This window comes from Carassius gibelio, chromosome A10, assembly GCF_023724105.1.
Source record: "Carassius gibelio isolate Cgi1373 ecotype wild population from Czech Republic chromosome A10, carGib1.2-hapl.c, whole genome shotgun sequence".
Lineage (NCBI taxonomy): Eukaryota > Metazoa > Chordata > Actinopteri > Cypriniformes > Cyprinidae > Carassius > Carassius gibelio.
The window spans coordinates 14101395-14173483 of NC_068380.1; the positions used below are offsets into that span (position 1 = coordinate 14101395).

Below are 72089 nucleotides of genomic sequence, written 5' to 3' on the forward strand. Positions count from 1 at the left end.
AATACATGAACCGGAAACTCAGTATGTCCTGACTGCATATATAGACCTATACACTAATTGCACCTTCGTGAACTGCCACAGGGTGGAGGCACAGTCTTCTGTTAATTACCCCAGATCTCCCTGTCAGCCTGCGGCAGCCAATCACAAGGACAAAGTGTACATTTCCATTTAAGCATCAGATCTCTCTCACACACATACAGACAGTGTGGAGTTGAGGCAGAGTACCACAGACGGAGAATGTCAAGAATGCCACAGGAATGTGGGCACTGCCCTCAACACTCTCTCAGTCTCTCTCTCTCTCTCTCTCTCTCTCTCTCTCTCTCTCTCGTGCGCGCGCACACACATAATCATTCTCCCATATCACACATACACACAGACATAGGCAAGGTTTGTCATTTTAACATGACTAGTAGAGCTGGATATGAACTGCTAGCCACACTGACAAGAACAACAAGCAAAAGACACAGAACGAAGATAGATTGAAAGAGCAGTTGGAAGGACAGGACAGGAAAATGAAGGGAACGAGGGACAGGAGGAGGTATCTATTGAATAACACCTGCTTCTCAACTGTGTCAACTGAAGGTTTCCCACAGAAGACAGACAGATAATTATGGAGTGGCTGAGGAAATCATCCAGAAGTCACACTGCTATTGGCACACGTGATGCTCCGAGACATTCTCACCTATGCTGAACCAACTCAACAGTCGGGGTGAAAACAAAATATATATAAAAAAAAGTCCATTGTGGAGACTTTATATGGGCGTAATGGTTTTTACACGGTACAAATGATATATTCTATCGCCCTACACCTAAATCTACCACTCACAGAAATCTTTCTTATATATATATATATATATATATATATATATATATATATATATATATATATATATATATATATATATATATATATATATATATATATATATATTATGTATGATATATAAGCTTGTTTCCTTAATGGGTCGGTGTGTATTAAAGTTTAAGTCACCACTAGAATAGAAAAACATGTACACACACGCACACACATAAATACATATATATATATAGAGAGAGAGAGAGAGTATACTGTGTGTGTGTGTGTGCTGAAAAAAGATAATAAATTAAATCCATATTAATAAATATTATATCATTATGTATCTATTAATTTATTTATGCTGTATGGGAAACACCAAACCTCTGTAGATCAGAACGTTTAAAACAGATCAGTTTAAAACGCGATCCATTCTAGGAAGAGTGGCTTTTATGTCAGTAATTACAAAACATGGAAACATTTGCACGATATTTTTACAAAGCAGCCCTCTATGTATCCGAAGGGGGGCAGCAGCACTGCTCCTGAGTCAAACTTTCGAAAACAGACGAGGCACGTGGCAAATAGCCCATATTTTGTTCTCAAAAATGTTTTAGGCCTAAATTATTATAATGGAATTGTAGTTTAGCCCAAACCACCAACTCTTATATAAAAATCAGCCTCTTTCCAGTCCTGATTATTTAGATTTAGGAACAAAGTGCACATAGGCTAATGGATAATTGCATATGAGTCAGTTTCATAAAGTAAATACCTAAACTATCCTGTTCTTCTATATTTGATTTATTATATTATGCATTTTATAATGTGATTAATTTATAAAATAAATATTAATAAAAACAAACATTCGATTACATTATATAATTTCAACAAATTACATAATTTATGTAATATATTAAACTTAAAAATATTTTTTTTATTTGTAAATATATATGATTAATTTATTAATAAATAATTATAAGAATATTATTACATTTTAATTAAATGACAAACTGAATTTTTACATAAATGATATTTTAAATAAATGAAGTGTGCTCCTTATGTTATGGAATGCACCTGCTGTTATTTGTATTTATCCATCTCATATTTCATCTCAGCCTTCATTTCTATGCATTCAGGGCAGTTAATCCTTCTGAGTCAATGTTGTTGCTCTAACAGCAGCATACACCGTTGGGTTAAAACAACAGTTCCCCAAAATATACAGACATACTCTGTAGAATAGCATGTTTGCTAAGGCACCTGGCAGCCACACAGCTCTTGCAAAACTTGACGATAATGCAACCTAACATTCCAGCATCATAAAAAAAACAAAAAAACTGCTCCTCACAAGACAATATTTTTTTCTTTCTTGTCAGCGTATGTGTATGCTTATTTGCCAGAAGCCCTAAGGTCAGTGATGTTGTAGCAAATTAGTGGTGAGTGACGGCTGGCTAGCACGGCTGACAGATTTGAGGAATGCAGGCAGTCTGTAAGGACGGCCCTGCCTGAATGTTAAACACTTTTTCCACAAAGCTCAAAGGAACGGTTCTGCCTATTAGCAATTCAAACACACACACATTCTTTTTCCTCTTGATACTTACAGAAATCTGGACACGGTGAGTTGTTTTAGGCACCGCTAATGTCATTTTTTTTTGTCAACATATTGCAGCCAGATTGGATTAATTAGAAGCTGGAAGTACATAGCTCGAACATTTGATTCTCTTTTAACCAAACAAGCATACAAATACATATAAAAAAGTGCATCTACATGAGTATATGTCTGTGTGGTTACAAGAGACCTGTGGTCAGCGCATTAAAACACATTCATTCCCACGATGCAGAAAGGAGGTAGAGAATGTCCATTTACGTACTTGCAGTACAGTGGCTGCGGTCATGAGCTCTCGCCAGCGCACAACGAGAGGAGACCTGTGGTTTTAACCCAGCCAGAAAGGAGGGGTGGGAAGGGGAGCGGAGCGGAGTGATGACAGCTTATGTTATACATTGCAAATGTGAGCTGGGAAGTGACCTAGTGTGGGTTAATAAGCCGTAGAACAAGTCCAGAAATGACAATGTGGTGTATGTAAGGGCATGGGGAAGCTGAAAAAAGGGCTTGTGAAAGCGCTGAAAACACGCGAGGTATTTGGAAGGCATTTTGGGGCACAATCGTCAGTGTGATGACATCCATCACAGCTGAGTTTCAAAAGAAAAACTGGTGCGAGCCAAACAGCGTGTTTCTGTTACCTACAGTGAACGTCTTTCCTTCTCTGTCATTCCAGAATCTTCCTTTCCTCCAGAATTCAGCTCCATGCTTCCTTTTTCCATTCCTCTATCCCTTTCTTTTCACACTTCACTCCCTTTTACACCTTCGTCTCCCTCTGCCGACTTCAGTTTGCCGCCGCTTCCCCTTCCTCCCCGGCCTGTTAATCTATTCCAGAAGAAGGGCTGCCATGGAGAATGCATAACAAGTGCTCATACTTCAGTACAGGCCAAAAGAGAAATAACATGGAGAAGGAAAAATGGGAGTAGGGTACAGACAGGCAGAATGCATTTATTCAAACTCAAAGCTGACTCCTTTGTTGTGGTGGTGACCGGTCTTATATTAGAAGTCTGAACTCTCCCTTTAAAGTCTGGAATGATGGAAGATGAGCCAAAAGGAAGAGAAAGAAAAAGAGAGAGGGAGACAAAGAAGGAGAATCTCATATTTTGTCGGAAACTCATAGAACTGGACCTGAAAAATTAGTGGAGGATAAAAATACAAATAAAAAAGTGAGAGAGCTACTCCACTGAGAGAAAAGATTAAATAGGCTCGGTTCTGGACTGTGAACACATTCAAACCATTCAACCAGAGCTTTGACTGAGCCGACTGAGCCAAGAGACAGTTCACCAAAAATGTAAATTCTGTCATCGTTTACTCACCGTCAAACTGTTCCAAACCAGCATGCATTTCTTCTGTTGAAGATAGAAAAAGATAATATTTTGAAAAGCGTTGGTAGCCAAACAGTTGACAGTAGCCACTGACTGCTGTGGTATTTTCTTCCATACTATGGAAGTCAATGGCTACCTTCAACTGTTTGGATACCAACTAGTTTGTAGCAATTACGTATACATTTGGGAGATGTGATTCATGTGTAAACAAACAATTTTAAGAAAGAGGGGGAAAAAAACTTAAACATCAGTTGGGTATGAGATAGATTTTACAAACTGATAGGAATTAGCCACTAAGTTACAAATTGCTATGAGAGTGTGTTGGCCAATTGGTAAATGTTAAAATAATCACTGTATCAACAGTATAGTCACAATATATGTTAATTCTATTTTTGTGCGGGAAAAAAAAAACCTCCTAAAATGTTCTTTGTAATGTTACATTCAGTTTTACTGCTTTGCCAACATGACAATCCAATGCCATAAACCCTAAACCTTTAAAACAATCAAAAAATGATAAATTTAATAGATTTACAGCTCAAAGAATGCAAAAGTTTTAGAAGTATTGAGTTTTATTTTATAAAATTGTGTCACATTTCTACTTTAAAAATTGGTCCCATTTAATTCCATTATAAATGCCTCAAAATTGAAGTAAATATACTTGATTTTTTAAAACAATTTAAAACACTGTAATCTGATTTTTTTTCACAAGTGAATTGAAATATTTATTTATTTATTTTTGTGGCGATCAACACAAATGTTCCTTCAAGAAAGCTAAAACAGAAATATTGGAATTCAAAGAGTTCTAAAAAGAACGTGCATTTGATATCTTACACATGAAGAACTCTGGACTTCATCTAAAAATTCAATCTGGGTGGAGGGCCTGAAGTCCAGACACTGAAAGACAAAGAGCGGGGAAATGCTGGTACAAAAGGTTATACAATCACAACGGTGAGTGTGATCCAGTCAACCAGCCTTCCTAACTCTTCTACTCTAATACTGCTGTTCATACAACTGGGTGAGTGTATGTTGAATATCAGATCATTATGACCTGCTAATTGCTCAATGCTATCCAGTGGAGGTTAAATATCAAACCTTTACACTAATCAAAAATGTTTGTGGTCTCTGGAAATTACGGGATTTTTAAGGTGAGAGGAAATGAGATATAGTATTTTGGAAATGTGACATGGCTCATTTAGGGTGTTCAAAACCGCCAAGAGGGCCGTGACCTGTCTAGCTACCCGCTATTTTACATCTCTCTCCTTCACTTGCAGACATCTATTGCCATGCAGTAGGCTACTGGCGCTTGTTGGCTGACCCGGGTGTCTGCGGTTCTGTCGTGGTCAGAGGAGGGGGGAAAACGGGCTGTGTTTCTGAAATCCCTGTGAAATGTTCATTTTGGAATGCCTCGTTGCTTACATACCTCTCTCACACCCTCTCTTCTATTTTGATGTGTTTAAATATGGCCTAATATTACTCAGTACCCCTTTTAGGTTTAACAGAGATCAATTTTTTTCAGGGATGCACTAAGGAAGTGTTTGTTTAGGTTTAACCGGTACTTATTTTCCAAGATAGTATCAGTGGTTTTACACTTTATACTGACACCTGTTGGTCTGGATGCATGAATTTTGTTTGCTAACTACTGTTGCTAGTTAGTTTAGGTCTTAGCTGGTTTAGGCTGGAAGATGGTTTTAGCTGGTCTCTCAGTCTAGCTATTCTGAGCTCCCAGACTGACCAGCTAAATAAATAATTTTTTTTTTTTTTTTTTTTTTTTAGCAGAGCAGCTGGTTAGGATGTGCTTTTTTTTTTTTACTGTTTTGTTTAAATTCTTGTTTTTACATGCAAAAAGCCTTAATAAATGCATTAAGTAATGTTATTATTATTAGTAATCCAGCCAGCTGAATGACACGCCATTGTGATGTCATCATGAGGGGACGCCCCGCTCTATGTAGATTAAAACCGTTTTTTTCTCCAAGACTGACAGGACTTGGAACCTTTTTCGCAGGTGGTATTTCTCAAAACACTGTTTAACCCTTTAATTAGCAAACTAACGACCGAATGCACCTTTAAGCAGGACGTCCAGACTTCCCGAAACCCTTCCGTTTAATAAAAGGTCACTCGGTTTATGTAAGCAATTTTAAAGTGCTTAAAGTTCTGAATTCGGTTACTGTTGGACGGCCGAAGCGCTTCTCCTCCATCGCCCCACCTTGGTGATGATAAGTGAGCTAGAAACGTCGTCCCATCACCATCCCTGCCCCTGCGCGCACCCCGCCCATCTCCGTTCCACTTCAGCTGCGCTTCCTTCTCATTCAGCAAACGCACTGTCCTGTGGCGAGAGAGGGTTCTTTCCACCCCACAGCCAAACAAAAGAAGCCTGGAAAAGGAGAAAATCTAGCAATGACTTCTTAAAGGGCAGGAGGAACCCTGAATTCTGCGTTTTTGTGGGAACATGCAGCGTTCTTGAGGATACCGCAGGAAGGAACACTGGGAAGCTTTTTAATATCCATCTTTTGTCAGTGTGTCATGGGGTCACACAGGAGGATGACCTGTTTTTCACCTGTCGTTCTCCAGTACACATCCGAACGGGTTTGCTTGCGAGAAGAACCTCTATGAACAACCCTCCAACACGCGCTCAGATGCTCACCTGGGTCTGTGTCCGGTTTGGGCTCCAGTTTTTAAAAGCATCGCCTCAGAGATCCCACTCTCCGGGGTGATAGAAGCGCTGGAGCGATGCAGTCCATGCTGTCCTCTGCTGTCGTGCTGTAAGTTCCACGTGTAAATGTTCAGTTTGAGTTGAAGGCTGTGTTGTAGCGAGTCTCCATCTACTGATGGGTCCACCGTTTTGTCCAGTCTGAGCATTTGTTGTGTTTCCCATCTCTGGGTCAGACGATAGCCTCAGCAGATGCTGGGTTCTCATAACAACCCACCCAGTGTCTCCTCAAATAACAGCAGGATGCACACTGATGATGAGACCTTCTGGATCCTGCTTAGACTGTAGGGTAGAAGTCCTGTTTTTCGATAAGCATGGCTGAGATTAATAAAAACAGAGTTAATGCTTAAAAATGCTACTCTCTCTCTCTCTCTCTCTCTCTCTCTCTCTCTCTCTCTATATATATATATATATATGAATAGTAACCATAAATGAACATATCTGCAATCAAAAATATTTACATTTGACAAAACTATTAAAAACATAGTTTTAATCATGAATATCGCAAATATTGCTTTAGTCCATTTTACTCGTAAAAATGTGTTATAAAAGTCAATATAATGGTTTTATTTTTTATTTGATTTTTTTATACTCCTAGCACACAGTCATGATGGTCCCCTCTATTTCATGGTTTTCTTGACACATGACAACAAAATGGATTTCCTGCATGTTAGTTTCACCACACTGACTTTAATTATGTGGCCAGATGTGTTTCAGTATTTTAATAACAAAACAATTTAAAATAGAAATCATTCAGAAATCATATATATATATATATATATATATATATATATATATATATATATATATATACACTTTAATGCACTTAATATTTCCGGAGAAAAGTGAGCATCATTTATCCATTTATCAAAGTCAGTATTAATATTTTGTTCAATAAAGAATTTCATAAAATAGAGAAGACCAGAGTGTGTTGAATCAGGGTGGATCATTTTTGAGGGTTTGACTTCCTGATCCATATAAATAGATTACAACCTGTCAAGATGAGGACAACTTTTAATTAACAAATTCATTCATTTAATTTTTTATTTAATGTAAAAAAAAAAAAAAAAACTTAACCCCTCCAGCTAAAAAATGATATAAAATAATTGTGAGGTTAAAGAGAAGGATATGAATATATGAATGTTGTTAATGAAGACGGGAAGTATATTTTGGTAGATTTGGAAGCCTGTGATTCATTATGATGCGTGGCTGACATCATTTAGGAAAGGAGAGTGAATGAGGGTGGTTGGCATATGTATAAAGTATCACTAACAGTTCAGAACAGATCTGAACGTTGATCTTTAAATACATCCATACACTCTCATGTGGTGTTAGTTTGAGTTAAAATAAACATTTGCATCCTTTCTTCTTGTCGCCTCACTCGTATAACTATAGCCAACCAAAACCTAAAATAATTTCATTCACTTGAAAAGGGGAAATATTTTGTAATACCGAGTGCCTTTTTTACTTAAGGACTTATGCTTTCATTTGCACATAATTGTATGATTCAACAAAACATGAAAGGTGTGCCATCCAACCTCTAGAGCAGATGCAAGTCTCACACAATCACATGTGTCTATTTCTGTTTCTCTTTGGCCAGATGTTTCCAGGTCATGTTACTGTTCTACGGCCCATTACAGGTGCTTACAATACACGTGTTACCATTAATAAAACCATATATCTATTGATAGTTCAAAAATCAATAAAAGCGATTTGTGACTGACTTCTGTGTTTGTGCAGGTGTTAGCAGTGGAAAATGTAAACTTTGGAGTACATGTAGAGAATCAGACAGGTGTGCGGGACGGCCTGAGCCGGAAACAACACCGGGTTTACCAGCTGTACAGTCGGACCAGTGGAAAACACGTCCAGGTGCTCGGCAAGAAAATCACCGCCATGGGAGATGATGGGGATAAATATGGTAAGGAATCCTCTGAATGTGTCAGCCTACCCCTACACATTAAATTAAATAACTGACTGTTTAATTCACAAAAATTATTATTAGTGGTTTATCTATCTATCTATCTATCTATCTATCTATCTATCTATCTATCTATCTATCTATCTATGTGTATATATATATATATATATATATATATATATGCATTATTTCTAGACATTATATATATATATATATATATATTAGTACAGACCAAAAGTTTGGACACACCTTCTCATTCTAAGAGTTTTCTTTATTTTCATGACTATGAAAATTGTAGATTCTTTAACACTCTATACTTAATAATAAACTTTAATACTGTATTAAAGTTGCAATATTAGTACCGGTATTTCATATTAACATTTAACAGTTGAATATAATTTTATTTTATAACAATTACAATATTTAAAATATTAAATATTGATTCTTTATATTGGTTATTTTGTCATTCATAAGAAATAAATCTCTTACATAATAAGTAAATAATATTATTTAATCATTATTATTATTACTTATATATATATATATATATATATATATATATATATATATATAATGTCTAGAAATAATGCATTTATAATAAATACAATTAACAATTTATCTATATTAAAAATGTATTTATATTAATCATGTTACAGTCATTTGAAGTCACTTTGGATAAAATTGTCAGCTAAATGAATAAATGTAAATGCATATTAAATTAAACATTCCGCAATGATTAACACACTTCTATACTAAAACCTGAAGTAAAAAAAAAAAATCATCTGCCAACCATATATGTCTTGCTAAACTCTTATATGCTAAAGTGTAATATCTATGACGATACATCAAATGCACTTGAGTGTCAATTATGTTCATTTATATTCCCTTTGTGTTTGTATTTTTGTGTTTCTTCACAAGCTCAGCTCGTGGTGGAGGCCGACACATTTGGGAGTCAAGTGAGAATAAGAGGGAAAGAGACAAACTACTATTTGTGCATGAACCATAAGGGCAAGCTTGTGGGGAAGGTGAGTTACTGAAAAACTGCATCCTTTGAATCATTCGCGCCCCTAAGAGCTGTTCACACAATGATTTGATAGTCACTTTAATCACCTTTCTTCCCCATTCTGATGGTCGCTTTGAACGTCAGCACTCTGTCTTGACCATGTCTACATGCACTGAGTTGCCACCATAATGAGAAGTTAATGAGCAGTTGAACTGGTGTACCTAATGAAGTGACCAATGAGTGTATATTAAACATGCCTCTTTTTAAAGAAAATGCATGCATTCTTCCATTCCAGGAAGACAGCAGTGTAAATGGAGGCTGCATTTTCATCGAGATAATGCTGGAGAATAACTACACCGCTTGGATGTCAGCACGCTACATGGGCTGGTACATTGGCTTTACCAAAAGGGGCCGACCGCGAAGAGGTCCGAACACATTACCCAACCAGCGAGACGTGCATTTCATGAAGCGCTTCCCTCCAGGAGAACAGCCCGACCTGCAGCTCTGCAGCTTTACCACAGTCAGCAAGAGGAGCAAAAGAGTCCAGCAGAACTCCACCTCTCCTCCACCACTCCAATAATACAACAAGCACTGACTGACACGCAAAGATCACTTCTTACAGAGGATCTAGATAGATGCTCTTCCTTAAAACGCAACCAGACCTCTCAGTTGAATTCATAGTGGAAGGACAGAGTTGCTTAAACATTGTGTAATCATGCAAAATATAACCAAAGACTCCTGGGCAATTGTCCAGTCTCTAAACTCTGACAACAAGGGAACCAAGCACATCAGAGGCCAAAGAATTCCCCTCTTATGTCCAGTGCCACTGGCTCTGATTTGTCCCACCATAAAAGAGCAAAGAGCTCTTGAAGTTGCATGGCTGGAAAACTGGGTCAGTGCATGGCATAGTATGTGTTAGCGGAGACTTGGCAACTTGGATGCTTATGACCAAAAGGGCGATTAAAGGCCCTGCTTTGTGAACTTATCAAATATGATATCTTGAGGCATATAAAAGCTGTGAGATTGTAAACAAGAACCAAAGTCTTTTAGAATGTATTTGTCAAGAAAGCCTTATTAGACCTAATGGTGAAGGTTCAGTTTTGGTTTAGCCTCAGATGCTTCACATTTCACCAGGAGCAGAGTCTTTCATATTCATCTCATTAATAAGTGTAATTTAAAGGGAGAGATATACACTACCGTTCATAAGTTTGGGCTTGGGTAGATGTTTTTGAAAGAAATGTATTCCTGTGATGCACAGCTGAATTTTCAGCAGCCATCCCTCCAGTCTTCAGTGTCACAAGATCCTTCAGAAATCATTCTAATATTCTGATTTCCTGTTAAAGAAACATTTCTTATTGGTAGCCATGTTGAAACAGTTGTGCTGGTCCATATTTTTATGGAAACAAAAAGTACAGTATAACAGTCTTCAATATCAGGATTAATTTAATGCATCTTTGCAGAAAAAAAAAGACTCCTTTAAGATTTGAACGGTAGTGTAAATATAATTTAACAGCATAGAATGCCAAATAAAATATTCTGACCACTAATAAAATCCCCCACAATTAACAAAACAAAGTATGGAAAAAAAAAGGCCTATAAAAGACTACGTATGTGAGCAAACACTGACCTGCACTGATGTTCATGGCTGTTTTAACCAATGTATCCATTACTGGTCCCAACATGAGTTGATTTTCACTCTAGAGAGTTAAATGTATCGGAGTAGTTACTTAACCTGACCCTGGAGCTTCCAGCCCTGCAAATGTTGCAGTTACGGTTGCAAATTATTGTCCCAAAACCACTTGGGGCTGGTGAAGTCTTAAGAGATGAAATATTTTGATACAATTCATGCTATTAAAATATTTATTTTGTGGATGCATTGATCAGTGGGTTTTATCTGTTCCCTGACACATTTACCCAGAACCCTGTTTTTGAGTCCAAACTCCGTATTATTGCCACCTGATGGACTCAGAGGGTATAAACTACAGCCCTAAAATACACACTTGCAATACAGCCTAGAACTAGTGTAACTATCATAAGAGTTCCAAACAATAAGAAAAGCAATACGGTTACGTTTTCTCAAAAGTAAACACTTATAAGAGCCGTATTGAGATTTTCTGTACTCTAGTCATCTACTGCATTCCAGATCACCCCATTGGGCAGTATTCAGGTCTCTTTCCCCAGTCTGAAGACCGACTTTGATCCTCACTCTTTATAATGTCTCCATCTCTCTCACATCCACCCTTATGTCTCAGAATCTGACAGCAGCCTGCCAGAATTCATTCTAATACCTTATTTCAATTAACTTCCATTCTGAAGTTCACACAGAACTGAACTCTGTGATTCTTGAGATTTCAGATTAAAAACTTGCACAGCGCTGAAATGATTTACCCAAACTGGGCTCGTATTGTGGCTGTTGCCGTGGTGGAGTTCATAAGGAAAGCTGAAATCAAATAAGACTAAATTGACAGTACTGCCAATTTCCACATATTCAAAGCAGGAGATGAACTTAAATATTTGAGCAGCAGCCCTACGATTTCTGGAGGTCTTGGCAGGCATTGTGGCAGGTTACTGAAATCTGGGCCTCTATCTTGAAAGGGCGAATAATGCGTACAAACACACAAACTAAAAATACAAGGCGATTGTGCAAGCTTCTTAACACTCCTTCACAGTCAAGTACTTTATTCTTATTAATAACGCTTTTTTTTTTTCATTAAAAAAATCTTTGCAATATACAACACCATTTTAGACAAGACAATTCTGTTTACAACTAAATTCAGATCAGTTACGGGTCATTCAGAACCTAGACGAGCAGACAGTGGAAAGGGGAACAAGACGGACAGCGCTAAAAATTAGAAATGGAGGGACATATCAGGAGAGGAGTCAAAAAACTAAAATTATTCATACGATTTCACAAGAAAAGAAAATATGAAGTCAATCTCCCAGCCTAAAAAATAAAAATAAAAAAAGAAGCATTAAAAAAAAAAAAAAAAAAAAAAAAAAAAAAAAAAAACGTAAGACAGAAACCGAGGGGGTTGACCAGCACACATTACACATCCCATCGCTCACTCATTCATGCAGAACAGTCCTGAGGGAAGGAAGGCACTCAAACCTTGCCTTCTCCCTTTAGTTTTTCATATTTCTTTTTGAATCAATAAAAATAAAACAAAAGATTGATACAGAGTTCATGAGCCCAGGGGCGGAGCCGGGGCAGCCGTCACTCTGTATTCGGTGGCAGGGGTGAGGGGGGGCTTCAACACCCACCCTTACGTTTTAGGCTTAATGGCATCGCTCTCTCCATCTTTTCTCCGCCTCCTCCTCCGCAGAGATGGAGAAAGAGAACTGATGCAGTTTGTGTTGTGGGGCGGCCCTCAAAACGACTGAAGAGGGGGAGAAATAAAACGGACAGATGGAGAGAGGAGGGTGAAGTTAAGGGGGGTGGTGGTGGCGTTCCTCGACCTTTGATCCCGGCACACTTCCACAGAGACTGGGTCACCCGAACAGTCCCCACACACACTCGCACACACTCCGCACGCCACCAGGGCTTCCCTGTCAAGAGATCACGTGCATGCAAATTAGAGTTTGCATTTTGATGCGTGTGAACTTTAATCAAATCGAGTCAAAACACATGCTACCTGCTATCTGGATATGTAGGTATACGTGCGGGACGGCGATCGTCCTTCCGTCTGCCCATTGGTCGACACATTGAGGAAGTCCCAGATAAGGATAGTGTCATCGTGAGAACTGCTGATGATCTGGAACTCATCGAATTGGAGCCGGAACACTCGGCCAGAATGTTCCTACACGCAGACAAAAAAAAGAAACTTTTCACGACAACAAAATCATTCCCAGATTGGGAAAGACTATGATGCAATTAATGTTTGACAATGCAGAGGGCTGATGAACTATACACGACTGATATGAGTAACCGAACAGAGACTGTCAGAAGTAAATAACAGAAGTTAACCAATCACACAGCGGTTAATTGGCTGATATTTGGGAATTTGAGATCATTGATAAAAACTTTGCAAATTTTGTTGAATTGTACACATTTAAAGATTTGTCCTTAACAAAAAAAGCTTGAGAGCCTGAAAACAAGTCAGTAGTCTAGCATGTATAAGGGATCTTAATCGTTGTGTGGGAACTCACCACTAGTGTACGTAGACACAGAGTGCTGGCTGGGGCTCGTGGATCAAGAGCAGCTTGTAGGTCCCATACTTTAATTTTACTGCACACACAAACAAACATTAAAAACACATTAGACGATGCACATAAAAATACGACCATCATAAATCCATGGTAAATCGGTTAAAATTCCCTCTCTCATTCTTATGTTGTAAAGCAGTTTTAGAGGCAATTTCACACACAATCTACAGATAATCTGTAATTCAATTGTGGGTTTTGTGGGATTAAAAGTGACTGCTTCCTCAGCAGTGTGGGTATTGTGCACTGCCTGTGTATCAGACTAATGACCAGACAAATGCAACTCCACAATTAAAGATGCGAGAATAAAGAGATCATTCACATCATGGACAGGAATAAACCAGCCATAATATATATAATCCCCCAGAGTACAATACATTTCTACAACAGCACAGCAGTGTGAGGAGATCAAATAAAGGGTTTGCTAATACATTTATTTTAAAATCAGCATCTCTAACTGCAATGTTACAAACTTTTTTTTTTTTTTGACTTTTTACAACAACTTCCCCGCAGCTCCTTATTTGATTAGCAGATCGTGCATGACTCCCGCTTTGCTGCAGATTGCCAATTTATGTAAAACATTTATTTTTCTTTTCAAATAAGAGAGTGTTTTCAGTTTTCAGTTTTTAAGGGTTTCCGCAGGTCATTACAAAGTCTTACATTTATTTGTGTCAAATTTAAGGCCATAAAGAGTATTAAATGATATAAGAAAGTCTTAATTATAATTTCAATATGCCTTAAATTTGGGGATGGAAAGAGCAGAATTGGGATATGGCTTAATGTGATGATTGAACTTCAAAAGGCTCTGATTTCATTAAATAACCATGAGCACTGCACATTTCGGAGTCAGATGCTGCTCTGTCTTGTGTACAGCTGCATTTCTGCCATTCCAAAAGCTCGACCTGTCAAGCGGCATCAACAAGTAAGTCTGCTGTTTTTGTTCAGACCAAAGCAAAATTCAATGTTATTTAATTGATATAATAATTGATACACTGATATATTTTCTGGATGCTATATAAGCTGAAAGTTTATCATCTTATAAAGATTTATTTTTGTGAAACCCATATTTGAACTGTAAATCTCGCTTTTTAGAAATCAGGAGTGGAAGGGGAAATCAAGCAGGATGTTGTGTTGATGTCAATTTGCAATCCCATTTTAATGACAGGCCTTATGCATTTGTCAATCCTCCATGCTTCCTATCGGGGGAGTGAACTCAGCACTCTGTTGGTCGAACACTTCTTTTCCTGTTGCTTGATTTGAGTACTGCGTGTGGACAAGAGGCATCACCAGGTTTTTGCGAAGCAAAATTAGTACAGGTTGGCAGGTCTGAAAAAGTGACAACAAAACTTCCTTCAACTTTGAACTAATCAGACTCAGGCGTACCCATCATATGCTCCACTGACGATCCGCTTGTTGTCAAAGCGAATACAGCGAACAAGTTCCTCGTGCCCTTCCAAAACCCGTAAGCAAGCTCCACACTCAATATCCCACAGCCTGGAGAAACAGATTAACACAAAGTTTGTGAAAAAAATAAACCCTACATGCAAAGAATACGAACTGGCTGAAACCATTATTTTAATTAAAACCAGAGAATTAGTCTAATTGTCATTACTGTTCATTTTTGACATTTCTTAATTCACTCAACTACTATTCCACAAACTTGAATGATTGCTTCTTCACACACACACCTGATGGTGTTGTCTGAGGAGCCGCTGACCACAAGTCTGTCTCTGTACTGCAGGCAGGCAATTCCTCGCTTATGGCCGTTTAGTGTCCGAACAAACTCACAGGTGCTTGTACTCCACACCTGCAGAACACATTAGATCACACAACAGGATTAAACAATAAACACTTTTAATCTGTTCCTAATCACCATCTTTCTCTAGAATAATCCACAGGCATATTTAATAAACAACCAGTACATTTAAACCCATGAAGTCAAGTGTGTGCACATGAGAAAACCCTTCTAGACATGTACACACACAACCAGCCCTTACTGCCTGCCTCATTATTTGGGGAATGTTTTGATATGGCAGGGGATGCAGAATGACTTGGCACCCCTTCTGGAGTGATGAGTGAAAAGGATCAGGGAGAATTAAGAAAATATTACACTGCTGCCCTCTGCTGGGAAATTCTATGCTTTGGACTAAACAAGCAGACACCTGAATACTCAGTAAAAGTCTAGCTGCATGACAATATAGTCTAGTCCACTCATCTTATTGTTGCCAAGAATCCAACACACTTCGACAGGGTCTGAATGATATGAACCGGGGTATAATACATTCAGAGATTGGCGTGCTGACCTTTATGGTCCGATCCCCAGAGGCAGAGACAATGTACTTGTCGTCAAAGTCGACCACGTTGACAGCAGCCCTGTGACCGACGAGGACCCGGCGGAGACTGATGTCTGTAGGAGAGGCCATGTCCCACACGGCGATGGAGCGATCCTTCGAGCAGGTGACCATCAGCCCGTTACAGAATCGCAGGTGGAGCACGGCCTCGTTGTGATGGATCAGAGTGTTCAGAACCTCCCCCGAGGTCACATCCCACACTCTGAGTAAAAAGAGAAGGCAAGCAAAGTCAGCCTTGATTTTATCAGCTCCTTATTCATTCCAGCTGAACAGATATGTGGAGTGATGGGGGGGGTGGGGGGCTACTGGAAAAAATGAACAGAGGACTTCTAGAGAGTGAGAGAAGGATAGAAATCTGACCTGACAGTGGAATCAGAGGAGCCGGTAACAATGACTCTCTCATCGTACTGCAGACACAGCACGGAGCCTGTGTGCCCCGTCAGGATCTTCAAACACTCCAGAGTCTGTTTATCCCATATCTGAATGTTAACACATAAGACATCGTTTTACAACTGCAAACAAGAATTTCACAAAGTCAAATATAAACTTCTGTTAACTAGAATAGACTCATCATTTAAATAGATTTTGGCATGATTATGTCTTTAAGCCAGATCTCTTATAAAACGTGATGTTTGGGGCAGATTTGACATTGGCAGATTTGACATTGCTTGTTTGAGTTTGTGTAAAACAAGCCTGTTCCTGTTGATAAGAGACCTAAATTTTTTTACTTGGGGCAGACTGGACCATGCATTTTTGAGTTCACCTTTATGGCATTAATAGCATGTTTAATCAGTCAGCTAAATATTGCGAGAATGGTTTAACATGTTTCTACCATGTTGCTAGCAGGGCTCAACATTAACACTTGTCCAGGATATGTGGATTTTGTGAAGGGGCAGGTGGAAGATCATTTTACTTGCCTGACCGGACATGTAACATGATTAAAACTCAAATAATAAACAATAACTTGGGCAGCACTGAAACTTTGGCAAGAATGAATCTGATTGAATTACTTTCAGTGTAAACGGTGACTGATAATGTATTGACAGTATCGAGGCTTGCACAGCCTGTCTGACTCATGGAAAAATATGAACTAAAATGGCACACACAAATGAACAAACATTTAAAAAAATAAATATTCTACATAATATATGATACAGGTAAGTAACATCACATTTCCCAACTATCAGCGCAATTGCAAAGTTTACACTGATTTTATACAACAGTAGTAATATTAACTGAATTACATTTTAGACATGCTATTGACCATTTGCTCCATTTCACTAATGAAAATAGTTCTAAGCAAAACCACAGCAGAACTGTTGTGCATCTCCGAGCAACACACAACAGTGTTTCGTTACTAAATGATTGTAGGAGGTCATAACAGTATTAAACATGTCACTTCCTGTTGCCTGCAGGTGGCGCTATGACTATAACTGAATACGGTTAGGGACGTGTTCAGGACAGGACTCCTATCAAACGTGTGAAGTTTGGGGCAGACAAGAGTTACAGCAACTTCTCTTTTGATGGCGAAACGCTAAACTTTGTCAGGCTTCCAGGGACACACTATTGACAGTAACTCAAGATCTTCGCAATTTAGCGTCGCAAAGGCCTTATGATTACACTCGCTAAATTTGAAGATGATCCGATTAAAACTGTAAGAGACCTGAAAATGAAAAAGAAGGGCACAAAAATTCTAATTCAAAATTGCTGGCTTCCTTTTGCATTTAAGACTTCTCTCCAAAATACTTTTTTGAAGTTATCGGGATATTACATACATGAACCAAATTTCGTAAATGTACGATGACCAATTCTGAAACCCATATCTGACATACATTTTTGCCTGTTCTGATGTGTGCGCAAAGTTTAAGTTGAGCATGTTCAGGCCCTCAAAAATGTGATTCACTTTGGAGAAGAATAGACAGCGATTCTAAGAGGGTTCTCACAATAACTTTTTACTGATATTGTCACCTACGACACATCCCTAGAGATACACCTCCTCTCCCACAACAAGAGCAGAAAGATCATGGCACATTACCACAGAGTTTAGTCCTAAGAGTAAGAAAATGTAACATACCCCTGTATATACACAACCAGTATCAACAGTCACTGTTGCCTTAGAAAGTGTGACTTGAATCATTTCACCGTTTCAATTTCCTCTCTCTAGTTTCAGTATTATAATACAGAAGTGACGAGCTTTAGTTGTGTAAATCTAAACCTCAAGCATGTTTCTGTTTAAAGAGCTTTAAAACTATCCCTCCATCCTAAATCCCTTTGTTAGCAGAATACATGTTCCTCTAAAGTGTAAAAAAAAAAAAAATCACGTAGTTGCAAAATGTGATTAGCATAATTCAAGAGAACACACTTGATGTCAGATGCGGTTTGTGTTTTTTAATGAAACCGTTGTTGGGATGCACTCAGCCCTTGTGGTTTTTACTGTTGACGACTTCACTAAACCCACAGGAGGTTCACAAGAAATGCACTGGCAGAGCGTGGTCGCACCTTGATGGAGTTATCGCGTAGACCGCTGATGATCTTTTCGTCATCATACTGGAGGCAGTAAACACCTTTGCTGTTCTCCGACCTACACTGAATCCTCTGCAGGTTATGTCGGCCGCACCTCCAGTTCGCCTCGATGGTCTGCAAACAGAAACGGCACATATCGGCAATTTAGTAACACAGAGACAATCAATTTGCTCAAAAATGATTATGCATGTACACAAAAAAAAAAAAAAAAAAAAAAAAAAAACAAGTGTCCCATTTCATCATTACATTTGAAAATGTAGTATCAAAATAGCTGATGGCTGCATACTCTGATTACTCAGAGGGCTGCTATGAAGAAGACAAAGAGCTGGGTCACATGAGGCCTGCCGCCTACCCCTGAGGTGTAATCACTGGTCCTGCTCGTTCAAATGAACAAACAAACGCTCCAAGTTACTACCTTCCTTTTTTTTTTTTAATGCTGACATGAGCAGACAAGATCTAACATCGTATTACACTCATAAAAGGACGAGCGAGAAAGAAGCGATGGTTGCTTTGCCCACCTCAATGTCCTGAATGATTTTTGGATAAAGAGAGCGGTAGTAGGAGTTTGGAGGAACTTCTGTTGTGCGGTTCTTGAACAGGTATTTTTCCCTGTAAAGGAAACAGAAAAGGCAATAAACATACCTGATAAACAAGCAACTTCATAATTCATGACCAAATAAGATGTACAAGACAGTCTAAATGGAGGTTCCCAGCATGTCTGGTGGAGAATTACACCACTGTAAGATAATGATCAGGTTGTTCTTAAACCTCATGTATAAATGAGGGGGTTTGGGGGATGTAAACAGTCATATCAGCACTGAGACTCACCACTGGTGTCTCTCTGAAAGGCCCTTCCACAGTGGGTCTGTCCGAACCATCCTCTCGATCAGCTTCTTCCACAACATGCCTTCGGATATTACACGCTGCCATTCTTTACACACCAGCTCAGCCGAACAGAGCGAGCGCGCATCCAGGAAGGACAAGATGTTCTCCGCTATATGATCCAGACCCTGAGCTGGAAGACAAATTGAAATGGAGTTTAAATAAGGGTGTCAGTGTTGAAAGCTATAAAACTAGGATTTCAGTAAAAAAAAAAAATTAAAGAAAACCTTAGCATAAAATCACATTCACTTACATTATATTGCAATGTAAGTGATTTCAAATCAAGAGATACTAAAACAGGCCAAGACATGCATGGTCTATTTAATCTTAGTGTTAAAAGGAATTCAGAATGAGGACTGTGTTTGTTACCTGGAAGTGCCGTTATGAAGTCCCTTTGGAGCATGGGTTTGAGGTAGGAGTTTATGTGGCCGTGTTGGTAATGGCACATTCGTGAGATCAGGTGTTCCACAAACTCCACCTGGTCTGCCTCAGACCACTGATCAAAGAGCTGGATGCACACGTCCTTCTCCTTCTCGTAATTTCCCTCTGACGGCCGCTTCCTAGAGCCTGTCAAGGGTCCATTACTCACCTGAGGACAGATAAAAGTAGGCTAGAAGCATCGTAAAAGGAAAAACAAATAAATGGATATATTAGATGAGACAAAAATGAAATGAAAATATCTGTATTGGAAAGGTACAAAGAAAACAATTTGAAACATACTAAAATACTATCATAGTATTTCAAGGCAGATGCATTTACTTTGTAAAGAACAGTGCTGCAGGTGCTCTACTATTAGGGTGCTTTCACACTTGGTTCGATTGTTTGGTCCTAACTGGAGTCTGATTGGAACAGGAGAAGGTGGCAAAATGCGTAGCGTTGCTCTCTTTACTTTTATATTTGTTTTTGAACCATTGGTTTGGTTTCCAAAGCTTTGGTACATAACGGCACTCGTCTTATGAATGTACTGCAAATGCTCTAACAAATGCTGAAGGCATTCAGAAATGAGATGCACAGCTCTCTCCCTGCAATGCAAGTCAGTGATGCTTGGGAGTGATTGACAAACACATACTTTTATCAAATGATATGTCATTAATGCTCTGTACCAGAGTTTACTTGAACCATAACCCAGATTACCCCTTTTAAGCGGTTTCTGGTATGGTTCACAGGTGCGCATCAGAGTTCAGGAAGACAGCGTTCACATTATCCAAATGACCAAATTCTGACATAAATCAGACGGGGGGCACACCAAAATAGCTAGTGTGAAAGCATTCTTAAGAGAGCAAAATACAGTTCCTGTCCTGTTTCTTTGTAGAAAAGTTTAGTTAAAGATTCACACACTTTCTGGTAGTCAAAAGTCCTAATGACCTAATGTGTGTTACTCTGCTAAAACATCTGTACCAGCTTTAGGGGAACTGATCTTATTCATTCAATAAAATACATTTGGTTTCATTAATAGTAAAAACAAAAATGCCTCTGAAATCTCTGCAAGTGATGCTTTTTGGTTTCATATGAAATTCAGGTATAGAAGCGTCTTACATTTCTGTTCAAAGGTTCGGGCTCAGTAAGATTTTCTTCTCAAGAAATTAATACTTTCAGCAAGGACATATTCAATTAATCAAAAATTACATTAAATACATTTAACATTTTACAAGAGTTAAATTATATTCGTTTGAACTTTCCATTCGCCGATAATAATCAGAAATGTTTCTTGAGCATTAAAGCAGCATGTTAGAATGATTTCTGAAGGATCACATTATTACCGTTTTACTGTATTTTTGATCAAATAAATGAAACCAAGCTGAGCACAACAGACTTCAAAAACATTACACAATCTAGCCAACATCAAATGTTACAGAAGTACAAGTGTCCAGATAATTTGGCGATGAATGTAATTATACAGGACATCTCAAAAATGCAAGAGGAAACCTAAATACGATAAAAGTCTGCGGAAATGGACAATGAGGTTTTCCAGACGCAGATTAGGCCGTGCCCTACAACAAACCCCTAAGTCAAAAGTACTTCAATATAGAACATCCTGCATAGTCCAGGGAGAGGCTACTCAACAGATCCTTATTGTTGTATTGGTTTATTATTTTATCAGACTTTGACACACTTCACTGAGGTACGCCTCGTCCACCTCACCTTAATCACGGTGATCTTTGGGGAGCGGTCTGCAGTCTGCGAGTCCATGACAGAGATGTTCTGCAAAAGGAACAGCATTTCATTATTATTATTATTATTATTATTTATAAATCCATAGCGATATCTGCTTTAAAATCAAACTAAATCTAAAGTTCAAAGAAAGGACCACGATATCAATCAGAACCACTCATATACATAACCTACGCAAGACAACCCTTTCAACATCTGCTCGCATACGTTCATAATCACATTGCATTGTTTGTAGGGAAAGCAGATGAAAGGACCGAGCACCAGCCTACGATTTGTGTGCTCAATAATTGGACTGATTCTCCATCAGCATGCAGCAAAGATGTGGGATCGTGGCAGGGCATGTAGGCGTTTGGGTAACATGTCAACAGCTGTCCCCTAGCCAAGGCCATCACAAGGATACGCTTACATCCCAAATACAGCCACGATAGAGATGATGCCATCCATATCATTGCTCTTAATATCACCGACTCAGCACCTGCTTTAATCTGTAACCACTGTTCATACCATTTAAGATCATCCAAACTCTTTAGAAACTTAGGGTCATTGGACTAAACAAAAATATACTGAAGCTAGACACTGACACCAGTGGTTTTTTAAGCAAAACAGAGAGTATTACATTTTTGTTAATACTAGGGGTGCTCCGATCACGATCGGCCGATCGTTAATGCGCATCTCGTCAGTAAAGCCGGTTCTCTAATCAGCTGTTAATTCCATCAGGTGCGTGATTTCACATAGAGCAGCTGTTACTACACAGAGCCGTTGTTAACTGAGAAGATGGGCCAATAAACGCTGAAAATTAACGTGATTTGCGCATCTTCTCTATTAACAACGGCTCTGTGTAGTAACAGCTGCTCTATGTGAAATCACGCACCTGATGGAATTAACCGCTGATTAGAAAACCGGCTTTACTGACGAGATGCGCATAACGATCGGCCGATCGTGATCGGAGCACCTCTACTTAATACAAAAGTTGTTTTTTTTCTACAAAGTTTTCATTATTTCCGTTTTAAATGTAGCTGCTTTAGGATTTAGTAAGTTAGACTAAATGAAAATAGGAAAACTGCTTTGACAACCTGAAAAACAAATAAGTTTTTTTTAAATGTTTTCTTTGGTTTTAGTTTATAATAACTCTGACTGATACATGATAAAGTCTGGGATTCATTTCAAACCATATTTCTAGGTCAGCAGAGCAGATATCTTAGATTTATTATGGGTCTCTGCAGTCTATACACAAATCCACATGGCTTGTTATCTTCAAGCAGAAGCCATTTATCTATCTTCCTCAAGCTTCACAATACAAGCGGACAAACTCAAGTGCCTTCACTCCTACCCTTTACAGTATCCATGGCAACACGAAGCAAATCCATTTTGCAAACTGATTCTATAATGTTATTGTATTGACTAGGAGAGATATTGATTCAGAGCCTTATTAATTAAGAGCACATTTAAACAAGTCATGCACTTAACTTCAAAGATACTATAAAAATGTTTTAAATCTAGAACATAACTATTATATTTTAAATTAATAATGAGAGTAAAGTTACATATGCAAATCACGTAAAAAAATAAATATTTATTTTTTTTTATCAAAAGCTGCGTGCTTAAGAAGAAAGACCATTTTTGAGCAATTCAGCTTATTTTTATTGTAAGCATTTCACAGATTTACGGTTCAGAAAGTCTGAAAGTAAAAACTGCGTTTGATACGAAAATATCGTAATTACGTTAGCTTGCGTAGGCTAATAGTTTGATGTGGTTAGCCACCTAGCCGCTTGCTATAAATGTTGCTTCCACATCAACAATCAACGTTTGTATTCCACTACAAAATAAGTGTGTGGTTACAAGAACACTAATTATAACTTATCAAACACAACTGTTGTATTAGCTGACGATATTGTATATTCGCTCATCGTTTGACTCAGAAACGTCATATGAAATTGACAGCAGGAGCGGTTACTTCCTATTACGCAGCTTTAAAGTCCAGTTAAAATGTGCCCTGAAAAGTCAATGTTGCGTTATTGTGAATGACACATTTATATTTTAAACGCTTTAAAACATAGTTAAGTCTTTTGAGACTTTATATACGAACCACAACTCGTCTGTGGAACCAAATCAAAAGGCAGGATTGAGTGGCGCAGAGGCGCCGCAGTGACGCTCAAAGCACCGGCTGAAGTCGATGAGACCCGGCCTCACCACGATGCCGCGGCGGCTTCCCTTTCTCCGTTTTCACGACTAAGATAGCTCAATTAATATTATCAGTCCCCACCGAGAACAACTGTTCGACTTGTCTACTACTGAGACAGCTGCTGTTTCGAGGGAAAGAAACAAACGAGAGAAGTGAAACCGACCAAGATGAGGCAGCGATAGTAGGGCCCTCCCTATCAGTCGAGCCAGCCATTTCTCTCTCTCTCCTCGCCCCTCCTTCCCTTCGCAACTCGATCCCTACCCACTCCACAAGCTGGTTATAATCAACCAGGCTGCCCTTATAACCACTAACATGGATTTTTAAATTCTAAAGTCTTGCGAACATACTAAAAAATGTGTTTCAAAGCATACCGAGTACTCACCATCAGCTCTATGGTTTTGTCCTCCATCTCCGGCTCCATGTTTGTTCCCCGAAACTCGCAGTGAAAATGGAAACCCCGCCCTGCGACACAATCGCGTCACGAAAGGAGGCGGAGAAAGTAGACGTGAGGATGATTTTCCCATTGGCTGTCAAAAAAAAAAAAAACGTAAGGCAAATGGGCGTTGTCCGCGTTATGATTGGATCATTTCTGCTGCTAAGGTAAAAAACGGGGACAGTCGTAGTACGTCATAATCGAAGGGGGTTATTATCTGTAACATCATTCGTGGTTGGTCGGCGAACGACAAAAAGTGTTTTGTCAGTTTTGTCTGAACAGCGATTGGCTGCCGTCTGGTGCTAGGATAAAGAAAGGGCTTACCCCCAATGATTCAGATATTAATAATTTTTCTGATTGTTTGCTGGCGACATCCATGCCTGTGGCCAAATATTTACATTTTTTAAGTCAGTCTTGACAATTTATTAAATTAGTAAACGCATAATAATTCAGAATTTTTACAATTGCTTTCCGTCTAAATTGCTCATAATTGACTTCCTCAGTAACTTGACAAGTGAAATAATCTTATAGATATTCGAAGTCATAAAACTAAGCACATCAAATTAGATCAACTATGCTCAGATAATAAACAAGGTATAAGTGCAATTTGCAAACAATGAGAACGTTTAATGTCTGTGTCCAGATGTAACAAATGATTTATACAAAATAGTTATGGATCAAAGAAAATGAGAAAATATACAACATAATAACTGCTCAAATATTGTGGGCCCGTATTTCATATAATTTTTGTTTCTCCTTTCACATTATCGGATTGTATGTTCACGTTAGCAGGAGCCAACCATGCCACAATTGTTAAAGGTCCAAAATATTGATTTGCAGTGTCTTTCTAAAACCAATCTGTTAAAATACGACTGGACAAAACGGAAAGAACTTAGAGGCTTGTAATCGGTGTCGAATCACAGACTCTGAGATTAATTTTTAAAAGGGAATTAAATCGCCAACTGACACATACTCACTCACACATCACAGTTAACACAGTATGACCCCCCCCCCCCCCCAACCCCACCCCATAATCAGTCCGAAAGGACATTCCCATGCATAAAGCCGTCGAATACCAATTGAATGCTGAAGGCTCGAGCTAAGATTTTATGTTCGGAAACAGCGGGAGGCTGCAGTTAGGGTCCAGATGCTGGTACACTGTGCTGTTATATCTCACAAACTGCAAAATTCAGGCACTCGTATATAGTTTATTTTGAGAAGTAGCATCTCCAGGGGGCTGAGGAAAACAAGTGAGGGCAATGTACTGGGAAAGATGGTTCTCGGTCTTCAAGAAGGGATGGGTCCAGTTACTATATGGTCCATTTGAGAGCAAGAAACACCTCAACGTGGGCACAATGCGATGGGAGGAGCAGGGTGTATCGCTGGCTCAGAGTGCATCACCACCACACTGGTTTACAGCAGAAACAAGGCAACAAATCAAGTCTAGGCTAACCAGGAAATTAAAACGCAGGCCTGACAATGGGCTTGAGATGGCTAGAGGTAAGCAGTACAGATTTAATAATTTGCTACTGCTTTCTTCATATACTGAATAAGAGAAAATATAATACATTTGAATAAAATACAACAGCAGCAGATGCCATTATAAAATGAGAGGCAAAAGGAAGAAAAGGAGTGCAATTAGAAGGGAAGAAATAGTAGATCTGAAAAGCCTAGAGTGTTTTCGTGAAGAGCTGAGGCAGGACAGGCAGACGGGCCATGGCCATGCTGTTGCGATGACCTGGTAATTAGTGAAGAGGAGAAAACTCAGTCTCTTCCAGTCCAGAGATGGTGTCGCTGTATTCTAAAGCCAGGGACACACTGACCATCTGCCATATTCTCATTCTTTTTCTCCCTCCTGCTGATTCGATCTCCTTCGCTCCCCTGCCATTTGCGGGGTAGGTGAAGGGGGAAAATCTTGTATTTGAATTTTGTTTCAGTCCCGACTACCTAGTAGTCATCTAAATCAAAGAACTCATCATCTTCTCCCTGGTAATCCATGCCTTGGAAGTCCACACGGTACCGCAAGATTCCTTAATAGAAAAATAAAAAGATATTGATTGCATAAGTTGATATAACAATACCTTTCCATTGCACTACAAATCGTTATCTGTAGAAAGCACTTACCACCAATGCCTCCAAAGCCTTTCACAAACTGTGAACCCTCCTGGCTTTTGTCTGTAACAATTTCCAGCGTGGCCCCAAACTTCTTGTAGCTATTGGCGAACCACTCTAGCAGCGGCATGCTCTCAATCAGCTCATGCTCCTGACCCGTCTAAAACAAGCACATACAGTACTGTTAACATTATACACCTCCTTCCTGAACCACATATTTGGTAAAGAGAAAAGCAAACATTATATAAAAGGTCAGCACTATTAGTTATTTATTTTTTCTTCATTAGAAATGAGCAAAAAGGAAATGCTGAATTTAACAAATTCAGAATGCTCTGCACTAAAAAAAAAAAAAGATTATTTATTGGCATCGGTGGTTACAAGAACCTTCTTCAAGATCCATAGAACAATTCCATTGCACAAAGGTTTATTATATTGGAAAAAGGTTCTTCAGATCATTAACATTTTTGGCGAACAGCAACTGTTCAGATACTAACATTGTTTAAAATATCTTGTGTTCAACAGAAGAAACTTGTGCAGGTTTAGAACAACTGGAGTGAGTAAATGAAATAATTTTCATTCTGGAAGTGTATTACTCCTTTAATGAGCTGAAGGAACTCCTCAAGTTTGTGTGAAACCTGAATATCATGTTCCTTACAATGATTTGAGGATGATCCAAAAAGATCAAAGAACATTTGGCCGTTTGTTTATATGGTCAAATGTAACAAATGTGCTCAAACAGATCTAAAATAAAAGTACTCATTTTAGATTCAATTTTTTAAGCACATTTGAATGCTAGATGTTCAGTGCAGTCTTAGACATTAAGACCAACAATGTATGATTTTGATAAATCAAAACAGAACTGCAATGAGCATGGTACTAATGGGCTGATGACGGTCATTGGTTGTTTGAGTATGGCTCTTAACTCAGAAAGTCATTCGGGGAAAGGAGTTACAACCATTGGAGATTCTACATTACTTTCTATGATAAAGAAATCTGCTGAATCATATATAATCTTAATTAGTTTGAAATGGTTTCATTTACCTCCTTGTCAGTGAAATGAGACTTGTCCTTCTCCTGTTCCGGTGTCAGATAGAGAATCTTTTCATCTGATTACACAAACACACACAAAATCTAAATGACAAAGGAACCCTTTTATATTTTGCTAATGTGAAATTGTGAATGAGAGTTTAGGGTGCGTCTACCATTTTCTGGTGTAGTATTTTCTCCATGACAGCGTAGGACATAACGCATAGTGTCCAGGTTCTCGTAAACTATAAGAATCTCCACCGCTCCCATCTCCAGCGCTTTGAGTGTGTCTTCAACTCCGAAACAATACTTCCCTGTGTCCTGACTGATCTCATCAAAATATCGGCCTGAAATCAGACACACAAGGAAAAATAATAAATTATATCTAAAATATATATATATAAAACTACCGAAAGTCCTATTTTTAATGCCACAACAAATGTATTCAGCATGTACATTGCCTTTATCAAGCCTGTAAATTGACTACCTATTAGTTTCTTCTCTTGGATGAACTTGACATTGGACAGCACTTCTGCTGAAAGCTCAATGGCCTGGTTGAAACCGTTCTCTCCTCCATACGATATATCAACCAGCTTCAGAACCTTCGCTTGTAACCTCTACATGTGCAGGAGAACCAAATCAGAAAACAAGCACAATGATAAATTAAAGATTGCAAATAATTTACTGCAAAGAGAACATACCGGATCAAACATGTCTGACTGGCTGAGCTCCGTCTTGAAGTCGGCTGAACCGGCAAGAACCAGTCCTGCCACGTTAACCTTGTCATTGGACACGAAGAGTTGCACAGCCGTCTCCGCTACCTTACGCACATAGTTATGTCTCTTCTCCATCCTCAAACGTGCAAACCGAAGAGCTGACTGTCCTCCTCTACCTAGAGTCATAGGAAACAAGCAGGTAAACAATTAAGTCTGTAAAGAATGAAAATAGCCGCAGCAAGCGGTTTGAGGATGTTTACCATGTTTTTTGGGCAGGTCCACAGTAAATTTGTGCAACACCTCCCTTGTGTTGCCTTGTAAAGTCCCAAACAGGGCACCACTACCATCAATTACAATGAAGCCAAACTTGCTGTCGTCTGACAACAGAGCTGTTAGAGCCTGTGGATATAAAAATTATATGATGTGTTAATATATTACGATAGTATGATAGATAGACAGACAGATAGATAGATCTTACCTCGGTATGGAACTTGTTGTCACATAAATACAAGGATGTGTTGATCGGTTTAAAAGGCTCAAAATCAATGTTTACTTTCTTCTCTTTGCCTTCCTCTGTCACTATGGTGCCACAATACACCACTAGGCCATTAGGAGGCACTGCAAGATACATATAAGACTTAAAGGAGGGGGATCAGGAGAGACCACACCTATTGAAAAGATTAAATCAGGCACAACGCCCAATTGTACCCACACATCCACAGTAAAAATTTATCAACTGCCAGTATACTATTTAAACAGCACCATTTTGGAAAAGATAAACATACTAAGTACAATAAAATGCAATATTCTGAGAAGTTAAATGGCTGTGAAAGATCTTCGATGAAGCTAAGGCCTCTCATTTACCTTTGTTGTAGAGTTTGAGTCTCTGCTGTACTGAGGTAATGGCTCCCAGCACGGAGAGTCTGTTGACTCTGCTCTTGATGTTCGAAGCCGTGCCGAACTCGTCGGCCAACATCTTGGCAACACGTGAGATCTGATCCTTGGGTGGGATGATGAGGGAAATCATACTGGTGCCATTTCTGAGAATAGCGATATAACAGCAATATTAAAGCAGGCTGAGACTTTCTTTAACAGATTTTTTTTTTTATGTTTTTGAAAAGTCTCTTATGCTCACCAAGGCTGCATGTGATCAAAACAGTAATATTCCAAAATATTTTAATTTTTGTGTTTATTTTAATGTTTTTTTTTCCAATTATATATATATATATATATATATATATATATATATATATATATATATATATATATATAAAAAAACGTATTCCTGTAATGGCAAAGCTCAATTTACAGAATCTTTACTCAAGTCTTCAATGTCACATGATCCTTCAGAAATTATTGTAATTTCTAATATGCTGGTTTGGTGCTCAAGAGACTTTAATCATTATTATCAAACAGTTGTGCTGCTTCATATATCTTTAGTGTAAACTGATACTTTTATTTTTTTATCAATATAAATGGCTGGGGAAAAAAAATATATATAAATGTCAATGTAATGCATCGTTGATGAAATGTTACAGAAATTAAAACTTTCAATGTAATTGTATTTACAGTACATCAAGTAAACTTACTTTGTCAAAGTGTCAAGTCAATATGTGATACAAATTAAACTGTTTATGAGCATTTTTGGAATCAGCATTAAATTAATTTACATTCTTCCATAACCAAAAAAATATGATGGAGGCTGTCAATCCGCTTAACCATTCAGTTTCACTGTAAAAAGAAAAACAAATGGAATGCCACTGAAAGAAAAAGAAAAAAGATGGTTTAAATCAACATGCGTGTCAGAAAAGGACAGAATTTTTTTTTGGGGGGGGGGGTTATTATATCTGTAACAAAGACGACTGGTGCCATTAAACAATGAGACAATATTCAACTACATCAATGTTACTACACCGTGATATTAATACGTTTATTTAAAAAAATAAATAATACTAATTACCCAAGAGAAACAAAACGTAGACTATCTAGTATGGTTTCACCCAGTTAACACACGTCGCCTGAGCCCACCTCTCTTTAAAGCGCCGTGTGGAAGGTGCTTCACATTTCAAACGACACAATATAACATTTCCCGCTCTTTATCCTTCAACCAACAATATTATCGACTTATAAAGACCTAACGTTACACAGTGCACGGTCTCGTTCTCCGTCCACCATGCTGTTCTCTCCAACAGCTGTTAGCAAGCTGGTTAGCATGTGGTCCCCCAAACAACAAAACGTATCACACATCGGAGGCGCTACTGTTTGTCATTCAACAGCTGTAAACAAATACAGAGGATCCGAAAGAGCGAGCCTTACCCTCTAGCCGCCTCAAGGCTTTTGATCAACTTCTTAATCTTCCAGATTTCCACGTTCCTGTCCGCTGCGCTGGGGTCGTCCGCCATCTTCCTCGCGCTGTCTGGACCTGCTGAAAAAGAGAATCCAACTTTAGCTTGCTAGCGCGAAGAGCTTGAAATTAGCAGCTGTTTTCAGAGCGGACCATTAACGATTTAAATCCAAAAAAACCGACCGGGTATAAAACAGAAGTGTTTTTAATAAAAGGAGGTTTATTGTGAGTAGAACAGAAAAGCGCGACTAAAGTTGGATGCACTAACTGGCTAAGCGGGCCTCTCGCACCAGAGAACATCCACGGCACGCGCGAAACCACCCTTCTGCACTTATCTTATTTTTAACACGTGGTCCGTTTTCTCGAAGCAATTTCGTTATCGGACATTACTGCAATGTACTCACAGACTACAATTATCCGCTCCGCCGCGTCCTTACGGCCGTTACTTTGTGGTCCAGAGCTCAGCCGCCGCTGCTTCCCAGTGACGTGATACACTAGCAGCCGGTTCGGTCCTGCTGCGCGTGGTGCTTCGGTGGAGGCTCACGTGGGGGGAAAGGCAGAAACTCAATTTAGTATCACTTCCTGAAAACGTATTTGGAGCTGTGTGATTGGAGGATGTTGTTGTCAAATAAAAAGGGTGTAACATTTATTTGTTCATGAATGCTTTTTTGTGGCAATTCACATAAATAGATACAAAATAATAAATAATAGCATTCTAACACACATAGCACTGTTCTTTTCATTCACTTCTATTTTACATAAATAAAACTAAGCCTTCCATTAAAATCACTTGGCATTATGACTTTTCTTTATTTCTTTTCTTTTTGGAGAAATGAAAATTATTAGATATATTTTATATTCTATTTTATTTTAATGCATTGTGGACTTGGAAGGGAAATATGCTTAACTGTCATGTAAATCGATGCAAACCCATTAACAGTCTTTTTTTTTTTAAGGTTTCATTTTCTTTAGGCAAAATGTAATTACTAAATCATATATCATACATTTTCTTCATCATGATTTAAAAGAGAGGGGAGGGGGGCGGGGGCGAGGAGTGGTTTAGAAATGGTATTGCATCTCTTTCCAGGTTCTGGAGTTCCCCGTGCAGATTTTGGATGACTATATTATTTAAAACACATTTTTTTTAATCATAAACCCATACGTCAAACCTCCAAGACCATAATGTGCAGCTCTGGGATACAGGACCAGGACTGAGAACTAATGTCATGTTCAATACTAACACTTCTCGCTTTGTTGTTGTCATGTTAATAATATACGTATTAATCACAAGATACTGTGAGAATACATTCATCTGAATTTATTATTAGCATTGCATCTCTCCTGAGTTAGAGTTACTAAAATGACTTTATGAAATTGCATCCTATACACCCAAAAGGCAACCATAAATCACCTTCACAAACAAATGTCTAAACAGATTAAAAATATAATGAGGCTTTACATTTTGTTTCTACTAAATATTTCAGCAGCTCTAGACTCAGCCTTGGACACTTTCAACTACAATCACAAGAGTTCATTTTTCATGGTCTCTTGGTTCCTTTGCTGAGTTTGTCTCCAAGCTCCTGAATAATTTCAGCAAGTTCTTCAGTGGCCTGTGACTTTTCCTCCAGGAGCTCATAGCGGAGGCTGGAAATGTCCTGCTTGATTTCCTTCAACTCACCTGAGAAGGAAAGCCACAATGAAACAAGGGTTTAACTGGTTTCAAGTAAAACTTCAAAAAAAGGCTTCAAAATCACAAGCCACGGTCATTTTCAACACTTTAACAGCTAATTGCTTGACATATACTTGATAAACATCAATCATAGAAATGTGTTTAAGTCCTAAATTAAATCCCACAAGAGACACTAACGGATGAATACACGAGTCTTACCTTCATTGATCTCATCACTTTCACTGTCAATTTGGGCTTTCACGACATACCGCTTCATGAGACGCTTCATGAGTTTCTATGAGAGAAAGAAGGTTTAGAATGAGGTTTTACCTGATGATTCCTGTACATTAACAATTTTGGATGAACAATCAATCAGTACTTGATATCTTGTGGGGTGTTTGATGGGATTTCTAACCGTGACTCCCTCTTGTGATACGGTCAAAACCGATGAAGCTGAAAATATATCAAAGTTACAAACTGCTATTTCTACATTTGGACAATTTGATCTGACCTCTAACCTTAGAGTGTGAATTGGCCATTCCCACATGCTGCTGGCTGCTGTTGCTACAAACCCTGGCCTTGCATAATCTCACTAGGCATGCTTTGGTGCACTGAGCCATGTAATAGAAGGATTTGAGGCTGGGTATTAGATTAAAGGGGGGTGGGAGAGTGCTGCCTTCATCAAAATGGGAGAGCCACAGCTTTACACAAGCAAACTTCCATTCTACATCAACGGCCTCCTGTTCTCTCACACACACACAGATATAACAATCCATATGTATGACAAATTATCCTTTTGATTTGAATTTTTATGCAAAAGTGCATTTGTCTCACCTCAATGTCCTGGTAAGAGTGGTTTATCATGGCTATGAGCATGTTGTGCAGGACCACCACCACTGTGACATTATTGACCCCATACAGCACGTAACCAATGTTCTCAATGAACTTATGATTGTACTTTAAGACCACAGAGATCACCTCGGATAAACCAAAGATGGACCAGAACAGCGATTTAAAGCTTTCCTCTACCCTTCAACAAATACAAACATGCAAAATGTAAAATACAAAACTTACTTTCATTGGTGGAACACACATGCAAAAAATATTGTTTGAGATATTGTCTGAGCTGCCGTTTTTAAACAACAAAATTTAAGGCATTAATTTGAGAGCTGAAAGGAAGATTTTTGGCTTAGATCTCACATTATTCTTCCCACAAATTTATCAAACGTTTGGAGTTTCATAATGTTTTTTGGTCACTGTTAGGCTTGGCTGCATTTATTTAATGAAAAAAAAAAAAACAGTAAAAACTGTAATATTTTAAGTATTATTTCAATTAATATAGGTGATCTGATTTCTTGTTAAAATGAGATTAAAGCACTTTTAAGAGGGCATTTGGTGTGAGCTATGGTGTACATTTTGATGATCTTGTATTTTAGTGTTTGTCATGTTGTTTTTATGATTTTGCTGTCTTAGTCCTGGTTATTCTGTTTTATACAGTATGTTGTTCTACTGGAAAGCACTTTGGTCAGCATGAGTTGTTTTGAAATGTGCTATACAAAAAAATGTAAAATAACTGTTTTTCTATTGGAATATATTTTAAAATGTATTCTTGTGATGCAAACTGTTTTTTCCAGCAGTCTTTGTATCAGTCTTCAGTGTCACAGGATCCTTCAGAAGTCTATCCATTTACATTTATTTATTTTTACATTTTTATTTATTTGTTTGTTTGTTTGTTTGTGATCTATCCCTTTAACAAGTAATTCTTAAATACAATAATTGTCATCATAACTTTTTGACTTGCGTGGTAAAAGCAGGGTTGTATTTAGCTCCCAAGAAGCAGGAATACAAATTAAACATGCTGATCATAAAGGCAAGGAAGACCATGATGAAGATGACCATAAATTAAAAAATATCCTTCACAGTGCACCCAAGAGATATATGTAGGGGTCCGAAACTGTCATTGGACAGCAGAACAAAAAAAAAAAAAAAAACTGAGAAACTGAGCATCACAGCGATGGAGTGTAAGTCCTCAGAGATGAGCTGAGGATCTGAGGGAAGCCACTTGTTCCTGGCTGAGAAAGAGGAAGCAATTGTTGGTGTTACCACTTGATGGCAGCATGGTGTTTCATTTCAGACAGCTGCAAGAAAGTCTGTGCAGCATGTACAAGCATTTGATTGAAAGCAGCTTCTGGTATTTTATGTTACAGTTCACTTTATATTTTTATTTATTGAATAAACAGATTCTTTATTTTTGCAACATTCCGTAAGTGAAGTAGGCCAATTATTCTGGTAATGAGGCATTGATCAAGTCTACATTAGTCACATGCAAATCCATATATACATGCATGGGAGACTCGCAGGAAAGTCATGAACCGTTGCAGTGAATGACGCCACAAAAACCGACAACATGCCGAAGTCTAACACATTCCACAAATGAATGATGTATTCTTGTGGCCCATCAGCCCAAACTTCCTTACACTCCGTCCAGATCATTCCTGATCAGGGGAATCGAAGAAAAGAAATGGGGTTCATTTATCATGCTTAAAAATCTATAGTAATTTATTCTAGTTTATTCTAAGTCTTCAATGTCATGTGATCCTTCAGAAATCATTCTGATATGCTGATCAAGAAACATTTCTTCTTATTATTAATGTTTAAGTCAGTTGTTTTAGTGAATAGATTACAACCAATGAATATAGTCAGTTATTCCTTTGTTTGTTGCTTTTTGTCTTGCTAAATTGGCAACACAATATTTGAACACTTAAAGGGATAGTTCATGTTTTACTCACTCTCAAGACATCCTATGTGTAAACACCTGTCTTGAATTAGAAGTACAAATGAGGATTTGTAAAGAAAAATGTAGGAGGATATAAGCGAAAAGGTTTTCCTTTGTTAAACAACAGAAACTTTGCCTCCTTTACTCCTGAAAACAACATTTTGGTTATCGCGAGACTAGCATATTCTCACTGGACCTTAGGCTACACCTACATCATACATCATCCGTCAGAGTGGTCTTCTTTTGTGTGTATGACAGTTAGTGGAAACTAGAGATTACCGTTTATAAAGTTTTAAATATGGATATTTTCTTACAGAAGTGTATCGATTCACCTCAGGAGGCCTATATTAACCACCCAGTGCCGTGTGGGAATTTTTTTTATTGTGTATGCACTTTATTGGATTTCTTTTGGACTACTGAAAAATAACACCCATTCACAGCCATTATAAAGCCTGGAAGAGTCAGGACATTTTTAAATGTAACTCCAATTGTAATTATCTGAAAGAAGAACTTCATCTACACCTAGGATGGGGATGAGTGAATCATGGGGTGATTATCATTTTTGGGTGAACTATCCCTTTAATGATATTGACTTGATTGCCCAAGACTCTATTGGATGAGAACTGATGTGATTATTATTGAATGAGAGCTGGATGATGACATCACTGTTTTCAATAAAGCTGCTTTATAGATTAACTGAACTTTATTGAATATTACTATATTGAATATTCCATCATTTACACAGTTATTAAACTGAACTGAATCAACAATGAACCGGCTTTAACTGAACAACTGTCTGTTTTTTTTTTTTTTTAATTTGAATGACTGAATTTCGTCTATGAAATTTTGCAGAACAATGGTAAATGTAAAAAGGGTGTAAACAGTACTACCTTTTAAAGTATATCTTTTTTGACAACATTTTTATTTTTGACTAACAACGATTTGCAGCTCATGCTTGACTGGTACTCACCCAGCACCAATATCATTATTAACATCTCTGTCCACGAGAATTGAGTGGTTTAATGCGAAATATTTGCCGTGGGTGATCTGTGATGGTTTCATAAGGAAGATTTTTGACTCTTGCAAAGCGGTGGGAGGAATTGAGAACCAGAAGACCCAGGAAGAGGGAGAATGAGACGGCGTGAGCTACAAACTTCATGAAGGCACTGCGGAAAACCTGGCTCACCTGGAGAAAAGATCAAATGCAGAAATACATTAAACAACGGAAGAAAAAGAGAAGTCTGCCCAATGTTATTAAATTAACTGATTCTGAATGACGATGATGTACCTTGCTGCAGGGCATACTCCAATGGCAAAAAATGGAAGGCCACTCCAAGCACTGTCCAACACTTCACACCGATTCAATGTTGCCTAAGGCCTGATAGATTCTCATACCACAGCATCAGTAACTGCTGCTGGCAGTTCGGATGAGCCACAAACTGTAGGGATATCACTGAATTAGACATTGTCTTGGGAAACCAATCAAATAATTTCCCTGTACCTTCTTGACTTCATAGTTAATGACCAGTTTGACCTGTGGTGTTCGCTCGGGAGGCTCTGGTTCACATCTCCATTCAAAATGGCCTCCACTTCCTCTGTGTTTCATCACAGATCCAGAACGCTAACCACAAAGTCCTTACAGTGCATGGAGAGCTTCCTGTAGTCTTTCTGAAACAAACCAGAGCACCAATACAGTGACTTTAAACAGGCTATTAATCACTTGCAAAAAATTATTAACTCCAAATAGGACCCAAACTGCATCTAGCAAACAGTGAATGCTCTGTTATAAAAGACATGGATCTGTGTGAATTCATGAAATTCCCATGTCGCTCCTCCAAATGCAAGTCTGACTGATGTTTGCATCAGATCTTATCAAACAGAAATGTACCTAATGGAGGGCACCCAAGAGAAGCCCATCCTGCTAATTATAGCATCGCAGTGGTTTAGGAGAACAAATATTGACATAATCACACGCCATTACAACTGTCAGTGTGATCGTCTGTAGAGAAAAACAGTGATGAGAGAATAATAATGGGGTGATTACAGGAAGATCTCGATGGAGCAGTTTCAATTAATAGCTCATAAACCACTATAAGAGAAAAACTGTCTGGATTTGAGAACTCCCGATTAGATATTTCCCCAGAGTGAATTAAAGGAAATAACTTTTCCCTTACATAGTTAAATATAAAACAACACATCACCGAAGCGTGTGAAGCTCTCTGGAGAAACGTTTTCTTTTTGGGAAAATGTTGTGTAGAGATTCTACTGAACCAAAAACTGTCAACCAACAGCCTCTTATTTATAATGAGGGTAATCTCAAGGGTGGGAAATTGGTTTTCATGTGGAATAATCTGCTGGTCTTTCAGAGAGAAGCAGCTCATTATAGAGCCATGCTCACATTTTTCACGATTGAACTCTTTATAGATTAATTGAGAAGCTGTGCTTTGAAAAAAATCATGAGAGTGACTTAAAAGAGTTTGTATTGTGCACAAAGTACATAATGATTCATAGTGATTAAGCCCATTGTACATATATATATATATATATATATAAAATAATTTTTTTTTTCTTTTGGATTGCTAGAACGAGATTTAACAAATTGTATATATTTATACATATTTATATTTTTCAGAAATCATGACATAAATCACTGTTATGTTATTCCCTTGAAAGCCTGACTTAATCACAATTTATATATCTGATCCTCTTATAAAAGTCAATTAATAATTGAATTAATTATGGTTTTAAGACAAAAACAGCTTCAAACTTAAGAAATAAAGTTGAAATCATGAGATAAGAAGTCATAATTATGACATCAGTGTCAGAATTTTGACAAAAAAAACGTCTCGGTTACGTATGGTAACCCTCGTTCCCTGAAGGAGGGAACGGAGACGCCACGTCGGATGACCGACGAATATGGGATATCGCTTCGATAGACCAATCTACTTCGAGTGTAAACTAAACGAGCCAATGCACATTGGCATGCAATTATTGCATCCAGCTGCCGCTGATCACTGCGTGAGTATAAGAGGGCAGCAGGTGCAATGCATACCAGTTTTTCGCTGAGGAGCCGAGCCGGGAACCCGGCAGCTCAGCGGCGGTACAGCAACCATGGCGACGGGACGTGGCGTCTCCGTTCCCTCCTTCAGGGAACAAGGGTTACCATACGTAACCGAGACGTTCCCTTTCAGTCGGTCACTCTCGACGCCACGTCGGATGACCGACGAATATGGGATCCCTATCAAAGCGCCATGGGTGCTGCCCCTTCCAGTGCCCTGTGCGAGCCGCCTGCGCCCCTATTAGGTGTAGGCCGGGGCTCAGAACAAGTAGCTCCACTCACCATTGTCAAAGCACTACCTCACTGGGTGAGATTGGATAACACTGGGAAAACGTACCCGGTCCGCTTGGAGCCGGGACGCTGCGGAAGCCCCATCCTTCCCGAAGGAGGTCTCGGAGGCAAATACACATATAGCATCCGTTTAGGAGTATACGGAGAAATTTGAGGTGATTAAAACCCTCTTGGGAAGGCAGAAGTCTGCCGGGGAAACACGGGCTCTAAGGCTATACCGTGGACTATACACATACGAGTACCGCTTAGGTCTCAATATGGAGCCCAGCCTTCCATGGTTCTCACGGATTCATCATGAAGGCCTGGCGCCGGACGTTCCGCCGCGTCCAGCTGCCTAGGGTGATGGAGGAACTCAACAGGGTCTACAGTTCGGACACTCTGGAGCAGTTTTAGCAAGCCGACACTAACCGGGGCCTCTCAGTGCCACTACCCGTTTGAGGTGAGAACACAGGAGGATACCGGCTCTACACGAAGGCTATAGAACCTAGCGAACGTGTTAGGGGTCGCCCAGCCCGCAGCTCTACAAATATCTGTCAGCGAGGCGCCACGAGCCAGCGCCCAGGAGGATGCAACACTTCTAGTTGAGTGAGCTCGAAGCCTGAACGGGCAGGGCACATCCTGAGCCTGATAAGCCAGGGTTATGGCATCCACAATCCAGTGGGCCATCCTCTGCTTAGAGACGGCATTCCCCTTCTGCCGGCCTCCGTAACAGACAAAGAGCTGGTCTGAGGTCCTGAAGCTTTGCGTCCGGTCCACGTAGCACCTTAATGCTCGAACAGGACAAAGCAAAGGGCAAAGCCAGGGCTGGGTCTGCCTCCTCCAGGGGCAGCGCTTGCAGGTTCACCACTTGGTCTTTGAAGGGTGTAGTTGGAACCTTGGGCACGTAGCCAGGCCGGGGCCTCAGGATTACCTGGGAGTCAGCCGGCCCGAACTCTAGGCACGAATCGTTGACCGAAAATGCATGCAGGTCCCCTACCCTCTTGATGGAGGCCAGTGCAAGCAGGAGCACAGTTTTCAATGAAAGAAACTTTAGCTCAACTGAATGCAAAGGCTCGAATGGGCCCTGCTGTAGTGATTTAAGCACTAGAGACAGGTCCCAAGAGGGTATACAGGGGGGCCGGGATGGATTTAACCTCCTGGCCCCTCTAAGGAACCTGATGATGAGGTCATGCTTACCCAAAGACTTCCCATTCACAGGGTCATGGTACGCAGCAATAGCGGCAACCTGGACTTTGAGGGTGGAGGGAGACAGCCTTCGCTCCAACCCTTGCTGCAAAAAGGATAGCACGGCCGCAATCGGGCATCTTCGGGGGTCTTCTCGGCGAGAAGAACACCACTCAACGAACAGGTTCCACTTCAAGGCATAGGCGTGTCTCGTAGACGGTGCTCTTGCCGAAGTGATGGTGTTAACTACCTCTTGGGGTAGGTCACCTAGAACCTCCGCGTCCCGTCCAGGGACCAAACATGGAGTTTCCAAAGGTCTGGACGCGGGTACCAAATGGTGCCCCGTCTCTGAGTCAGTAAGTCCCTCCTCAGAGGAACCAGCCAAGGAGGGGCTGTCGAGAGGAGCACTAGTTCGGGGAACCAGGTCCGAGTAGGCCAATATGGCGCTACTAGTAAGACTTGCTCCTCGTCCTCCTGGACTTTGCACAACGTCTGTGCGAGAAGGCTCACTGGGGGAAACGCATACTTGCGTAGGTCCCGCGGCCAGCTGTGTGCCAGTGCGTCCGTGCCGAGAGTTCCCTCGGTCAGGGAGTAGAAAGCCTGGCAGTGAGAGGTCTCTGGAGCAGCAAACAGGTCTACCTGAGCGGCTCTGAACCGCCTCCAAATCAGCTGGACCGTCAGGGGATGGAGTCGCCATTCTCCCGGGAGCATTGCTCAAGACAGCTCGTCGGCTGTACGACTGAGCAGGCCTGGAATGTGAACAGCACGAAGTGACCTCAGAACCTTCTGACTCCAAAGGAGGAGGTGGCGGGCGAGTTGCAAGATGCGACGAGAGCGCAGACCACCTTGGTGGTTGATGTACGCAACAGTCGCAGTGTTGTCCAATCGGACCAGCACAGGCTTGCCTCGTAAGAGACCTTTGAGACGGTTCAAGGCAAGGTGCGTTGCTAACAACTCTAGGCAATTGATGTGCCACTGCAGCTGCGGGCCCGTCCAAACCCCTGAGACTGCATGCCCGTTGTACGTGGCCCCCCCGGCGGTGGTGGAGGCATGCGTGTAAACCACAGCATGCCTGGAGATCTGCTCTAGGGGCACCCCTCCCCATAGGAATGCCAGATCTGACCACGGAGTGAGGGTTTGGCGACAGGCCGGTGTAACTTGGACCCGGTGAGTGCCGCGCTTCCATGCCCACCTCGGGACTCGGCCATAAAGCCAGTGCCGGAGCGGTCTCATATGTGATAGGCCGAGCGGTGTAAGTGCCGCTGTGGCCACCATATGCCCCAGGAGCCTCTGAAAGAGTTTCAGTGGGACCGCCGTCCTGCTCTTGGACGTATTCAAGCAGGCTAGCACCGACCGCGCACGTTCCTTTGTGAGGCGTGCTGTCTGTTCGACCGAATCCAACTCCATACCGAGAAAAGAGATCCTCTGCAATGGTGAGAGTTTGCTCTTTTCCCAGCTGACCTGAAGGCCCAACAGGCTCAGGTGCCGGAGCACCACATCCCTGTGCTCGCACAACTGATCTCGAGACTGTGCTAGTATCAGCCAATTGAGAATGCGAACACTCTGCTCTCTGAGAGGAACGAGAGCTGCCTCCGTGACTTCCGTGAAGACACAGGGAGACTGGGACAGCCGGAAGGGCAGGACCTTGTACTGATATGCTAGTCCTTCGAACGCAAGCCGCAGAAAAGGTCTGTGGCGCGGAAGTATGGACACATGAAAGTACACGTCCTTCAGGTCGATCGCTGCAAACCAATCTTGGGGACGGACGCACCTGAAAATGCGTTTCTGTGTCAACATTTTGAACTGTAGCCGATAGAGGGCCCGATTCAAAACTCGCAGATCCAAGACCGGTCGTAACCCACCGCTTTTCTTGGGTACAATGAGGTACGGGCTGTAAAGCCCCTTCCTCATATCGGCTGGAGGGACCGGCTCTATCGCGGCCTTCGCCAGTAGGACTGCGATCTCTTTCCGCAAGACAGGGGCATCGGACGCTTCCACTGTAGTGAAGCGGACACCGCAGAGCTTGGGGGGAAGCCGGGCGATCTGAATCGCATAGCCGAGGCTGATGGTTCGCAGAAGCCAGCGAGACGGGCTGGGTAGCGCTGACCAGGCGCCTAAGAACCGTACAAGCGGGACCAACAGAACCACAGCCGTACCCGCAGTGGGGCAGCGAGGTGGAACACAGGGGCCCAACTCGGGCGGGTTGTGAGCAGGCCGGAGTGTGGTGCGAGTGTGGGGTGCAGGGCTCACCTGGTTCCACGGGTTGGCAGAGGGTGCGTGAGTAGGGCCTTTGTTGACGCTCTCGAACCGCCCGCAGCTGCCATCTGGCGAAGGAGGAGGATGAGTGAGGTCCGGTGCTTGGCCGTCCGCAACTCTCCGTGCCCTCCTGGGACCCAGAGAGGGAGGAAACTACTCTCCTGTCGAGATTTCCAAATTCTCCGCCTGGCCCTCCTCCAGGGGAGGGAGAGGTGCCTACACCATCCCCCAGAAAGCAGCTACCTCTCTCTGGGTCACCCGTCCCAGGGCCTCTTGCTCTTCTGCTTACCGTCAGGTTTGACGGGGGCCAGGACGGGAGGGGCAGCCTGCCTGTGCCCAGCTCAACGGCACCACTTGGAGGCTGCTGCAGATGCGACGCGTGAGCAGGGGCGGATGCAGGGGGCTGCCCTCGGCGACGAGCAGGCTGGGGCACTGCAGCCGGCGGGTGGGTAGAGATAGCAGCAGCTGCCCGCCGGGGCAGGATGTGTCGGAACGCCTCAGTCTGCTTCTGGGCAGCCGAGAATTGCTGGGCCAAAATCTCGACTGCGTCGCCGAAGAGGCCGGTCTGGGACACAGGGGCATTGAGAAACCGGACCTTGTCGGTGTCCCTCATGTCTGCCAGACCCAGCCACAGATGGCGCTCCTGGACCACTAATGTGGACATCGCACGACCCAGCGAACTCGCGGTGACCTTCGTCGCTCGAAGCGCAAGGTCAGTGGCGGTTCGGAGCTCTTCCAGAAGCGCTGGATCGTGACCACCCTCGTGCAGGTATTTCAGTGCCTTAGCCTTGTGCACCTGCAGTAACGCCATAGCGTGTAAGGCGGAAGCAGCTTCCCCGCAAGCCACATAGGCACTGCCGGTCAGACCAGACGAGTGCCTACAGGCCCGGGAAGGGAGCACCGGGTCTCCACGCCAGGAGGCGGCGGACTTAGGACACAATTGCATCGCTACCCGCCCGCTCCACCGACGGGATTCCTGAATACCCCTTCGCTGCACCGCCCTCGAGGGTGGTGAGGGAGGAGGAGCCCACCGGCTGGTTTCTGGCAGTAAAAGGTGCCATCCACGACTTGGTGAGCTCGTCATGCACTTCCGGAAAGAAAGGCACTGGGGTGGGGCGCTGAGAACCAGCGCGCACCACCCCAAGAAACCAATCATCCAGCCGTGAGGGCTCGGGACGCGGTGGGGGATTCCACTCGAGACCTACCCTCTCGGCGGCCCGGGAAAGCATAGCTGCCACTTCGGGATCCGAATCAGGCTTTGTCACCATCCCAGAGGACGGTAGCGCAACCGAACCGTGATCCGACAGCTCTCCCTCCGATGCGGAGATCGACATCTGGTCGGGGGGAGTCCCACTGGATACCGCTGGTACGCTCCTTGAAGAGGGCCCAGCGCGTTCCGTGGGTTGCTCCACTGGATCGGAGGTGCTAGAGGAGTGATGGTCCCCAGAGGGTTGGTTCCCTGCGGGGTTTGCCACCACTGTGATCCTCAAACCACTCGCGCTACTGCCGGAAGTGGTTCTCGTCTGTCGGCCGCCAGAACGAGCCCCAGATCGCGGCCGCGGCAACGGGACTCCGCCCCCCTGAAGGTAGCGGAGCCTGGTTTGCAGCTCCGAGATGGTCATATTCCCGCAGTGAGAACATGACTCATCCACGAAAGCCACCTCAGCGTGCTCGACGCCCAGACACGTGAGGCAGCGATCGTGACCATCACCCGGTGCCAGGTAACGACCGCACCCAGAAACGCACGGGTGAAACGGCATCCTTATAAGGACGATCCGTCGTCTTTACAAAGACGCACCCGTGAAGCTCTTTTAGAGAGAATTTGCTCTTTTAGGAAATGCTCTTTCAGTGCTGAGGCGCACAGGGGAGATGGCCGCTTGCAACACGACAGGGGTAGTGCAACCTGAAGTGTGCAAATCCACTCGACACAGGAACGACCGCCGCTGAAGCGCCGTCTCGCCAACACACGAAGCTTCCGAGAGCGTGCTGAACCCGTAGTTCACAGCAGACACAGTTGAGCAGAGCGATACTAACGCCCGGCTCCGAAGTGAAAAGCTGGTATGCATTGCACCTGCTGCCCTCTTATACTCACGCAGTGATCAGCGGCAGCTGGATGCAATAATTGCATGCCAATGTGCATTGGCTCGTTTAGTTTACACTCGAAGTAGATTGGTCTATCGAAGCGATATCCCATATTCGTCGGTCATCCGACGTGGCGTCGAGAGTGACCGACTGAAAGGGAACTCTGAGTTTTTGTCATTATAATGACTTTTTGTCAAACAAGTTAAATGATAAATATGACATCATTATTATGATTTATGTCATTAATATCTTTTTATCTCAAGATTTCAGAATATGTCGTCATAATTTCATTAATCTCAAAATTAAATAATAATAATAATAATAATTAAAAAAATGTATGACAAATAAAATGGTTTCAATATGACTTTCTTTATTCTGTGGAACACTGAAGAATGTTGGTAAAAAACAAAAACAAACAAACAAACAAAAAAATATTCATTTTACAAAATATATTCTTTAATGTCTCACAAAGAAAAACATGGAAGTCATGCAGATTTGGAACGACGTGAGGGTGAATAAATTATACTAGAATTATTATTTTTTTTAATGAACTGTCCTTTTAATATTTTTCTCAAACAATATGGGTCTGTATAAATGAAATATACACATATATGTTGTTACTTTTCTTTTTAAGTGGATCACCACCAACTCTAGTCTGAGTGACATCTCTATGTGTTTGTGTGTGTGTGTGTGTGTGTTACGTGCTTTTGAGTGCTTCTGTTCATCTCCTCACCTTAAATTCAGTCTCGATGTTGGCAAGTTGTGCCAACTCATTGCTGAGCTCCAGCGCTGTGAGCACGGGGTCTTCACTAGACGGTGACAGATAGGCAGTGCTGGCGAGGCCTTTAAAGGCGTTCATCCTCGATTGTGAGTGGCTGAAAGAATCCTGCTTCTGTTTCTCTGCACACTCGGTGCACTTGCAGAAATAGCCGTGGGGTTTCTCAATGTGAGCTCCCTTGAGTAACAAGATGTGTACAGTCTCGTACTCCTTGCAGTTGGCTGCGAGTCCAATGCTCATCTTATGCGTAGAAATCGTCATCTCGTAGCTGTTGCTCCAGGTGACTCAGGTGGAGACCGCCTTCATATGCCGGATGGGCCAGGATGGCATCCACTATCCGCACGTAGCCTTTGCTGATGGCTAAAAGCAGGACCTCCAAGTGCTCATTCCTTAAGTTAGATGCAATGCATTCTGGCCCATGTAGTCCACACAGTTTACATTCAGAGTCTTGGACTCCTCAAACATCTTACGTACCTCGGGGATGTTTCTGTACTCTGCAGCATCTAGGAATCATTCCTCCTCTTCAGTCAGACTAGAGCCTCTCTCGCTAAACATGTACACGGGGCCACGGATGGATACACTCAGATTTTTAGATAAGATTTTCTACGAATTTTCTAAGAATCACGCTCGCAGTGATTTCAGCTTCTGTCGTCTCACTAAATGAGGACGTAAACACATGAGGAACATCTCCAGAACTGCACTGAGAGTCACATCATGAGTTTGACTAAAAATAGTGCCACATCACATACACAGAACTGTAAAGGTATTCATGGTAACCCATCAAAGTAACTAATCCAGTTTTATTTAAAGACAAGTATTTGCCAGAAATGTATTACTATTTTTCAGCAGAATGTACATAGCCTACTACTACTACTAAAATGAAACAAACATTATTTTTTTAAGGAATAATCACACAACATTTCTTCCATGTTTTATGTTTAATAATAAATCCACTGATCACCACTTGGTGGTGAGTTGGATTCGATGGAGGGGAGGAAGCTGGACAGATTTGGTGGACCCAAATGTATTGTGAGGGTCTGTTGGGAACGTTTGGATGAGCCCCCTGTCAGAGAGATCTTCAACCAGATCCCGAGGGATCATGGAGACATTGAGTCCGAGTGGACCATCGTCAAGCTGAAGAAGGAGTCCTACCAGGCCTGGCTGACTTGTGGGACTCCTAAGGTAGCTGACGGGTACCGGCAGGCTAAGTGGGCTCCAGCCCGGGTGGTTGTGGAGGCAAAAACTTGGGTCTGGGAGGAGATTGGTGAGGCCATGGAGAAAGACTGTAGGTTGGCCGCGAAGAGATTCTGGCAAACTGTACGGCGCCTCAGGAGGGGGAAGCAATGCCCTGCCAACACTGTTTACAGTGAAGATGGGAAGCTGTTGACCTCAACAGGGGATATCATCAGTAGTGGAAGGAATACTTTGAGGATCTCCTCAACCCCAACAACATGTCATCCAATGAGGAAGCTGAGGCCAAGTTCTCGGAGGTGGATTCGTCTATCATCCAAGCTGAAGTCACCGAAGTAGTTAAGAAGCTTCACGTGGCAAGGCACCAGGGGTGGATGAGATTCGCCCTCAATACCTCAAGTCCCTGGATGTTGTGGAGCTGTCTTTGTTGACATGCCTATGCAGCTTCGTGTGGCGGTCAATGACAGTGTCTCTGAAATGGCAGGCTGGGGTGGTTCCAACTACAGGGCGATCACCCTCCTCAGCCTCCCCGGGAAAGTCTATGCCAGGATACTGGAGAGGATAATTCAAGTCAGACTTGTTACCAGTGCATGTTGGACTCTGGCAGTGCTGCTCTTTATCACCGGTCCTGTTCATTATTTTTATGGACAGGATTTCTAGGCGCAGACAGGGGCCGGAGGGTGTCCGGTTTGGGGACCACATGTTTTCATCTCTGCTTTTTGCAGATCATGTTGTCATGAAAAGGGTGGTTTGTCCCCTTCAGGTTGGTGGAGGAGAGCTCCTGCCTCAAGTTGAGGAGTTTCATGGGATAGTTCACTTTCAAACTAAATGTTGGCATGTTTTAGCTTACCTCAAGAGCGTCCAAGATGTAGGTGTCTTTGTTTCCGCAGCAGTTTCTATTGTTAGGTCAAACAGTCTCTCGACGTATACGCACAAGATCACTTCCGGCGCTTTCCGCTCTTGCGAAGAATAAACCAGAACGTTCGCACACGTCACACACCAGGAAGCATGCGCGCCCTCAGATCAGTTGGATGTGGTTGTGTACATGAGGTAAAAACCATATAAATACTGTTCGTTTTCTTTCACAAACCGCTCGTTTCGTGTCTTAGGTCATCAATGTGTACTTACGATGGGGAATTGTTTAATTTGGACTTCTCTGTGCATGCTCTTTGAGGTGGTGACCATAGACCTGCATTATGTGAGTTACAGACAAGAACAGTTTGACCTAAAAATATCAAAATGGAAACTACTGCAGAAACATAGACACCTACGTCTTGGATGCCATCGAGGTAAGCTAAAACATACCAAAATTTTATTTGAAAGTGAACTATCCCTTTAAGTATTGTTCACGAGTGAGGGAAGGATGGAGCAGGAGATTGACAGGCGGATAGGTGCAGCTTCTGCAGTGATGCGGTCGATGTACCTGTCTGCTGTGGTGAAGAAGGAGCTGAGCTGCAAAGTTCTCGGTTTACTGGTCGATCTATATTCCTATTTTCACCTATGGTCATGAGCTGTGGGTCATGACCAATAGGACAAGGATACAGGCAGCCAGAATGAGCTTTTTCTGTAGGGTGGCTGGGCGCTCCCTTAGAAATAGGGTGAGGCGTTCGCCCGCTCGGAGGAGGCACATCCCACCCGGAGGAGGCTCTAGGGAAGACCAAGGACACGCTGGAGGGACTATGTCTCTCGGCTGGCCTGGGAATGCCTTGGTATCCCCCAGGAAGAGCTGGATGAAGTGTCTAGGGAGAGGGAAGTCTGGGTGTCTCTACCTAGACTGCTGCTCCCGCGACCTGGCCCCGAATAAGCGGAAGATGAAGAAGAAGAAGAAAAAGAAGAAGAAAACATTATTTTACAATATTACTGTTTTTTTTTTTACTAAGTAAATGCAGCCTTGAGAGTATGAATATTCAAGTTATTGTGTGTATCGCATTGCATTTTTATATAGTTTTGTCTAAATAAAATTTTAAGACAAATGACTTAGTGTGAATGTTAGCTTTTTCCAGGTACTACAGACCTCCTTGAATCAACCAAACGCTGCATGATTTTAGAGTACATTACAAGACCATAAATTACAGCAGTGGTCAATGAGATCAATGCAGACGGACTTCTAATTACACGCATCCTTTACTAAAGCTTCAGCTCATTACAGTATCCACCTCTAATGACAGATGTACCTAACATCATATTATAGTGTGATCTTCACCTCAGGACTTCATTCATTTATTTTATTAAATAAATCAGAGCTGCTTTGTAGTGTGAATTTCCCTTGAACTTAAAGAGGCTTCAAAGACGCCAAGTTTTATTCAAACAAAAGACAGGTAGACAGCAAAGGATGAAATCCAATTTTATTCCATTTTGCAAAAACGCAAATTGAACTGTGTAACGGATCACAATTGTGGGTGTCACTTGAAATAAAACTCATTCCTTGCTTTGCATCATGATAAATCAAACATTGGAATTCTGTAGTGTGCAAAATGGCATTTTGTTCCACCTCTAAATCTTTGCTGATCAGTTTTTGCAGAGCACAGGGGACAAAGAATCGTAAGCGTGCAAATGTATCTGTCAATAGCTCTGAAATTAAACGAGATTGAAATAAACGAATAATGTCTCAATATGGTTTATGTGAAATGTGTCAATCTAACAACTACAATGTTCATTCATGAGAAGGCCGAGAAAATTGTACTGCTCTTTCACCAGATACTTCCACGACTCTCATTTCTCAATATTTATGTCTATATGTATATGTATATATACATATATATATTTTTTTTTTACATTTGCTATAACGTAGGGAGGTGATGCACTTCATCAGACATCATGCTTCACAACATGCTGATATTTACATTCAGAAGTGAATGCATTAACATGTGTATGGCAGTTGGCCATAAGCAATGGTTTAAAGTTTGATTTACACACACTTATCATCTTGCTTCTGAAAACACAGATTCTTCATCTGGGGCCCATTTGACTCAAAGAGATGAGCTATTTTTCTGAAAATCTTTGTTTTCACCTGAAGAAAGAAAGTCATATTCATCTGGGACGTCTTGAAGGTGAGTAAATTATAGAACTTCCATTTGTGGTGAACTATGCCTTTAAGTGCTCTTTAAATGAGCAAGACATTGATGAGGCTTATGTGTCACATGATCTTTCAAAATGCATATAAATAACTATAAAAGTGATAGTTCACCCAAAAAAAGAAAATATGATGTTTATCTGTTTATCCCCAGGGCATCCAAGATGTAGGTGATTTTTAACTGAAACCGTTGCAGTCGGCCAGTCTTATAATGTTGGAGATGGGAATCACTCTGCTATAACATACAATTAAAAAAATAATAATTATTAAAAATTAAACTGTGCGGCTCGTGATGATACATTGATGTGTAAAGAAAGACACAAAATGATAGGTCTGTGCAAGAAACTGAACAGTATTTACATAGTTTTTTTCAGTGTTTCATTACAATGCAATCCCAGAATGTAACGTGGTACATTTGAATGTCAACATCAACCCACAAATACACAATTTGAGATTTAAAACCCCTTGGATGCCAAATGCAGAGCAGCTGTTGGATGGACTGCAGTGGATCACCTGTTGAGGTGCTTTGATGCTCATCAAAGGCTTCATGCGTTCTGGCCCATCTCATCTCATATGATTCACAAACTTAATTGTGTGATGTCAATCCAAAGGGACTGAGATGAAGCCAGCTGATGATCAGATTTCTCAAAAATCAAAAGAAACAAAAGCAAAAATTTCCACCACAGAGAATCCAAATACTACATCCCATCAAATCATGTGTTAACCGCAAATAATCTCAGTCTAGGCCTGATCGATATTGTGTAATGAATGGCCCAGTTTGTCAATGTCTATTCCCACAGGTACAATGTGCTGCTCACAGTATCTCCAGAAGATTATTCTGCCTTTGGGGAAATAGAGGTGTCAATCAGAGAAGAGATGTTGCAGTAGAATCTCATTCAGCAGATGGTGGGATAGTGAGATGAGACAAAGGAAGGAAGAGGACATTTACAAGAGAGTCACCGAAAGATTTATTGCTTTCAGCTCCTTCAATACACAGCTGGATTTACACAGGGTTCAACTTTTTTTAATGTTATTTTTTTATAGCTATATATATAAATTTAAATTATTATTATTTTTGAAAGTGTTTACATTTTCCACTTAAATATTTTAGAACTTCTTCTTCTGGAATGCACTACACAACTTTTGCCCAGACTTTCGTCCCAGTTTTGCAGTCTGAGCAAGCAGTTGCTAGAAGTCAGAGCCAGTCTACAGATCTGAGTAGAGGATTTCATATAAAATCGTGTTTTGTATATGGTCACAGACTCCAGTTGTTTCAGCCTCAGATTATGATTCCATCCATTAAGAGGATATCAAACATGATTTTGATATTTTCAGCTGATTTTAGAACACATTGTTCTCATTTGTCATGCGTCTCGCCAACAAGGTATACACTCAAGGAGTGTATGATGCCCAGTTTTTGCTCTGCAACTATTTACAAAGTCAGCAAGTTTATGATGCCTAGCCGTGTAGTGTTTGAGGCATCATGCCCATTCAAAAAAAATAAAAAATAAAACAAAGTGATGAGGGGGCATGTGCTCCCTCAGATTTTTGAGCCAAGTTGATTTTGAATGCAGCTTGCAAAAGACAAAAAAAAAAAGAAAAAAAAAAAAAAAAGATTTAGCCGATTAATCTTTCCTATACAGTTTTTGAGAGTGCTCGACCTACACTGAAAGTGTTTTGATTAGTAGCTTAACTTGCAATGTTTTTATTCACATTAACTTTCATTGTTAAATACACATTAAATATAAACTCAGTCATATTAAAAATATGTTATGGCATGACACCCACATCTGTTAGTTAAGTAACGTTAGACAGGTTTTTATGCATAGTTCATATATTACACTATTATGTTACTTTGACCATCATAGAACAACAACATAATCTATAAAGGTAAGATTCAATAAATTTCATGATAAATAAATAAATAAATGATTTTGTGACTCTGTCACATGACGACCCCCCCCACTCCAACCCCTTCCCCCCAAAATAAAATGAGTGCATGACTGTATTCCAGCCTAGTAGTAAATGATCAAGAAATTGATATATTTTAGTATATATACTACAAAATTAATCAGTAGCATATACATACTAAAGTTTACTAAAGTGTTATTCAACATATCAGAATGTGATGATGCTGAAAAATCAGCTTTGCATCACAAAAATAAAGTACATTTTAAAATATATTCAAATAGAAAGAAATGTAATAACATTTAACAATATCATTGTGTTCATTGTATTTTTGATCCTAGTAATTTTCATGTTAAAATAATATTATTCAATGAATATGTCCCACTGACCAAAACTTACAAACATATCTAAATGTAAAAAAACAACAACAATAACAAAAAACAGACTGTATTATTATTATTATTAGTAGTAGTAGTAGTTCTACTTCTTTAGTAGTTCTAGTAATTACTTACTTCTCCAGAGGATAAGCCTTTTGGAGAATGGCAGGATGGATTATTTATTTATTGTTATTTTTTAAGTGTATTTTGAGGTTTGTTTTTAAACTAGAAATGGTGTCCAATAGGACAGGGATTACTGATGCAACCATCACCCAAGTGTCTCAGTAATCCTCTCAGAGAAGAAAGAGAGAAGCAAAGGTACAAGATACACACACCTGTTCTTCCAAAAGAGAAGTGACAGAAAAAAGGCCACTCCAGGCACTAGCTGCAACTTAATTCTATTAATATTTACACATCAATGTTCTGCTCCCTAGCCTCTCAAAAACTTGTACATATGTATATATGGGAAAGAGCTGGTATTTTTGTGCAGCAATATCATGTTAAAAAATAAATAAAACATAACGGACCACTGTTGTTACACACATGTGATTTCATCAACACAAGCTCTGGCCTATCCACATTCACAGAAGTGTGTAGCAGTTCCCTGAAAAATGGAAAAAGAAAGAAAATAGTGATATAAAAAAAACTTTAGTGTCCCTGAACAAATGAGCCCATAACATAGTGCTCTATGAAATGCCACATGAGTGTTGCTTCCTCTCTGCACCTACTGAGTGAAAAACCATTAATGGCACACAAGGCCATGCAGCAGCCTGGAGTAACATGTCATTTCACACAACGTTTACTTGCTGAGTCATAAGAGGAAGATTTCTTCCAACATATACTACAAAATCAGTCGAGGCATGCTCACAAAATGTACAGGGAATTGAAAAGTTCAGTGGCATTGGAAGATAATTATTACCATTTGGGAACGTTCATTCTTACTGTATGTCACCTGCATTTTTGCTTTTACACTTCTGAGTTCTTGTTCATAACTGTGTTACTGATTAAAATGAGCTGAAAATGGTTAAACTGGCTGTTTAATGGCAAGTTTCAGCTTGGCAACTTGCCCCACACAGTGTGATAAAGTCACACACTGCTGTTCATTTTGGGATCAGTAAAACTGCAACAGTTTTTGAAGGAAGTCTCTTATTCTCATCAATGCTACATTATTTTAATAAAAAATACAGTAAAAAAGCAATATTGTGAAATATTATTGCAATTTAAAAGAACTGTTTTCTAATTTAATATCATTTAAAATCTAATTTACTCCTGTGATGCAAAGCTGAATTTTCAGCATCATTACTCCAGTCTTCAGAGTCGCTTGATCATTCAGAAATCATTCTAATATACTGATTTGCTGCTAAAGAAACATTTGTAATATTTTTGTGGAAAGTATTACACATTTTCTTTAAGGGGTTAATTAATGAATGCAAATTTCATATGAATAGTCATTATTTGAAGTAGATATGGTATTGATGTCACTTTTGATTAATTTAATGGATCCTTGCTAAATAAATGTAATAACTTATTATTAAGAAAGAAAGAAAGAAAGAAAGAAAGAAAGAAAGAAAGAAAGAAACTGATTTAAATAGATTAGATATGTATATTTTGAGACAACACTGCCTCCATCTGGTCATTCTAATTAGTAGCTAGCTTCCAATAATAAGGGAAAAATAAAGGCTATCCCAAATTTAAATGCGACCAATGACAGGGTTACCTGCACATGCAAATTAATTTACTACATTTCCTTAGGCAGGGTGAAGCGTAAAATATGACCCATTGTGTCCCACAATTTTGGACCAAGATGAGCTCATTAATGTGGCATTTGCTTTTAGTGACTTTGATTAGGCCCTACCTCTCGAATGGTGTCTGCAAATGAGTCCTCAACGATCGCATGTAGCCTAATTAAAATGATCGCTTAATCACCGAAGGTCAGTTCTTGTAGTATTACCGGGTTTTGGCGCAATGAGCTGGGCTCGATGCTCCGCGGGAAGGTAGAAGGGTCAGAGGTCAAAGGCGAGCACTTTTTTTTATTTTTATTTTTTTATACAAAAATGATCGTGTAGATGGTAACCGGCCTGCTGTTTCATTCTCGGTGCTGTGGGAGAAAGGCAAGCACTTATCTGTGACATACTGTGACAAAAAAAGAAAAGTATTAGATTTATTTTCAAAACACTTCCCTAGTTAGGAAAGACCGTTCATATGTTTCATATAAAACTTCATGGTTTTGTGCAATATGTCTTATACTTTGATATTATATATTCACATATGTGCTACAAATGAATAGTTTAGTGATTTAGAGTCTATTACATCACTGTTTACATATATTACAAAGAGACACTGGTAATTAAATTTACTTGTTTGGTACATAAAGTCATATTTCAACCTAATGGGTGGCTAATGTACATTTTTTTTTCCGGAAAAATGTTTAACCAGCATTAAGGTTTACAGTTGGTTACAGTTGTTACAGTTTAATACAGCATCAAACTATGCATGCGCAAATATGCTGATTTGACGTTTTTTTGTGTGTGTGTGTCACTCTTCAATTAAGATTCAGTTTAAAAAAAAAATATATATATATATATATATAAATATATATATATATATATATATATATATATATATATATATATATATATATATATATATATATATATATATATATATATACATAGATTAATGTTAGAGATTTTGTTTTAGAAATGACCCCCCCCCCTCCTCTCCCATAATTATTATTTTTTTATAAACATGAACTGTGAACTAATCATAATTTGTCAGCGCTGCTACTGCTTCCTATTACTTTTTAATTAGTTACAACATAACTGCTTTGAAAACATGCCAGCCAGTGGTAAATTAATGGTAATTTTGTTTTGCATCAGAAATAAGATTAATTAATAGTGCAAAGTTTTGCCCTTATAGATTTGACACATTGAGTTTATTTTTTGAAAAAGACTCATTCAGATGGAAATTCCACCACTAAAAATTTACCATGATAACCAAACTATCTGACAAATTGTCTTGCTTTTTATTACTTGTTATGATATGTGGTTACTTTTTAATGCACACCAATGGGTACAGTTTTTTTTTTTTTTTTTTTTTGACAGCTTTATGATGATGTAGCTTCTACATCTACAAGCAGGGTTTAAGCAAGAAAGTTTAAACAAGCAACACAGTTTCTCTCTTCCTGCTGTGGTACTGCGGTAAATAGTCAGAAACTATGGTTACCATGGAAATTGTTGGCTTTGCTTAGAACACAATGCTATAATGATGTGATAAAATATGTGCATATCGGCAGGGTCATGTTCTGCATGGGTCAGTCAGTGTTTTATTTTATGTGATGGTGCATGAAACTGAAAACGTTCTGGTTGTTGCGCAGTGTAGCTGACAACCTGACAGGTCACTGGGGAAGTACCAGGTAAGCTGTGCTTTAATGCAAGGATTTGTTTGAAATGCCTGTTGAATGTCTATGAATCCAAGTCTCTCTCTCTTTGTATTCCAGGTTGGAAGAAGATCTTTTTTTCAAGACTTGAATTTCAAATTAACTCTGTAATAGATTCAGTGTCATTTAAATTCCTTGAAGAAGTTGATTTTTCAAGGTGCTTGAACTTGAAGTATTTAAACCTACTGAGACATTTAAAGCTTTGTGTAAAACCCTCTAGCTTAATAAAAGACAGAACAAAAAAGAAACCACTAAATGGTTTGTGACAGTCTTTATTTAGCTGCTACTTCTTAAATTCCAGGCTGACACAACTTGTTTGAGCTTTTAATATATCTATACTAAAGTATTGCTGGGTGTAAACCATTCATATTTGATTTTGCTTAAAGGAATAATTCACCTATAAATCAAAATTTACTGAAAATGTAATTTAAGAGTTTCCAAACTGTTCTAAACAAATACAAGGACAACAAGGTAACTTTTTAATTGGAGGACGCATTATTATGGATTATGGTATTTTGACCAGAAATTACAGTTTTAATGTTGAAACGTCTTAATGATGGATTCGTTTCTTATGAACACACAGTTTTTTACTTCACGATATTAATTGATGGACTGGAGTTATGTGGATAAGTTGTGGATTATTGTGATGTTTTTTTTATCAGCTGTTTGGACTCTCATTCCGACGGCACCCATTCACTGCAGAAGATCCATTGGTGATCAAGTGATTTAATGATACATTTCTCTAAATCTAAATCTTTTCTTATGGAGAAATGAACTCTTCTAAATCTTGAATGGCCAAAGAGTTCAGTTTCAGCAAATAAAACTTTTTTGTTGGGTGAACTATTAATTTTTAAAAGTCTAACTCTGGAGCTCTTGAGCATCCAGACCAGCTCCACATAACAATGCTGACTCAACCAAAGGTGATTCTAGTGGTTAAGAAATAGAATTAAAAATGAAGAACCAAATGGAATTGCAAAATTGGTTTCTCAAGCACTCCTCCGGCTCCCTTCGGCCACCCAAACATTCAACTTATCTGCAGGTAATTTTGTGCAGTTTAAATTATGCATGGTCTTGTCATGGCAGTTAAAAATGATGCATGGAGATGGGAAAACTTGAGTGAAAAAACTAAAATAATCCAGTTTACAGAGTGGGAGAATATAAAATGACTTCTACTACTGTCTTCTACAGGCCACCTTCTCTTAACTGACCGTCAGAGCTGGACAAGCCACCCAGCATCTTCATCATTAGCATTTAAGAAGGTTATATAAACTGAAATTACATAATTTAAAATTTTGTCTTTTAATACAAAGTATACATCGCGTTAGTTTTAAAATCTTGGTTTTAATTTGATTCCTAAGCTTAATATTCACAAATGTATGATTCCTAAAGTTAATATTCAGAATTGTATTGCTTTATGCATTTTTGAATATTGTGATGATGAGTATAAACTAACTTTAATGGCCTAATGAACTCTTTACACACACACGTTTCATTCTGTCTCTTTCACATGAACTGTTCTGCAGACTATTAGTCAAAAGCTCTAAGGCCTTCAGCTTAACACAGTGATCTCCATATTCACTTTGAGAACTGCGTGCTTCAGGTGATGCACTCTGATTGATCTGGGCTGAAACTATTGCTATATATACCCACAAAATAGGCAGATTTTAAACTGCAGTTAGTATGTAAAAGTCTCTTAGTTGAATAAGTTCCAAAAAGGGGCCTAATGTAGCCAATTAATCATTGTATTCTTCAGGCAAGAGACTTCATGAACATATTAAGTACAAAGGTTCTTTGGTGGCTGGTTATGGATGAGATATGCCATATATTAAGGCACGCACATTAAATTTCAGCAGAGTCTTATGATTATCAGTAAGGTACAAATAAACTATTTGGTAAAGGCAAGAATGGTTCTTAATGTTTTGTTTAAATAATTACATGAGCTAAGTCACAAATCTTGTTGAACCACATCTGAGCTAAAATGAACCACTAAGAACATTTCTAATAAATCTATAGCCTGTACAAACACAAGTTGAAATTAAGAAAGTTCTTTATGTTCGTGTGTGCTGTAAAGGCTAATAAGTTAACTCAAACCATTTGAGGAAACTAAATGTCCTTAAACCATTTAAGTTTAAAAAACAATATTTATTTGAGCCCACAAAAAGAGAATATATATATATATATATATATATATATATATATATATATATATATATATATATATATATATATATATATATATATATATATATATATATATTAAAATGTTCTCCCCCATATTAATTGTGTGCACAACTTATTAATTTCAAATACACAACACTTAATTTCAGCATTTACTCTCCTTTCATAGTCAGAAGCAAAGCATGCTGAGAAAAAAAAAAAACAGTTATTGAGTTCTTAACCTTTTTTTTTTTTCATTATTATTAAGTACAATTAACTTTGCATTAGGGCTGAACGATTAATCGAATGCGATGGTTCTGTAATCGGCATTAAATCATCATCACCTGCTTTCACATGGAGCAGCATTACTGCATTACTACAAAGAGCCATAGCTTACTGACAAGTTACGCTAAAAAAATTGTGAACTATGGTTCTGTGTAGTAAATGTTGTTCCATCTGAGAGCTCTGAGAGCATATATATATATATATATATATATATATATATATATATATATATATATATATATATATATATATATATATATATATATATATATATATATATATATATATATTCATATGTATATATGCATTTAGCTTTTATCCAAAACAACTTACATTGCATTCAGGCTAACAATTTTGTCCTAACATGTGTTCCCTGGGATTCGAACCCCCGACCTTGCATGATCTACCACTTGAGCTACAGGATATATATATATAATAATACTGTGCAATCATAACTGGAGCTTTTGTTTTGTTTTGTTTGAAAAGTTTGCAGTGACCTTCAGACATCCTTTCACATCCCTGCTCCTGTAAGAAACATATTTTCTTCTCCATTGACACTAGTACAAGCTTTGACTTTTAAATGACGGCTATGAGTGCCGAGGTTTTGCTGAATGTTTTTGGAGATTATTTTTTAAATCATTGTAACTACAGTGATTCATTCCACCACAGTCATTGAACATTGTGACTCTGAATAATAACATTGTGACTCTGAATAACAAATAAATCCTTTTTTTTTTTTTATTCATAAGCACTGTGATTAAGGACAGGTGGATGCTTAAATAACAAGAACATTTAATTTTCCATTTTAAAAGCTGCTCAGTGTTTTAAAAGCTGCTCTGTATTATAAAATTGCCAAATTGAAAATGTCAAGAAATATGAGATGACAAATTACATTTCTTTATTATATTTCAATGCATTCCATTCTGAATACTAAAATGTGTGAATTGTTAACGCTTGATCCTTTAGTAACTGAGACATGTGGGAGTAAAATGCATTCAGTATAGAATATGAGGACATGCGCCTACAGTATATAATTCAGTCCAGTTATCCACCACCGAAGCTTTCAGCTCTCTTACCAAATTTGTAGCAGAGTTTGACTTGTCTTGATTTTCCATGACTGTCAGCTCCTCAGATCGACTCATCTCAAATCATTAATTCTGTCACATGTCTAGGTTCTGTCAAATAACATGATTTTGTTTTGTTCCAGCTTCTTTCTAATTAGGTGTTTGCCCCTGGATCTCAGGATATATGAAAGAGGTGATCTGTTTAAATAAAGATGTAGCAGAATCTGATTTACCCATGTTTCCTCTCTTCAGCATGTCAACTTCTCCCTGGAGATCCACCACCCAACGTCTTCGAGTCTTTGAACCAGACTCATCCTCCAGAAGATGCTCAAGCTTTTTCAGTTCCTTTGAGCTGAAAACAGAGCAAAATTATTTTTGGAAGATAAACTAACAATACCAAAATGCCTTGAGGATGACAAATGCTTGCAGGCAGGTGTCTCCCTAAATATTCACAGCTTTGAGTAAACGCCTGACGCTTGCTTGTGTTCTCGCTCCTCAGACTGTCACTATAACAGGCTGCTGTCTTGTCATTGCAGTTGGCCTTCTCATCCAGAACATTCAGCTTTTCCTTTATCAGAATGAAATGTTTATATGATGACTTCTGACTATGATATCTAAAAAATAATAAAACCGGCCTTAAGCTGTTGTGTCGGTGCTTGCTTTTGTCCACCGTTGTAAAGAATAATATCACAAGCGCTTCACTTCAGGCTAGTTCACCTCAGATGGGAGGTTCATAATTTCCTGAGACCTCACATGGATGGGCCACAGAGCTGGTATGTTCACTGTCTGACTCTAGATTTGAAGTTGATTGGAAAGAACAGCATGAAAGAGAGTAATCCAATGGAACACTATGTCACAGTCTGTTAGTGTATAAGAAGGTTAGCGCAGGTGTATTACACTTTGCCGAGCTGCTGAGTTGTCTTTTAGTGCTTCTGGGCTTTGCTAGAGTATTTGAATTGTGTTTTTGTGGTACATACTGGCACATTTATTCTACCTTAATATTTGTTGAATCCTCACATACCTTCTTGAAGAGTTTCATGCATTTTGGTTCCTAGGGGCTTTCACATTTATGGTAAGATCCTTCATTACTGCCTGAACTTTGATAGTGTTGGACCTGATCCTCGGGCATCTGTTCACACATTCTCAGCTGAAATTTGAAGCTCTTAAACATATATATATATATATATATATATATATATATATATATATATATTTTTTTTTTAATGTTCTCCCTCAAGCAACAACTCAATATCCTTCATTTGCACTCACCCAGTGCTTTTCTCGCTTATGGTCAGTCTTTTATCCTGAATATAAAGTAAACTAATTGACAAAATTCAGTAGACTGAACCAGAGAGAGAGAGAGAGAAAGAGAAATAAATAAATAATTTTTACATTTTCTCAAGAGAATTTCCACTTGCAAACTTTTTCAGTATTTTCAGTATTCAAAGATCTAAGACTTTTTCTATGTACACAAACAAAGGCCCTATTTCTCTCAAATATTGTTCACAAATCGGCATAAATCTGTGTTAGTGAGCACTTCTACTTTGCCGAGATAATTCATCCACTTCACAGGTGTAATCGCATATCAAGATTTGTGAACGATATTTGAGAGAAATTGGCCTTTTGTGTACATAGAAAAAGTCTTAGATCTTTGAGTTCAACTCATGAAAAATGGGGGTAAAAACTAAGTGCAAGTGTTGCATTTATCATTTTGTTCAGTCTATAAACATAAATGCTTAATATATATTTTTTTTTTCCTGGTTAAAATATTAAAAACTACAACAGTACATATACTCAAATATCATTGGATGATAGCAGTGTTATAAACTAAGGTAGTGCTAAACGTAAAATAAGGAACAAGAGGAGGATCGGGAACAAATAAGGAGTTTACTGGAAGACGAAGGAGAATACAGACAATAGACTCAATTACATTTAGCATTTACACATTTAGGAAACATCTACATTCAAACATGCAAACATCTAGACAATCACGGACGAGGGAGAACTCAACAGAACGGGTATTTAAACAATCAGAAGGAGATGAGGGAACTGGAGACAGGTGGGAAGAATCAATCACTTAAAAACAAGAACAGGAAGACCAAAAAAGGAAACAGAAAGTTCATGAATGTGACAAGCAGTTATAATAAACTTTTTTTTTTTTTTTTCGCAAGCTACAATTTATTGATACCAAGTATCATTTATGTCCATTGTTCAAACATATTTCTGTGTTTGTGTGTTGGAGAAAAAAAAAAAAAAAAAAAAACAACAACAAAAAAAAAAAAAACATTTAAAACTATTTAAAAATGATGGAACAAAATAAGTACTTGCCTGCATTTTCTTCAGCTTTTCCATTTTCCACAGTTTGATTTGAACCTTTGAATCTTCAGCTGTGCGGTGTGGTCAGCCAGCTGGCTCTCTCTGACCCATCAGCTTGGGTCCAGACCTCACACCTTTGTCCTCTGACCTGGCCGGCCGCTTTGCTGCACCACCTGCCGCACTATCATGGCCTACTGCCACAGCCTGCTGCCTCTCCAGCTTCCAGCAATGCATCTATCTTACTTCTCTTTCCAGAAACTTCCTCTGGAGTCATTATTAGCCTGCTGACCTTCATCTTCAGCCTAGATGTTGATTTTGCTCCTTGATTCTTCTGAAGAAGTTCCACTTGAAATCTTGTTTAATGATTGTTTTGGTTTCTCCTGCCATTTGAAATGGTACCAGATGAGTTGGCATACACTACTCTCACTGTACAGTCCAGATCTCACAGCGCACAGCAACACCTTCATTTCTGACCAGATGGATGGTCATCTACGAAGTGTGACAAGAGGGTCACCTCTCATTTTTACAATACACCCTTCATTAGTATGCAAATTATAATTTCATATACTTACCTTATTTATAGGCTACACTGAAAAATGAATGAGTTTTATTGAGTCTGATCAAAAAAAAAATTTATTTTTATTTTTTTTTATTTTTATTTTTTTTTAGATTTTAGGATGCAAGTCCTCGAAAGTCCCTTCAAATTAATGCATGCCTAAAAATAATAATAATAATAATGATAATTATTGCCACTTAATTTGATACTTTGTTATCTAATGCAGTGAAAGTGTTTTTAATGCAGTGTTCAGATACATTTTGGTGCCACATTTCTCTCATGGCTGCACTCTCTGACAGTTTTGAATTCAACTCTTCAGTGTCAGGTTCTCACACAAAAGGCTTTTATGTAGTAGTACTAATATCTTTATTTATCCCTTCACAGGGCAATTTATGCAGCATCAACATCATAAACAAGCGATTTAATATAAGGCATCACGTCACAGCTACAAAACCTGGCGATTAACAGTACACCATTTCTACATGTATTTAGATATAACATCTAAAAATCAAGATAAACCTTAATCTTTATGCTTCAAATAAGTGCATTTCAAATAAAAGATCCATAAGCTCCAACAGTCCTCCACTTGGGCACTCTATATCGTCTGCCTAAAAAAAAAAAAGAGAGAAAAAAAAGCAGTTAAAATGTGACCTATTTCCCCATGTTTTCCACCATAAAGCTATGAACACATGCTTCTCAATTGAGCATAGATAGTATATTTATTTTCACTCAGTTCCTATACACTGTTTCTAGAACCTTCCTTCCTTCCTTCCTGTCTTGTCTTGTCCTGTCAATAGACAGTGGCCTCCATTTGTTTTGTTTTTTATTATTTTATTTTTATTTTTTGTGCCCCTATACACAGTTTTGGTTTCATCTTTCTGTTGTGTTTGCTTGTTTGTTTGTTTTTAGTGAGTATTAGTCAGTCTTGGCAGGAGTCAGTATTTTTGGGTAGTTAGTTGTACCCCTACACTATTCTGGTCTCCTGTTTCCATTCACATATATATATATATATATATATATATATATATATATATATATATATATATATATATATATATATATATATATATATATATATATAAGGTATGTTGTTTACCATTGATTAAATAACCGGCTTTACTGATGAGATGCGTGCATTAATTATCGTCCGATATATATCTTGCACCCCTAATAATATATATTGTTTCTTGTCCTCTCTCTAAATTTATTTACATTTTTTTAAATTATATTTCTAAAACATTTTTTTTTAATCTGTTTCTAGTCTCTATTTATTTTATTGTATTTTTTGTTAGTTAGTTAGTTGTGCGCCTACACTGTTTCTTCTCTCCTCTGTAATTATTTATTTATTTTTAATTAGTTAGTTGTGTACCTCTTTTTCTTATCTCTATAATCCATCCTTCCATCCATCTGTCATTTTCTGGTCTCCTCTTTCCTTTGTATTTGTTTAGTTAGTTAGTTTAGTTTCCTTTGTATTTGTTTAGTTAGTTAGTAAATACTTAAGCCCCTTCCACACTGCCATTCCGGCAAATACATGGGTAAAGTGTTCCGACAATTGTTCCCGGGTCGCTGGATTTTGCACTTTCACACTGCCAGTGATGACCCGGGATATGTGGGTGCTTTCACACACAACCCGTAAAGATCCCGTAACGACACGTGACATCAGGGTGTGACGTGTAATGTACGAGTCGAAAACGTTAGGCACGTTATACTTTCACTGAAGCAAGCGAGCGATCTCGGCGTCAGCGTGGAAAGTGAGGAACTAACTGATCTTTGCTTCATTACAGTTTGCACATATTTTTCCATCGCGAACGTTGATCTTCCTTCAAAACAGCCGGTAAAAGAGTCGCGTGGTAACGCACGTCATGACTTCGACACGGCATTAGATCTGGCTTTTGTTCACACAGCGCTCGTCATGGGTTGAACACGGCAATGTTACTAGGTCCCCGACCCGGGTTCAATGCCGGAATCAATCCCGGGCGACCCGGCAATGTTCCGGCAATATGCCAGGTCTGACGTGCAGTGTGAAAGGGGCTTTTGGGAAACACCCCTCTGGTCTTTTCTTTCTATTGTATTTGTTTAGTTAGTTAGTTGTGCTACCACTCTCTTTCTGGTATCTATAGTTAGTTAGTTAGTTAGTTAGTTATAGATACTTAGTTGTGCCCCTGTGCTGGTTCCTTCTGTCCTTTGTATTTGTTTTGTTAATTAGCTAGTTTGTTAGTTGTGCGTCTACTCTGGTTGTTCCTTTCTTTCTTTCTTTCTTTCTTTCTTTCTTTCTTTTCTTTCTTTCTTTCTTTCTTTCTTTCTTTCTTTCTTTCTTTTTTATACTTAGTTAGTTAGTCGTGCCACTACTCTGTGTCTGGTCTGTATTTATTTATTTTCAGTTTAGCTACACTGTTTAGCCTCCTCTTTCCATTTGTTTGTTGGTATTCCAGTCTAATTTTTCCAAATATTTTAGTTAGTAGTTGTGCCCTTACCCTGTTCTGGCCTACTTCCCATTTCATTTATTTGTTTATAGGTAGTGAGTTGTGCTCCTACACTGTTTCTGGCCTCCTCTTTATTTATTTGTTTATTTTTACCCAGTCTCTATGCACTGTTTCTGGCCTCCTGTAATTCGTTTATTTATTTATTTTTCTCAGTCCCTATTCAGTGCTTCTGTGTCACGGTAGGAAATCCAGTGTTTCCTCCGTGTCATGTTTTGTTATTGTTTTTGTACTTACGTTGTCTCCATGTGTTCGTTTAGTTGATTGTCATCACCTGGGTGTTGATTGTCTCGCTCCAGCTGATCGTCATCATACCTCTGCTACTTATACTCACCTCGCTCTCTCTCTGTTGTCAGATCCTCTCTTATGTCTCCACGTACAAACTGGATTACCGTCTTCCGTGTTTGTGTGCTGGTTGGATTCGTGTTGTCGTCCGCGTGTCAGTGTTCCGGTCTGTTCCTGGTTCTAACCATTGACCACCTTCACCTGCACCGCTGACTTCACCATCCCGCTCTTCGCACGCCACCGTAGACCTTCCTTGCCATTGCCAACACTCTGGACATTCCTTATCAATAAACAACATCTGATTGCCTGCAATTGCTTCCTCCTCTTTTGTCTGTCGTTACAGTAGGATCTGACCATCATGGAAGCAGCAGGCGATCGCTCCCCATCTCATCTCGAAGAATTTCTGCAACGAGCTGTGGGTCGTATGGATCGCCAAGACAAGGCGATAGATGAGATGGGTCGAGCCTTCCAAGCAATGGTGACGAAGGTGTCCGAGCTCGTCCTCCAGACGCAACAACAACAACAATCGTCACCCGCTGCGCCTCCCACGCCACCCACACCGCCGATCGTCTCCGGGGGGATTTCCCAGCCCGATCCACGCCTCCCCATCCCGGAGAAATATGCGGGTGAGCCAGAGTTCTGTCGATCTTTTTTGTCTCATTGTTCTCTGCACTTCGCCCTGCAGCCCCGCACGTTCTACACCGAGGAAATGAAGGTGGCATTCGTCTTATCTCTACTTACGGGAAGGGCTGCCCTCTGGGGGACGGCGGTGTGGGAGAACCAAGACAGCTGCTGTGCCTCGTTCCATGCACTTTCGGAAGAGATGAGACGGGTCTTCGACCGCTCCGCCGCCGGGAGGGAAGCGGCTTGGCTTCTCACGGACCTACGTCAAGGGGAAAGGTCCGTTTCTGACTATTCGATTGAGTTCCGCACCCTGGCGGCGGAGTGTAAGTGGAACGAGGAGGCGCAGTGGGATCACTTCCTGCATGGGTTGGCTGACCGCATCCAACAGGAGATCCGCGCCGTCGAGCTCCCCACTTCTCTCAACAGTCTGATTGACCTAACCATCAGAGTGGAGAATCGACTCGATCAAGCCACCAGACGGAGGGGGAGAGCAGTTCTCACGAACAGACCGGAGGCCCAATATCAGCGCTCAGATGTTGCGGTCAGCCCACCGGGAGATCTTGAACCCATGCAGGTGGGGCGAGCTCGGCTCTCCCGGGAGGAGAGGATCAGGCGGAGATCCCTGGGACTATGTTTATACTGCGGCAGTCAAGAACATCACATCCAGCGTTGTCCGGTAAAAGACCAAGCCCGATAGTAAGACGGAGGCTACTATCGGGTGGGATCTCTGCCAGAAAGACCTCTTCTACATCGACACTCCTTCCGGTGAGTCTACGGTGGTCCACCCACGCACTCGAGCATCACGCCTTGTTGGATTCTGGGGCAGAGGGTAATTTCATGGACTTCCAGTTCGCTAGTAAGCTCAACATTCCTCTCACCTCCCTCAAACACCCCATTGCACCCTTTGCTCTCAATGGACACAGACTACCAGTCATCACTCAGACCACCTTACCTGTTTCCCTCACCACCTCCGGCAATCATACAGAGGAGATATCATTCTACATTACGGACTCACCTTCATCCCCCATCGTTCTCGGTCACACCTGGCTTCAGAAACACAACCCCAGCATCAATTGGCGCCTTGGATCTGTGGTTAGCTGGAGCGAGGAATGTCATTTGTCTTGTCTTTTGTCTGCTGGTGTTAATGTTTCTGAGTCTGTGTTTCAGGGGGAAGCAGTGGATTTGGCTAGCGTGCCCGCGGAGTACCACGACCTGAAGGAGGTGTTCAGTAAGTCTCGTGCTGATTCTCTTCCTCCTCATCGTCCCTATGACTGTGCGATAGAGTTATTGCCAGGTACTTCTCCGCCTAAGGGCAAGTTATATTCTTTGTCTGTTCCAGAGACGGCGGCCATGGAGAAATATATATCCAGTTCTCTAGCAACGGGGTTTATCCGCCCTTCCTCTTCTCCAGCGGGGGCGGGGTTCTTTTTTGTGGGAAAGAAGGACGGATCCTTGCGACCTTGCATTGACTACCGAGGGCTGAACAACATAACGGTAAAGAATACCTATCCTTTGCCGCTTATGTCTTCAGCTTTTGAGAGGTTGCAGGGAGCGTCCGTTTTCACTAAATTGGACTTACGTAATGCTTATCATTTGGTCCGCATCAGGGAGGGGGATGAGTGGAAGACTGCCTTTAACACCCCTAGAGGCCATTTTGAGTACTGCGTTATGCCGTTCGGGCTAACCAACTCGCCGGCAGTCTTTCAAGCACTCGTTAATGACGTGTTGCGAGACATGGTCGATCTGTTCATATATGTTTACCTGGATGACATATTGATCTTTTCTTCGTCTCTCCAGGAACACGTGCAACACGTACGACGAGTGCTTCTGCGGTTGCTAGAGAATGGATTGTTTGTCAAGGCGGAGAAATGCGTTTTTCATGCACAGTCTGTTTCTTTTCTAGGACACATCATTTCGACTGAGGGTGTTCGCATGGATCCTGAGAAGGTTAAGGCTGTGGTAAATTGGCCATCCCCTGAGTCTCGCAAGGCCCTGCAGAGATTTCTGGGGTTCGCCAATTTTTACCGGCGTTTCATTCGCAATTTCAGCCAACTAGCCGCTCCTCTGACCGCCTTGACCTCCCCTAGTTTGACGTTCAGGTGGTCAGACGCAGCTGAGGCTGCGTTTGCCAAACTGAAAAGCTGCTTTGTTTCAGCTCCCATTCTCGTCACCCCTGATCGCTCACGTCAATTCATAGTGGAGGTCGACGCGTCAGAGGTGGGGGTAGGAGCAGTGTTATCCCAACGCGCATCCTCAGACGGAAAGGTGCATCCGTGCGCGTATTATTCTCACCGTTTATCTCCTGCAGAAGTTAATTATGACATTGGCAATCGAGAGTTGTTGGCAGTCAAACTTGCACTGGAGGAATGGCGTCACTGGCTTGAAGGGTCGGGTGTACCTTTCATTGTATGGACAGACCATAAGAATCTAGAATACATTAGAACCGCCAAAAGACTTAACTCCAGGCAGGCTCGGTGGGCATTGTTTTTCGGTCGTTTCGATTTTACACTTTCTTACCGGCCGGGTTCCAAAAACATCAAACCCGATGCTTTATCCCGTCTTTTTGAGCGTTCCGATCGTACTGCTACTCCCGAGCCCATTTTACCGGGGACCATCATTATCTCCGCGCTCAGATGGGAGGTCGAATCGAAGGTGTTGACCGCCTTAGAAGGGGTAACGCCCCCGGCTCGTTGCCCACCGAACCGATTGTTTGTGCCGGAGAGGTTACGGTCAGACGTTCTCCAGTGGGGTCATTGTTCCAGTGTTGCTTGTCACCCAGGGGTTAGTAGAACTAGATTTCTGGTCAAGCAACGATTTTGGTGGCCTGGTATGGCTCGTGACGTCCACGATTTCGTCTTGGCTTGTTCAGTTTGCGCTATTGGTAAGACTTCCAATCGACCTCCAGATGGGTTACTCTTACCGCTGTCTGTCCCTTCAAGACCCTGGTCCCACATTTCGCTAGATTTTATCACCGCCCTCCCGCCCTCTAAAGGCAATACGGTGATTTTAACCGTAGTGGACCGGTTCTCGAAGGCGACTCATTTTATTCCCTTGCCCAAATTACCTTCAGCCAAGGAAACAGCGGTAGCTGTCATTGACCACGTCTTCCGCATACATGGCCTCCCGACAGACGTGGTTTCTGACAGGGGTCCCCAATTTGTGTCCAAATTTTGGCGAGAGTTTTGTAAATTGTTAGGAGCGACTGTTAGTCTTTCTTCCGGGTTCCATCCCCAGAGCAATGGTCAAACCGAACGAGCCAATCAGGATGTCGAGAGGGTTTTGCGATGTTTGGTTTCCAATAATCCTTCGTCCTGGTGTCAGCAACTCTCAGTTGTGGAGTACGCACACAATTCTTTGCCAGTGTCATCTACGGGCATGTCTCCATTTAAGTGTAGTTTAGGGTACCAACCACCTAATTTTGTCAGTACGGAATCCGAGGTTTCGGTCCCCTCCGCACACGCATTAGTCCAGAGGTGTCACCGCACCTGGACCAGAGCTCGCAGAGCTCTGCTCCAGGCTAGGTCGCGCACCAAGGCTAAGGCCGATCGCCACCGGTCGAAGCCTCCCCGTTACGTCGTCGGTCAAAGAGTGTGGCTTTCTACCCAGAACATTCCTATGCGGTCCGTTTCTAACAAACTTGCTCCCAAATTTATTGGCCCGTTTTCTATTACCAAGATTATTAATCCGGTTACCGTGCGTCTTAGCCTTCCTCCGGCGTACAGGAGGATTCATCCCGTGTTCCACGTTTCCAAAATTAAATCGGTGATTTCTTCCCGTCTTAATCCGCCTGCTCCGGTTCCCCCCCCGCCTCGTCTCGTTAATGGGGAAACCACCTATTTGGTTAATCGTATTCTGGACTCTAGACGGAGGGGACGCGGTTTTCAGTACTTGGTGGATTGGGAAGGTTACGGTCCGGAGGAGAGGAGTTGGGTTCCTGCTCGGGACATATTGGATCACCACCTTATAGATGATTACAATCTACAGGTAAAGCAGGCTGGGAACGTCAGGTGACGTCCTAGGGGAGAGGGTACTGTCACGGTAGGAAATCCAGTGTTTCCTCCGTGTCATGTTTTGTTATTGTTTTTGTACTTACGTTGTCTCCATGTGTTCGTTTAGTTGATTGTCATCACCTGGGTGTTGATTGTCTCGCTCCAGCTGATCGTCATCATACCTCTGCTACTTATACTCACCTCGCTCTCTCTCTGTTGTCAGATCCTCTCTTATGTCTCCACGTACAAACTGGATTACCGTCTTCCGTGTTTGTGTGCTGGTTGGATTCGTGTTGTCGTCCGCGTGTCAGTGTTCCGGTCTGTTCCTGGTTCTAACCATTGACCACCTTCACCTGCACCGCTGACTTCACCATCCCGCTCTTCGCACGCCACCGTAGACCTTCCTTGCCATTGCCAACACTCTGGACATTCCTTATCAATAAACAACATCTGATTGCCTGCAATTGCTTCCTCCTCTTTTGTCTGTCGTTACATTCTGGCCTCCTATTTCCTAATGTTTGTTTTTGATTTTAGTTCACTGTCCTGCCTCACTGCTTCTGGTCTCATTCATTTTCTTTCTATTAGTGTGGGTAGATTTTAATTCCTTTCTTTTGCAACAGGACTCTCCTTGTATGAACTATTGAACATATGCAGAATGAGTCTCTTTTATTTGGTGAGGATGGAGGGGACCATGAAGTGAAATTACATCTACTTGCATCATGTACAGATTGTTAATTTTCTATGATGTATTTTGGTTGACATTTTTTAAATATTACAAAACACTAAGCTCATCTGGACCTCTGAAAGTGCTCCATAAATGATGGATATGGAGACTAAAGGAATTAATTTTTTGACTGTCTGTGGTTGGATGTTGTAGGGATGCTGAGGGCAGTCTGACCTCTTTCTATCTGTAAAGTGACAGTCCCACTGATGCTCCTGTCACACCTGTGATTAGATGACTCACACTGTAGTCTGAAGCTCTGACAGTCTGCATAATACAAATACTGTCCCAATAAAAGTCATTTTTTCTTTTGGGCTGAATGGCTGGTAATATAAGCAATAGCTGCCCTGGATGAATATGTAAATATATTGTTTATCTGAACTCAAAAGATGCACATTTCTTAGATGCATGTGCTCAGATGCACATTCCAGCAGTATTCAGTGCCAATTTTTTAAGATAAAATATCGTAAAAGATTGAACTAAACTGCTTGCAGTAACCTCTATAACAAAGTCTATAACAAACAGTGGGGACAATAAGTCTGTTGGTTGCTAATATGAGCCTGATTGTGCCAATGCCAGCTATGGGAAACTGGAGACATGAGAAAGAAAAGACTTTGAGGAAAATTCTTGAGGAGCAGAATTTTGGATCTCGAGGGACTCGAAATTTGGCAGGAAAGAAGAGGGTGAGTTGGAGGGATAAGGGTAAATATAATTAATAATTGTGTTCTGTGACTATAAAGGTAGAAACTGAGTAAACCATATTTTCTCATGTAATATTAAAGAGGTTTGTTTTAACAGAACTGGAAGTAGCCTAAAACCACTTCATCTAGTGATTAATGATGGAGTTTGCACCTTCAGGAAGTCATTTGCCGTAATCCTGTTGACTGAGAGCTTTTTATTTAATGTTCTAACTGTTTTGTTTGAATGTGCTTTAAATGGACACTTTTACAAAATAAGCTGCAGTGCGATTAGGCCATGGCCTAACGTTACAATTTAGTTTTAGGGTTAAAAGTAACCGGGTTAAGCCTTGCTCAAACCAAGAATTATATATTAGCATATATGGTATATTAGCATCAATAACAGACGGTAACTTTCAGTTTATGATTGTGCACTGCTCTTTTATCGAGTCAGTTCTGAGACTTTCACTGTTTGTGTCGTAAATCAGCTGTAAAAGATCCATCTGAAAGCAATTCCAACTATGTTGTTTTTTTCTGTGTCATTATTGTTGTATTTGTGGTGTGGGCTTCTTTATTCTCACAGAATTAGAACAATTATTAAAACATTACAGTGAATATTATAGGTGTTGTTTTTAATGTGAATAGACCTTTAAAGAATAAAGCCAAATGGTAAGTAACGGTCTTAAAGGAATCTTGCACCCAAATATGAAAATAACTTGAAAGTTCATTCACTGTTAGGCCAGATAATAGTTGAGTTTGTTTCTTCATCAAAACCGATTTGGAGAAGTTTAGTATTATATCACTTGCTTACCAATGGATCCTCTGCAGTGAATGGGTGCCGTCAGAATGAGAGTCCAAACAGCTGATAAAAACAGCACAATAATCAACTCCAGTCCATCAATTAACATTTTGTGAAGTGAAAAGCTCCATGTAATAAACAAATATACTGTAATTATTATTTTTTTCTTCAAACCATTGTTTCTGGCAAAAAAAAAAAAAAAAAGGTTATCTATCTATAATATCGTTTCAGTGGAAAAGTCATCTGAACCAGGAGCGAAATATGCACAGCTAAAAACACTTTACACTTTACAAGCTAAAACAGTCCAACACAGCCCAAACAATTATGTTGGAGGATTTTGATGTGAGCGGACAACAGGTTATTGACTTTTCACTAAACAATATCAAGCCAATATAAGTATTTGTACAATGGAGAACTGACAAAGAAGTATGTGGTGAATTATTACATTTTGTTGTAATAATGTCACCTTGTTTGATGCCAACAATTTATTTATTTTTTATCTTTTTTAAAGGTGACATGAACAAAGAAATGTGCATTTTATACAACAATTTATAGTACAAATATTTAAATAAAACTGATTTAGATTCTAATTTTATATTTAACATTAACGTAACATTATAATATTATAATTTAATAGTAATAATTTAACATTTAATAATTACTTAGTTAAAGTCAAATTTAAATTTGGGTAGAATTTGTATTATTAGTTTTAGTTTAATATAACTATTTAAATATAATGGTATAATAAGGACATGTAAATTGGCTGATATACAGATTACAATACAAAAATAAAGAAATAAATAAGTAAGAGTAATTTTCAGTTTCAGTAAACTGTTCCACTGCTTACCAGCTTCATATCTAACAAACAGCACTCAGATCTGTTTACATATACATATAGGTGTGTTTTAGGGTGTTAAAAAATGTCCTGATATGAAGAACTGCAACTGTGACACACCAGTGGTTTCAATATAGACATCTTTTTATTATTATTTTTTATCATTTTTGTGTAAATAACAGACAACACCACTGTCACTGTCACTCCTTGTCTGCTGTCTCTCTGGTAGACATCCTGTAGAGCTGCACGTCTCATCAAGTGCCTAATCACACAAGAGCCACATAACAGATCTAAGACTCTAATGATCTAGCATGACAGTGTCAGATACAATGTTAAGTATAATAATCAGCGCTAAATAGGTGTCTAGTGTCTGTGAATGATTCTCAGCAAGTTACCTGGAATTATTATTTATTTTTTTTTACATGTCAGAAAATTAATTAGATGATCTCTGATCCACGTTATTACAGTAAGTTGCTATTTTTTCAGTCATTAAACCTGCAAGCAAAGTTTCCTGCTCATCCAGGTGACTCCAAGTGAACTTTGATTGGTTCTCCAGGGCTTTCCGACCAACTGCCTGAGCTTAACGATGAAACTGTGTTGGTTAAATTAGATGGTAGAACAAAGGTCACATAATAGAAACTTAAACAAACCTCTTTTGTAAAGTTCTTTGCTTTACTGTGGTTATTAAATATACATATTAAATAAAAAAAATAAAAAATCTTACTATGTAATTCAATAATATATAATGAATTGGTTGCAATACTCTAAGGCGTTCTTGTTACAGTGTAATTATGTATTTAATTACTGAGTAATATTAATTAGCATTGTGTACTTACTATATATCATATATCATATATAGTCATTTAATTAATAAAATCATAAAAATACTGCTGTTCAAATGTTAGCCGTCTCTAAGAATTTTCACCAGTCATTACTCCAGTCTTCAGTGCTACAAATG

The 72089-nt window shown here is 40.0% G+C and overlaps 3 protein-coding genes and 2 pseudogenes across 11 annotated transcripts; 2 read left to right on the plus strand and 3 right to left on the minus strand.

Moving 5' to 3' along the window:
• The first annotated feature begins 5731 nt into the window (after positions 1-5731).
• On the plus strand, positions 5732-11133 carry LOC128021279 (fibroblast growth factor 18-like). Its single transcript, XM_052608384.1, has 5 exons — positions 5732-6471; positions 8020-8059; positions 8160-8337; positions 9256-9362; positions 9636-11133. The coding sequence occupies exons 1-5, from the start codon at positions 6440-6442 to the stop codon at positions 9918-9920; spliced, it is 642 nt and encodes a 213-aa protein (XP_052464344.1). The 5' UTR covers positions 5732-6439; the 3' UTR covers positions 9921-11133.
• An 869-nt stretch (positions 11134-12002) lies between these two features.
• Positions 12003-24189, minus strand: LOC128021276 (F-box and WD repeat domain-containing 11-B). 7 transcript variants are annotated; one of them, XM_052608374.1, is made up of 13 exons: positions 24022-24189; positions 21439-21498; positions 19666-19906; positions 19243-19429; positions 18933-19023; positions 18391-18528; positions 16252-16370; positions 15844-16093; positions 15229-15347; positions 14924-15034; positions 13487-13565; positions 12973-13137; positions 12003-12886 (listed from the first exon to the last, which is right to left on the minus strand). In XM_052608374.1, the coding sequence occupies exons 1-12, from the start codon at positions 24172-24174 to the stop codon at positions 12976-12978; spliced, it is 1710 nt and encodes a 569-aa protein (XP_052464334.1). In that variant the 5' UTR covers positions 24175-24189; the 3' UTR covers positions 12003-12886; positions 12973-12975. The 7 variants fall into 7 exon arrangements, with proteins under 7 accessions (XP_052464334.1, XP_052464335.1, XP_052464336.1 ...); XM_052608375.1 differs by having other exon boundaries at positions 19666-19880; positions 21434-21498; XM_052608376.1 differs by having other exon boundaries at positions 24033-24136.
• Positions 24190-24689: 500 nt separating this feature from the next.
• LOC128021278 (eukaryotic peptide chain release factor subunit 1) lies at positions 24690-30850 on the minus strand. 3 transcript variants are annotated; one of them, XM_052608381.1, is made up of 11 exons: positions 30686-30850; positions 30254-30362; positions 28802-28977; positions 28416-28555; positions 28198-28336; positions 27923-28113; positions 27709-27838; positions 27398-27568; positions 27237-27301; positions 26208-26355; positions 24690-26113 (listed from the first exon to the last, which is right to left on the minus strand). In XM_052608381.1, exons 2-11 carry the CDS (start codon positions 30337-30339, stop codon positions 26031-26033), a joined length of 1329 nt encoding a protein of 442 aa, XP_052464341.1. In that variant the 5' UTR covers positions 30340-30362; positions 30686-30850; the 3' UTR covers positions 24690-26030. The 3 variants fall into 3 exon arrangements, with proteins under 3 accessions (XP_052464341.1, XP_052464342.1, XP_052464343.1); XM_052608382.1 differs by having other exon boundaries at positions 30254-30359; positions 30686-30838; XM_052608383.1 differs by lacking the exon at positions 30686-30850 and adding an exon at positions 29527-29697.
• Positions 30851-31471: 621 nt separating this feature from the next.
• Positions 31472-45629, minus strand: LOC128020653 (short transient receptor potential channel 7-like; annotated as a pseudogene).
• A 7079-nt stretch (positions 45630-52708) lies between these two features.
• On the plus strand, positions 52709-54638 carry LOC128020575 (avidin-related protein 4/5-like; annotated as a pseudogene).
• The last annotated feature ends 17451 nt before the right edge of the window (positions 54639-72089 follow it).

Excerpts from the sequence above, each read along its gene's own strand:
- LOC128021279 (XM_052608384.1), top strand. The coding sequence starts at position 6,440 with ATGCAGTCCATGCTGTCCTCTGCTGTCGTGCT. Across the intron at positions 6,472-8,019 it reads CTGTCCTCTGCTGTCGTGCT|ATGTTTCCAGGTCATGTTAC; the intron begins GTAAGTTCCACG and ends CTCTTTGGCCAG. Across the intron at positions 8,060-8,159 it reads TGTTCTACGGCCCATTACAG|GTGTTAGCAGTGGAAAATGT; the intron begins GTGCTTACAATA and ends GTGTTTGTGCAG.
- LOC128021276 (XM_052608374.1), bottom strand. The coding sequence starts at position 24,174 with ATGGGAAAATCATCCTCACGTCTACTTTCTCCGCCTCCTTTCGTGACG. Across the intron at positions 21,499-24,021 it reads GAGCTGATGGTGAGTACTCG|AACATCTCTGTCATGGACTC; the intron begins GTATGCTTTGAA and ends TTCCTTTTGCAG. Across the intron at positions 19,907-21,438 it reads CAAAGATCACCGTGATTAAG|CCTACTTTTATCTGTCCTCA; the intron begins GTGAGGTGGACG and ends CGATGCTTCTAG.
- LOC128021278 (XM_052608381.1), bottom strand. The coding sequence starts at position 30,339 with ATGGCGGACGACCCCAGCGCAGCGGACAGGAACGTGGAAATCTGGAAG. Across the intron at positions 28,337-28,415 it reads ACAACAAGTTCCATACCGAG|GCTCTAACAGCTCTGTTGTC; the intron begins GTAAGATCTATC and ends TTATATCCACAG. Across the intron at positions 27,302-27,397 it reads AAATACTACACCAGAAAATG|ATGAAAAGATTCTCTATCTG; the intron begins GTAGACGCACCC and ends TTGTGTAATCAG.